The 67,181-nt window shown below is 50.7% G+C and overlaps 4 protein-coding genes across 5 annotated transcripts; 2 read left to right on the plus strand and 2 right to left on the minus strand.

The window, feature by feature from the left end:
* The first annotated feature begins 5,680 nt into the window (after positions 1-5,680).
* On the plus strand, positions 5,681-10,967 carry MGST3 (microsomal glutathione S-transferase 3). Of its 2 annotated transcripts, none has more exons than XM_015636640.2 (6): positions 5,681-5,758; positions 8,041-8,164; positions 9,012-9,085; positions 9,632-9,689; positions 10,387-10,459; positions 10,749-10,967. In XM_015636640.2, exons 2-6 carry the CDS (start codon positions 8,048-8,050, stop codon positions 10,868-10,870), a joined length of 444 nt encoding a protein of 147 aa, XP_015492126.1. In that variant the 5' UTR covers positions 5,681-5,758; positions 8,041-8,047; the 3' UTR covers positions 10,871-10,967. The 2 variants fall into 2 exon arrangements, with proteins under 2 accessions (XP_015492126.1, XP_015492127.1); XM_015636641.3 differs by having other exon boundaries at positions 5,706-5,758; positions 8,023-8,164.
* Positions 10,968-11,181: 214 nt separating this feature from the next.
* On the minus strand, positions 11,182-19,399 carry ALDH9A1 (aldehyde dehydrogenase 9 family member A1). The gene is made up of 11 exons (XM_015636637.2): positions 19,180-19,399; positions 18,311-18,456; positions 17,091-17,220; positions 16,667-16,801; positions 16,029-16,225; positions 15,108-15,248; positions 14,186-14,374; positions 13,217-13,304; positions 12,764-12,905; positions 12,156-12,268; positions 11,182-12,049 (listed from the first exon to the last, which is right to left on the minus strand). The coding sequence occupies exons 1-11, from the start codon at positions 19,367-19,369 to the stop codon at positions 11,955-11,957; spliced, it is 1,566 nt and encodes a 521-aa protein (XP_015492123.2). The 5' UTR covers positions 19,370-19,399; the 3' UTR covers positions 11,182-11,954.
* A 123-nt stretch (positions 19,400-19,522) lies between these two features.
* Positions 19,523-36,677, minus strand: TMCO1 (transmembrane and coiled-coil domains 1). Its single transcript, XM_015636639.3, has 7 exons — positions 36,539-36,677; positions 35,740-35,817; positions 32,652-32,711; positions 29,165-29,211; positions 28,494-28,561; positions 25,287-25,431; positions 19,523-19,854 (listed from the first exon to the last, which is right to left on the minus strand). Exons 1-7 carry the CDS (start codon positions 36,606-36,608, stop codon positions 19,756-19,758), a joined length of 567 nt encoding a protein of 188 aa, XP_015492125.1. The 5' UTR covers positions 36,609-36,677; the 3' UTR covers positions 19,523-19,755.
* A 5,127-nt stretch (positions 36,678-41,804) lies between these two features.
* UCK2 (uridine-cytidine kinase 2) lies at positions 41,805-60,661 on the plus strand. Its single transcript, XM_015636711.3, has 7 exons — positions 41,805-42,035; positions 51,633-51,792; positions 52,826-52,922; positions 53,707-53,849; positions 57,840-57,937; positions 59,768-59,816; positions 60,244-60,661. Exons 1-7 carry the CDS (start codon positions 41,937-41,939, stop codon positions 60,381-60,383), a joined length of 786 nt encoding a protein of 261 aa, XP_015492197.1. The 5' UTR covers positions 41,805-41,936; the 3' UTR covers positions 60,384-60,661.
* Positions 60,662-67,181: the final 6,520 nt, after the last annotated feature.

Here is a 67,181-nt window from a genome sequence, read left to right on the forward strand (position 1 = left end):
TACTGACTGACCCTCTGAAATTCACGTTGAACCACTTACAGCAGTAATGTGAATCTACTTTAAAATATCTAAACAAGGCACACTTGATCTCAGGATTTAAGTATTCTGGGCTTGTCATACACACTATCTTTTGTACTTTGTCTTTTTCATGGATGGAGGCATATTAAGGAAAAAAAACAAACAAACAAGAAAAACAATTCTGCAGCACAAAGCCTAAACACTGTCATTGCTGTGTCTTGGGCGGCAACAGATTAAGATCAAATAGGTGCAAGGGGCAGTACTCCCACTTGCCTGGCCCCTCCCTTCCAACCGAGGTCATTGCTTCTGTGCAATGATGACTACATCACTTACAGAAGCAGGTCCTGAATAGCCACACTTTTCAGCCTTGCAGTACAGGTAACAGAAACTAGATTATAAATTGTGGTGGTCCCAGAGCTGCTTCCTGAGCCATCCCTTTTGTGAAGGCAGCAGCTTTCATCAGAGGAGCAGGATGCATGGCTGCGACAGTCTTCCCCTCAGCCTTTGAGACACACACCCTTTGATTTCAAGAAAGTGAGATAAGGAAAGATCTTGTGAAATCACATGACTCCAGGAGCAGTTGCTTTAAAACCAAATGGACACGAGAGAATCAAAACAAATCCATGGCAGTTTACAATAGGTACCATCTTCTACGGTCTTGCAACTATAGTATTTATGCATTTTCAGCCATTTTCAAAAGACATTCAATGAATATGACATGCTAAAATAATTCCCTGCTCTTCCCTCAAGTAGAATCACCCCCTCCTTCTTGATAGGACAGGGTTCCTCTATTTTAATGAAGTCAATGTCCTGCAGAACTAAATCCCAGGAATACTTTGCAAAAATCAGCTGCAACAAGAGTATGGGAGTTTTAGAACAAGCAGGAACTCAGATCTTACAAGGGTTTTGAAGCCCAGATATGAGTGCAGTATTTTGTGTTACAACTTCTACTACAAAATAACAAATTATTTGAAATTTGGCATGTTAGAATACATTTTTTGTTTGTAGTTTTATCTGTAGTTGCCTAGACAATAACTCGAGCATCTACAAAAGACTGTTCTCTAAAACCATCTTGTGCTGGATCTCTCTTACAGCTATGGGAAGAAATAAATCTGGTCAATTTTCTGAGATTTTTGGTGACGTTTCACAAGAGGCATTACCAGGTGCATAACATTCAGAAATCTTGAGAAATGGTCATTGTGCACCATCAGGGGAGCACTAGGCAGCAGGGCAGCAATCCTGATATGATTCCCCAGTGTGCTGCACCCACAATGTGGCTGTGATGATTTGTGCTCTGCAAATCTCTGAAGAGGAGATGCGAGCAATTGACACATATGTGGCCAACCTAGTCTTGCCAATGCACTCAGCATGTGAGCCTGTCTTCCTATCACTCCATCAGCTACACGTGGGTGTAAAGTTAATATGAGCTCCCCAGACATACAAACCAGGCAGGATTAACCAACTTGGAGAGCACTGGTCTGTATTCAAGAGAGATGGACTTACTTCTAGAGGAAGACTCAGAGCAGGATCCTAGCTCTACGTTAAGGTGGCTGCTGAGAAGCTCATCTTTCTCCTTTATTTACTGAGGGTTTAGGGAGATGACCTTCACTAGGACAAATTCTTTCTCTATGAAAAGCATGAGCCTCAAACACAAACCTCTTGAGTCATGAAGGCAATAGGTGACAAACCTTCTGTTCCAAAGCGGTGTGTTCCATCTCACCACAATGTCACATAAGTGTTTCAATAAAGCATTTAATAGGGAAAAATTGAAATATATGTCAAAATAAACTGGCAAAGCCAATTTGCACTATCATAATCAGACTATCACAACTGTTGTCACCCACATCAAAGGCATTTAATCCAGGAAATCTACAACCTCGAGCATTTTGGTATCAATTTTAAGCTATATTGCAAGAGGGTGATATCAGGTTGCCTTGGAAAGGGGACTATGCTCTACAGAGTAAATGGACACCAAATTTTATGGGTTCCTGATAGATGACCTGAGGGAAATGGCTTCCTGCTCAGAGACCTGGCAATTAACTCTGCATGCATGAACAAAATACATGAGGTTTCTCAACATCACTAACAACACCCTGCCCAGTAGATCAAGTCCAAATCAGAACATCAAAGCCTCAGAGAAATAAATAAGCAAGCCATTGTATGCAGAGAGGCTGCAGGGAAAGGGAGAAATAAAAATTCCAGCTAGCTCCTGCAGGTGACCTGCCAAAGCCCTAAAACTCTTAACACAAGCACATTACAATGGAACACACTATTACTAGTGATTGCATCACTTTTCAGCTCTCTCCCTCTCCCTGTTTGGTGGAGGTCATCAAATTGAAACACGCAAAGTTTTACATCACGGTCTTTGTTTGGAAGTGTAACTCTTAGTGGTTGTAGGCTCCATCCCATCAACTCATCAAGATCCATCTTAAAACAATTTTATCGCATTGTCCTTGCTACATTTTTTTAAAGCCCTTCTAAAATATAATTTATTTTTCCTCTCCCCGGAATTTAATTTTTGAATAATTTTCCTTAAGAACTGTTTAAGTAGTATTATTATTTCTGGTAGCATGATCCTTTGGAGTAGGGATCACCTGTATCAGCCAAAGGGGCCAGCAGCAGAAAGTAGACATGCCAACAGCTGCTTAAGAAGCTGTTCTCTGCTGTGGGATAGAATGGAGACCCACACACCTGACCCATCAGTCGATCTGACAAACAGGCTATGACTGTCCCAGACTCTCCTAAAATGTACATGCATAAACTATGAGAGAGTACAAGATCCACCATGCATCCATGATACATCCATTTGCACATCAGACTTCTATATATTCCAAAAGGATCATGTTTCAGTACCCTCTCCTACCAGACAACTATAGAAAATAAAATCTTCCTGATGTTAGAAGCGATACAGACAGTACTTATCCAATGGATTTAAAACGGATGCTATTTAGATCACATACTATATGCTGTATGGTCAGAAATCATTACTTATTCTTTTAGAGGTTTAGCTGTGAGCTCCCCGTCCTACTGCCAGCCTCCTGACTAAAGCAGTACATCCCAACAAGAGCAGCACACTAATATGCCCAACACAAACCAGATGGAGTTAAGTCTGTTTAATTCTATCAGTAGAACACAGTTAGGAACAACAAATTGCTTTATTCTGATAAGAGTCTGAACTCTGCACATTACACCTAATCTATCATTCCCCTAGATACCAGTACTCTACTAGATTAAAAAATTAGAAGGTGGGAGAGATATGTGCGCAGGGAAAAAATATAATAAGTAGTCTTAGTATTTTGGGCTAGCACCACACTCAGTAGACATAGTACTGTGAAGCTTGTCAGGCTTCATTTAAAATACAGTAGCTGTGAATTTACATGACAAATCATATAAGGAAAAGAAATCTAAATGCACCAAGCATCACAGCTCTCTTGGAAGGATATCTTTTGACTCATAAGGAGAAAGGAAAGGTTCACATCCTTCCTTTCCTGCCCAGAGATATGCTCCACAGAGGCCTCTCATATCCTGCCCAGTTCCCCTGTCTGTCATGGAGCACAGCATCACATTTCTTGACTGGGAGGCAGTAGCACTAGCTCAGCCAGTGAAGGGGCTCTGGGAGCTGGAGCATGACTGGGGAGGAACACATATCCTGAGGGAAACCACAGCCATGATCCTGTTTAGGTGCACATCAAGCCACTCCAGAAGTGCCTGCAGATCAAGACTCCAATTGCTTCCCACAATATCAGGCACCATCTGGAGATTTTCCAGAAATTACTAAGACTCTTGTTCTTCGCGTTACTTTTGCTTTTTCCACCTAAACTCAGCATCCCCTCTTCTCTACCTGCACAGCAAAGCCAGTTTTAATGTCAACATTGAAATAGTCAGCATTCACCTTTTTCTTAGCTTTCTGCAGCACTTTTTTACAAAATGTTTTCTAAACCTTAGTTATTTTTTCAGAAAGGAGTTCAGCATTCTTTGAGATACCTAGAGGTAGACTCTGCACTGTCATTCACAGAAGGCTGCTCAACAGATTGAATTGTTTTCATAGGCTAGAAGGGATATATACAAATCCTTTTGTAAGAGACTTACAAAGGTCATAGAGATAGAAGTACTTAGCTCAGTGTCCTTTGGCTGATCTTCACCAAATAATTTTAGAACTGTGGAAATAAAAAAAAAAGCTAGCCTGAAAACTAGGAATAAAACTTCAGCCTGTCCTTTGATTCCTTTGTTGAAACTCTTAGTAAATTACTAATGAAAAGGAGCCTGATGATCTCATCCTAAAGCAGATCATTAAAGTGGCATAAGACACAACTCAGTAGTGTCTGGTAACTGTGTATTTCAGAGGTGCTCAGTGCTGATGTAAATATCGCTCCAAATTAGCTGTGGTAAGATGAGAAGAGCATCAACAGAGATGGTCAGTCTCACAGAGTGACACCTATATTACTACACTATATTACTTTGTGACTAGCACAAATTTTTAAGATAAAAATGTATGTACCTCAGACATGATGCTTATTGTATCTTCCCAGAAACAGCTCTCATTAGCTCTCTTCCCCTACTTTCCAAACAGCTGCCCTATCTTTCCTTTTAAATGCCTTCTGCCCATTCTCCAAAGTACCACATCTGACTAAAACATGGGTGTCCTCCCCATGTCAGAGCTGTGCCCTTGGCTGACCTGTGTGCCATGCAGCAAGCCCAGATATGTATATAAAGAGAGATTTTATGGAAAAACAAATGGCAGTTGACCAGCAAGCAGGAAAGCAGTTGTGTTGCAGTTTCTGTTGTAATGATTAGTGTTCAAAAGTCATGGATGTCAGGCACCTGAATATTACACTTGCATTTAAATATAGCGAAATTTTAAAAGTAGGACTTTTGGAGTGCTTCCGCTTCAATTGTCTAAGTCATTAGGGTGCACTTAGATCACATCTTCATCCTTTTATTGAAAAATAAAACCTGGAATTTACATTTCTGTTATTTAAAAAACAGCAACAAATTGAAACTTTCACATCACTGGCTGCAGGTGCTAGGATGTTAAATAAATCATCAAGCCAGTGATGAAATCTGGAGCATTCAAAAGACTCTGACAATGTAGTCAAGATGATAAGTATTCATTTCAGTTGTGGCTGTAAACACAGGCATGAGCTTGATTCACAGAGTCTGTGCTCCTCTAGAGAAGCCTTATTCTTCACTGCCCAGCAAGCTGTACCATCAATCACTCCGGACTCTCTCTCAAATCGGAGTTTCAAATTGCCATGGAAAAATATAATAAAACCTGCTTTGCACTCACTAACAAGAGTTATGAAAGAAGTGGAGAATCATATCCAATCTGTACATTTCACTTTTCCTATATTGTTAATGGCATATTTCACTTCATAAAACTTCACTAAATGCTAGAGAAAAAGAGAAAAACATCTCTGTACAAGCAGGCCCACACTGCACTTCAAGTCCATAAATTAATTGAAGGGGCACAAGACACTTATTACTTCTGCAACACAGAGAGGAGGGGGAGTAATTCCAAGGAGCAGCTGCTTCAAGTTAGGGTAGCTCGGCTGGAAAGGAGAGGTGCCTGTCAAAGTAATTAAAATGAGAAGAAGCCATCTATCTGAGACTCCAGCTTTTAAGCACTGGCCAACCCCCTCCCAAAATGTAATTTAANCGCCGCTGCCGCCCCCGGCTCCGTGCCCGTCCCCGGCTCCGGCTCCGTCCCGCAGCGCCTGGGCTGCTCCGCACCGCGGTGAGGGTGAGTGAGGGGACAGGGGGATGCTCCCAGGGCGTGGAAACTCAGGTGGTCCCGGTGGAAAATGCAGGAAGCTCCGTGGACATCTCCCAGCCGGGGGAGGCTCCGGGGGAAGGGGGTTGCGGGGCGAGTAGGGCAGAGCCCCGGCAGAGAACGGGGGCGCGGGGCCACAAAAGGCTCTGCTGGCTCTAAGGGCTGAGCTTACATCGGGTAATCCAGTCCGAATCCACGCGTGGGGCTGTTCGAGGAGCCTTTAATGCGCTTTGCTGACTCACAGCAGCTGCAGTGTGGTGGCAGAGTTGGGAAGGACCCTTTTTGTGCTGCCGCTTTGTGCCGCGTTATGCTCCAAAGTCTCGTGTCTGTGGCTCCAGCAGGCAACATCGCGGGGTAAAAGGTAGAAATTGAGTCCTGCCTGTCAGCAAAGCCCTTGCGGCTGCGGGCAAAGGGTGCAGAAACGCTCCGGGAAACGACCCTGGGACTCCTGGTGACTTCGGAGTGCTTTATATGCTCCAAATATTTGCTTTTATATGGCTCCAAATTACGAGAGCAAAGGCTTGAGGTACACTTTGATATCAGTAGTGTAAGAGTAGCAGTTTTATGACACACCCGGTTTAATGCTTTGCCATGCTCTTTGCTCCCAAGGTAAAGCCCCAGATTATAACTTAGTGCTGGAAGACAAAATGCCTGGTTATCCAACAACCTTGTAATTTGAAGGGGGAAATGTGACCACCAACCTGCTCTACATGTTCTATTTTCAGTGTGTCACCTGTCAGGTGCTAACCTCAATTACAGGTGCATGCAGCTGACTTTTCTTCATTACTTCAGGGTTTTAATATTCTTATTGATAATTGTTTACCGCACTTCCTGTGGACAAAGCCAGCTGTTGTCTTCACATTGCTCCATCGATGATAATCCTTTGCAAATGAGAAATAAAACCCTCTAGTCCCCAAAGATCCCTTGTGAGGGGTGCAGGGGGAAGACTTTGCAGCAGTTCCCTGAGGTGGCCTGGTTCTCACTGCACTGACAGATTGTGCTGGTGGGTCAGTACAGGAGACACCAAAACCTCACTGAATCGTGGAGACACCATCTGGAGACAGGCACCAACTGGGGTTTGATTGGGAGAATTATCTCGGTGCTGGAGGGAGATCTCTGCTGCCTTCTGCTGTGCTGTGTCGTGCAGCACCCTCCAGGGTCACCCAGACAGGCGTCTGAGGTCTGGGGTTGTGCAAGGTGGCTGTGGGGAAGCGCCCGTGTGCTCTCTGGCAGCCGGGAGGGAGCTGGAGCTCTCTGTGGGAGCAGGGCAGGTTTGTGGGGCTGGTGAGCAGGAAAGAATGAGAATGTGGAATATGGCATGACAAAGGCTGCAGGATGCACCTTCTGCCCCATGCTTTGGTCTCAGGCCTGCATGAGGGAGCACAGAACCATTAGACAAAAGCCACACAGGCCCTGGTGTCCCCTGGCCGCTGGTGCAGATGTTTGTAAATGCCAGTAGCTGCGTGTTGTTGGAGCTCTTCACCAGTTTGTGACGCTGAGAGGGTTCCTGGGAGCTGCAGAGCTGAGCATTGGTCATCTGGCCAGTGGCTCTTTACCCAAAAGTTCAATTATCATTGCCCTGGTGGTGGGTTTTATTAGTATTTTATATAAGGGTGACCTTAGCAGTACAAATTAATCATTGATTGAGCCCAGCTCCTTCCAGCTCAGGGGATTTCTGAGCCAGGTTCTTTTATAATTCCCAATTTACCTCTTAGTCCCAGAACTTTCCGAGTTTCCTGTTGAATTCCTGCATTCACAATGTCCCTTGGCAAGGAGTTCCACAGGTCTGGTTCCCAGTGCACGAAGAAACATCTCTCTTAGGGAACAGGCTGGAAATAAAGTGACTTCATTTGGTGGCCCCTAGCTCTGGGGCTGGAAAGGCCTATGAGTTTCTGCCCAGGCTGCACTAAGGTTCTCCAGACACCACTTCCCACCAGTGCTTAGGTGATTTGAAAGCTTGCTTGACAGGAACTATGCAGAGAACTCCTGGTTTGTGCAGGCTACAAAAGGTACAAATTCCTTCAGCCAGTCCCTGTGCTGGTAGCTCTTGGGGTTCAAGCTCAGCGATTCTTCCATGCACACAGATCATGTGTTGCCAATTCCCCAAAATATTCATGGGCTCCCTTTCTCTGGCAGCACCACCATGGCTGTTCTCTCTTCCCCAAAATATTCACAGGCTCCCTTTCTCTGGCAGCACCACCATGGCTGTTCTCTCTTCCCCAAAATATTCACAGGCTCCCTTTCTCTGGCAGCACCACCATGGCTGTTCTCTCCAAGGAATATGGCTATGTCATGCTGACTGGGGCTGCCAGCTTTGTCCTGGTCATGCACCTCGCCATAAACGTGAGCAAGGCCCGCAAGAAGTACCGTGTGGAGGTGAGTGCTCAGACTGAGGGGTGGCAAGGTTGGAGCCAGCCTGCTGACAAGCTAGGTGACACCTTGAGCAGTTTGGGGTGACTTGCTGACATTTCCTGCCCCACCACATAGATGTAGAAGGGATGGAGCTGCCATGGCTCTCCAGAAAGCGTAACAGAGCTTGGGATTTGGGACATCAGGTGCTTGGCACCAAGATGAAAGCATGTGGCTTTGAGCTTGGCAGCACAGATGGGCAAGAAACTGCTTGGCCCATTTTCCCAAATCAAATAAGATTTGATGCAGCACTGGGAAGAAAGGGGCCATAGTGGCACAAAAGTGACAGGAGGGTTTCTCAAACTCAAGGGGACAAGTCTTTCAAGTGACCTTCCCCCACTGGGGAGCCTTTAAGCTAGGCAGAGCTGTGGGCTGGGTGGGGACACCTGTGAGTCAGGGCCATGGCATGCAGTGGCTGCTGTGCCACTTGGCTTCAGCACAAGCCACTGTTCCTTCCCTCTTTCAGCGCTTCACTCACGGAACTGACAAACCGGGGTGGGCACGAGGACAGCTCCAGCTGCCTGCTGGGGTGATCCCATTCCTGCTGCATCAAGTCAGGATTGCAGCAAATGTACCCAGTGCGTGTGGTGCACAGAGGGCTGGATTTGAGGCCTGGGGAAGCCTCTGCATCCAGGCAGCAGCTCCAGGAAGGCAGTGACCTTGAACACAGCTTTTGTGCGCCCCAGGGCAGGCACAGGCTCTAACCTGCCACTGCAGATTGGTCTTGCCAGCACCCAGGCAGCCCTGGGCTCCTGGGGAGAGGAGCTGCAGGGCACATTTGCTGATGTTTTGCTGCTGGTTTATTTTTTGGCAGTACCCAGCCATGTACAGCACAGACCCTGAACACGGGCAGATATTCAACTGCATCCAGCGTGCGCACCAGAACACGTGAGTGACGCTTTTGAACGGAGGCCTTGGAACAAACAGGGCTGAGGAGCAGGGCCCACAGCCCCAGTGGTGCTGCTTTGACCCAGGCTCAGCCCTGCAGTGCTTAGCAGGAAGGCTATGCTGGCTCCTTCCATGGGTAGATCTTAAGACGTGAGGAATCTCATTTCCTGTAAATGCTGATCTGTTGTGCTGCCCAGGTCTCCCTGGGGAGTGGCCAAAGTCCACCCAGCTCCTGTGGACAGGTTGCAACAGCACATCAGAGGGGTGCTGGGAAGCACAACTCCTGGGGAATGTTTACAGTGGCTTAGGGAACAAAAAGGAAAGAGTGGGTGGATGTCCTGGGAGAGAGGCATGGGCTAGGAGGAAGCCCCTATAAAACCGTGTGTGCTCAGATCCCTTCTTTCCTCAGCCACAGCACTGAGCACAGAGACTCCTGATGAGCCCAAAATGCCCTTGGCAGGGGATGTCTGCAGTTTCTGCCCTTCCAGAGTTTCTTCTTTGTAAACAACCCGAGCACAAATGCAACCTCCTCACTTTTATTTTCAGATTGGAAGTCTACCCTGCCTTCCTGTTCTTTTTAGGCACTGGTGGACTCTACCACCCGGTAAGTGATGCAGAACTCTGCTCTGGCTCCCTGACCTGGGCAGGGTGGGGGGCAGGAGGCCAAGACAGCCCCTTCAGTAGCCACATCGCATTTAACAACAGTGCCCCTTCTTCAAATTTAGTTGTAGAAGGCTTTCTGCAGGAGATGCACCAGAAATAAACTCCTTACTGCTATAAGAGCCCTTTCCTTCCCCTAAAGGTGCTTAGTTAGACAAAGCAAAGCATTTGCAGCCTCCAGCCACTGAGTGGGAAGAATCCCCCCAGCCCAGTTTTTCCAAGCCCTGCCAAAGGAAGTCAATAGAAGCCTGGATTATTTTTAACTGAAAGATGCAGACAACTTGGGAGGAGGCAGGCACATGGGAGAGGCCAAATCCAGTAGCTCTGTCTTTGCCCTCAGAAGACAAAATAGATCTTTCCAGAAGACAGACTCCTTTTCCAATAGGGAAGGAAGCAGCATAGGCACATCTGGCAAATGGGAGCCACACTGGAGAGAGCTCTAAATTAAGAGTCAAGGTGGAAGTTTGGAACACCTGCTGGAGGCAGTGGAGCAGGGCTTGGAGCAGCAGCTGCCTCCACAGTCCTGGTCCTTGCTCTGGGCTGACTGGCCAGGGATGAAATGAGATTGAGCTCCTGCATTGGTTGCCTGCAGGACTTTAGTCAAGCCTCCAAAGCCTTTAACACTTCTCCTTTCTCTGCAGCGAGTTGCCACAGGGCTTGGCGTTGCCTGGATCGTTGGGAGACTCCTCTATGCCTACGGCTACTACACAGGAGGTAGGACAGTGCCTGCAGCACACACAGGGTGCCTGGAGACTCAGGTCTCCTGCAGTGCCCCAGGGCTCTGCTCCCAGCCAGGTGTGGAGGAAAGGGTGCAGGTCTACGGGCTGCCAAAGCTGCAGCACGCTCTTCCTCCGCATCCAGCAGGGATGCCTACCCTAAGAGGCCTGAGCTGGTGCCTGCTGTTTTGCCCTGGGGATTTCCCTTTAGTTCCTGCTCCTTCTTCCATCTCCAGGCTGGGCTGTTCTTTCAGTGAAGTGACAAATCCTGCTTTCTTTTTTTCCAGATCCCAAAAATCGAAGGAGAGGGGCCCTTGGCTCCGTGGCACTCCTTGGGCTGGTGGGCACAGGCATCTATTCAGCCTGCCAGCACCTGGGCTGGGTCTGCCAGCAGGGGTGCAGAAGATAAAGAGAGTTTTCTTCTGTTTTCTTTTAGAACACTTGGCTTCCTGTGTTTTTTCCCTTTTCTTACTCAATAAAAGGAAGTTGTCCATTCTCTATTTTCATTCTAAAGTTACAGAGGGTTTTCTTAAGAAGCTCTGCAGAATGCTGGAATTACTCTGGGTTTGCAGGACTACCGAAATCTGTCTGTCAGGCAGAGATGTTCCTTCCAGCTTTGATGATTTCAGTGATCAAAAAGCCACCTTGCAGCTCATTTAACCCATACAACAGCAGCCCCATTTCTGGACCCCTCACAATTCATGTCACTCTGACAAGATGTTCCAGAGTAAGTATTTATTTGATTGCTAAAAAATAGATGTAGGCAAACAACTGAAAGTGTTGCTTCATCATGTGTATAAAGAACAGTAAGTTTACAGGAAGGAAGTGAGATAGCTTTCATTATTCTGTGCTGGAGCTCCCCACCACTCTTGTGTGGAGGTAATTCAGGGCCATGCCTGGCTCAGGCAGCATCAGCCAACCCTCACAATGTTTTGTCCCACTTGTAAGTAAGGTACAGATAGAAAAAAAAACAAACCAAAACTCGAGGTTACCAAGGGCTTAGAGGGAATAAACAATGCTACACTTAAGGCTTTTATGTGGTCACAGAATAGACAGGGTCAGGATAGTTACAGGATATGACGGTGTCAAGAGCTTATACGTGCACTGAGTAGGGTCCTACCTGTTAGGAAGCCTGAAGTGAAATTGATGGAGGGTGGAAGGCAATGGGAATCAAGGCACACAGCCTGGGAAGCCTGGGCCTGGCCTTGGCCACTGACAAAGCTCTGGTAACACCTCTGTGGCTGCAGGAGCTGCTGCCAAAAGCCAGACTGGTGCCTCCTGCCCTGAGCTTCCCATTGTCCACCAGCCAGGCCAGAGCTGAGCCCTGTGTGTACAACCCTCCTTGCAGGAACAGGGTGGCTAAATGCTGCTCCAGCTCTGCTTCCCCCTGGGCACTGACAACTGTAGGATACTTTATTGCTGTGTACATGATCCACATCTCTGGCTGGCAGGGAAGAGCTGCCTGATGCTCCCCTGAGCAGGCCCCAGAGCCACTAAAACACAGACTCCACATCACCCATCTCCACGCAGACAGTCTTCAGCTGTGAGTAGTACTCGATGGCTGCCCGGCCGTTCTCCCTGCCAAATCCTGCAGGGAAGAGCTGCAGTGAGGACACAGCTCCAGGCAGTGCCAGGGGCCACTCACAGCCCCCCCTGGAGCTGGCAGGTACCAGGGGAGGTCACACAGAGCTCACCTGAGGACTTGTATCCTCCAAAAGGCAGCTCCACAGGGCTGACGTTGTAGTTGTTGATGAAGCACATCCCAGCCTTGAGAGCAGCCACTACCCTGTGAGCCTTCTGGATATCCCTGCAGGAAAAGAGCAATTCAGCTGAATCCCCTCCTTCCCTGCCAGGCAAACATCCACTGGAGAAAGGCCAGCAGGCCACACTGCTTTTTGGAGTCCAACCTGCCCTACTCTGTCTCTGCCTGCTTGAAGGAGGCAGCTCCAATTCCCAAGGACACTCCAAGTGCATTCAAGAGGGCAGGACAAGGACACCAGCAATACAGAGTGGGGCAAGTAGCCAAGAGCAGCACAGCAGGCTCCTGATGCATTCTGGAGGTGCAGGAATGCAGGCAGCAGGCCAAGCCAAGCTGGGAGGAACCCAAGGGACAGCTGGGCCCACCCAACACTTCAGGAAAAACTGGGATATGTGCAGTCATTTACAAATTTCCCTTTTGGCAATCCCTTGCTTCAGCTCTTCTGGAAGAGGATACCCATGGCCCAGGCACTGCAAGAGGAGCAGCAAATCACTGCAGTATTTCCCCTCCCCAGAATGATTCCACAACACTGCCCAGTCCTACCTGGTGAAGACACCACCTGCCAGGCCAAATTTGGTGGCGTTGGCTCTCTCCACAACTTCCTCCTCTGTGTCAAAGGGCAGGATGGCCATGACAGGCCCAAAGATCTCTTCCTTCACACAAGTCATGTCATCCTTGCAGTTGCCTGGAAGCGTGGCAGAGCACAAGTGCTTCAGGAGGAAGAGCAGCAGCACAGCCTGTGCATTCAGCAACCCACACAGCCTTGGGGACAGCATGGCAGAGCAGCCAGGCACACCCTGCATCTCAAAAGCACCAACAGCACCATTCCCATCAGGCCCTCCAACAGCACAGATTTCCCTGGATGCACTTCTTGGAAGCCTCAGCTCCAAGAACACACATTCAAGTGCCAGTCCAGGCTGGGGACATCACAGAGCCAGGTTACAAAGCTGAACTCAGCTTTCTCAGGAGAAATCCCATGACTGAGATGGATCCTACCTAACACACAGGGGCGCATGTAGTAGCCATTCTTCAGCTTCGGGTCATCTGGCACATACAGGTCCCCACCACACAGCACCTCTGCCCCCTGGAAAAGAGCCAAGAGAGGAAGGGATGCAGGCACATCCAGGAGCATCCTGCCCAGCTCTGGCTGGCCCTTGGCTTAACCCAGCAGGCTCTGCTAAAAAGTTTGTCCCCATCTTTTTTATAAGCCACATTATGCACTGAAATCCTGCAATCAGGGCCTTCTCCTCTCCAGGCTAAACCACCCCAACTCTCAGCCTTTCCTCACGTGTTTTTCCTGCGCTGAGAAGTGGGGTCTCATCAGAGCAGGTCAGAGGGGCAGAACTTCCCCTCACCTGCTGCCCAGGCTGTTTTGGATGCAGCCCAGGACACAGGGGGTTTCTGGGTGCCAGCACACATGGCTGGGGCTTGTCCAGCCTCTCCTCCAGCAGCACTCCCAAGTCCTTCCTCGCAGGGCTGCTCCATCTGCTCATCCCCCAGCATGGATTGATACCAGAGCTCGCTCTGATCCAGGTGCAGCACCTTGTGCTTGGCTCAAATCACCTCCCTGTCCCCCACGTGCCTTAACAAAACTTCTAGGAGGATCTGTTCCATGATCTTTCCACAGTCACAGCAGTGAGGCTGATGGGTCTGTAATTCCCAGGTTCCTCCTGCCCACCCTTTTTGAAAAAGGATGTTTTTCCTTTTCCAGTCACTTGGGACTTCACCTGACTGCCATGACTTTTCAAATATCATGGAGAATGGCTCAGCAATTCCATCAGCCAATTCTCTGAGAACCCACAGACTTCTGTATCTAGTGGTCCAACACACCCACTGAGTAAACCAAAAACAACCAAAAAAACCCAGCTTAACTGGGGAGGCACAGGGCAGGAGAGCAGCTGGCAGTGTGTTTGCCTAACAGGAGAGACATTTCTGGGCAGTCACAAAGCAGCATCACAATCTCACCTGCTCCTTCGCCTGCTTGATAAAGCCCTGCACACGATTCAGGTGGGGCCGGTTGATGAGGGCTCCCATCCGTGTGTCTTCCAGAAGAGGGTCCCCAATTTTGATTTTCTGGGTGCGTTTCACCACCTCCTTTGTGAAGGTATCCAGGATCTTTCTCTCCACAAACACCCGGGTGCCGTTGCAGCACACCTGGGACACAGGAAAGGCAGCTCAGAAGAGGAAACACAGCAATCCAAATTCCTTCCCTGCTTGGGTCCTGCTCCAGAGGCTCTTGGAAAAACTCCTCCATAGCTGCTACAACAGCTAACTTGTCCCTGGGGACCGGGAACACAAGATTACCCTGGGGCTGTGACTGCACTGAACAGCCCTTGCTGGACACAATGGTTCTGATGCCACCAGGTGGCAAAAAAGGATCAGGTCATGAGCAGCAGAGACCTTGAGCCGACTGCTGAGTTCCCAGAAATGATCCCACTGAGTTTGCCAACAGGATTACACAAAGCCTGCAGCACAGGTGGATATCCCGAATTTGGGAAGGACAGAACCCTGTCCTCAGGCTCAGCACACCAGGCTGGGACCTGCTGCCTCTCCAAGGGACACCAGCACAGCTTCTCCTGACCTATGAGTGCCAGACTGGTGCCCAGGGCACAGAAGCAGCTGTGCTGAGCTGGGTGCTTGGTGCCAGGGAGGCTCCATGGCTGGGAAGGACAGGCCACTGGCTAAGTGTGTCCTGTAGCTAAGGCACACTCTGCTGGGACAGCCCCAGCAAGGGCATCCCTTCTGACACTGCACAGGGAAAGGTGTGGCAAGATGGGAGCTTCAGGGCATCCCTCACTCACAGGAGATCACAGGCTGGCCCCACTGCCCAGCCCTGACCCCACAGTGCCTCCCTGGGAAGGAGCACTCCTGCCCCACAGACACACACCTCGCCCTGAGTAAGGAAGTTGGCCATGAGGGCTCCCTTCACAGCATTCTCCAGATCAGCGTCTGAGAAGATGATAAGGGGGGATTTGCCCCCCAGCTCCAGGGTGACTGGCTTTATCCCTTTAGCTGCCATCTCCATGATCTGAGGAGAACAAGAACACAAGAGGTAAGTGACCCACTGGCCAACAAGAGTCACCCCACAGGGTGGCAAGAGAGACCCAAAGGGAGAGCTCCTGCAGGACCATTCACCAACAAGAGAGAAGCAGCACAGAGGGCAAGCTGGGTTTCCTAGATGTGGTTAGCTCGTTCTGAGGACAGTCTCAGAGGGTTTGGGGGTTGTTTTTTTTACAGGTAAAACCGACAAAACCTGGAAAAGCATTTGCAGGAAGTCTTGTGCTCAGTGTAAGCTGCAGGCAGCTGTAGCTGTCATCTGTCACTGCAACCCACAGGTACACACACGTATGGAGCGTTACGGGACAACATTTCCCCTCCTTCGACTCAGAATTTATTTCCAAAAGTCTTTCTTTAATTTTAGAATTATAAATGGAGAGTGAGAAACTCACAGAAACTATCCCCTTGCTTAAAAACAGTAGGTTGCATGCAGCTTTAGTGCTTTATAGCAGCCAGGAACACATTCTTCTAGTGCTGCTGTTTCATGTACTCTCCTCCTGACATCAACACCCACCTGAGCAGCTCAGAAGACTTCACTGCAACCAGGGGCTAAGCAAGTGAAGCTGACCAAGGGGTTTCTCTCCCAAGGCTGTGCCCAGCAGGGTAACTGGACCCCAGCATGACCCTGCACATGCTGAAAGCTCCTCTCTCAGCCTCAAAAACGCTAACCCACACCCCACTTCTACAGGCTCCATGCAGAAAAGCTCAGGGAGGTGTTAGCTACAGACCCCCTGTCTCAAGGTGCCTTTACCTTCATGCCAGTTGGCACACTGCCAGTGAAAGAGATTTTGGCCACATCTGGGTGCTGGCAGAGGAACTGGCCCGTGGCAGCCCCACCCTGCACCACGTTGAAGAGCCCCTTGGGCACTCCAGCCTCTGTGAAGATCTCTGCCAACCTCACCACAGAAATGGGGGTGAAAGGTGAAGGCTTGAAGACCATCGCATTGCCTAAGGGAACCCAGACACAGGCAAGGTGGGGTTAACACCCAAACTGCTTCAGGGAAGAAACAAAAACAATCCCCACCCCACACTGTGAGTTTGTCTCACCAGAACCCTTAAGTTTCCCCCAAGGGAAGAGGAAACACTTTCAGCTGATCACTGCAACTAAGGGTGAATCACTGCTGGGGGAGATGGGACTGCTGGTCTTGCCCTGCAAACATTTCCAGAGACCTTCCCCATCTGGTACAAAGCTATCAGTGTTTATCTGGATGAACTCCTAACCTCTGACATGTTCCTCCTTCCATTTCCCTTTCCTTTCTGCCAGAGTAACAGCCTGGACATTCTGCTAATCCTTCAAGGTAATTGTAGACTTCATCCCAGAAATCACTCTCCCCCACAGAATCAGTTGGCTTTGAAGAGACGCTTGTGTGGGCAGGAAGGCTCCATTACCGCAAGCCAAGGCTGGGCCAGACTTCCAGCAGGCAATCTGGAAAGGATAATTCCAGGCTCCAATCCCAACACACACCCCAAGTGGCTCTCTCCGAGTGTACCCAAAGGATCCCCCGGGAAGCTGGATGTGTTCACCTGCAAAGAAACAGCCAGAAGGTAGAAAAGAGCAAAGTTCTTTCTTGTCTGGTCAGAGCTGCCTTTGCCTGGGAGCAGAGACACTTTTACCCCAGCAGGCTCACAGAAGATGTGTGAGTGCCCACAGAGCATGGCAGCATTGGGCAGAGACCTGAATCCTTCTAAGTTCTTCAGGAAAAGGAATGGCCCATCTCTCAGAGAAATCAGCATCAGAGATGGCTTTGTGCCATTGGAGTTAGCAGGGAAGGTGGGACAGAGAGCAAAGAGCAAACTCCAGTAACGCCCTCACCCGCCAGAGATCCTGCCAGCCCTGCGTAATACTCCAGGCACTGCCACGATATGTCGATGTCCACTCTGGCTTCAAAGATGGATTTCCCATTGTTGATGGTCTCCATGGTGGCAATTTCCTCTCTCTGCTCCTGTGAGAGGCACAGGACAGAGACAACACGTTAGAGAAGCCTGGAGCAGAACTCCACAAGGAGACAGCTGCTTCCCAAGCACACAAGTCCCAAACAAGATCCTGCCATGAGAAATGGTCATCTCCAAAAGGGACATTCCCAACTGCTGTTTGTCAGTTTCCCCAGGGTGAATGAGTGCAGGGCAGTGTCAAAGGGAAAGCTGCTGGGGTTCACTGCTGGTCCAGTCTTGTTTAACATCCCTGTTTATCTAAAAGATGAGCAAACATGAACTTAGAAGCTGGCTGGCAAACAATGATCAGAATTCGCAGAACTAAACTGGGAAGAGCAAACAGCAAGATCAGGATGGAACCAGAGGCCAGGGAAGAGGGACAAAGCAATGCAGCTGGGAAGCATCCTTTAACAGTCCATCTCCCAGGCAGAAATAACCCTGCTCTGAAAGTCTGGCAAAAGTGTGGCATAAAGAAAAGTTTTCTCATGACTTGTACATGCTGAGGAAAGAAAGTCTGGATTCTTACAGATCTGTGCCTTGATGGAAATTAACTCTGATGCCCAAGAACCTGTTATCTCAGAAAGGCATCTGTGCTAAACCTCACTTATGTGCATCCTCCCCCAAGTGTATTATCTGACAGATAAAAACCAGTACTCCTACTTTCTCTTATTGCCAGGACACATTCCTGTCATGTAACAACAGTCTCCGACAAGCCAAAAGTTCAGCAACGCCAGTTATGCAATTTCAGCTTTGAAACTGTGTACAGTGAAATTTAATCTCTGGTGCTGTTAGAAGAACCACAAACGCTGCAAGATGCCAAATGGCTGGCTTCAGTTTTACGTCTTCTAACAGAATTAAGCTGAGAAAGCACACACTGGCCTTGAATCCAGAGATAAGACCAAAGCTACACTCACGGATGCTGACTCCAGTGATAACAGCAAAGCCCTGCCTAAGGCAGCCTCCTGTCTCTTCTGGCCAAAGGTGGGTTTTAACTCCTGAGCAACTCCTGGAGCTCTGCAAGTTCTGCTGAAGCCCCCAAGAGCCACAATAACCCACAAGGAAGCTCAGAAACAGAACCACCCCTCTCCCCCACCAACATACCCGAATAATTCTGGCAGCCTCCAGCATCACCCGGCATCGCTCCATGCCGGACATCTGACTCCATATTTTAAAGGCAGATTTTGCGCTCTGCACAGCCAGATCAACTTCCTTCTCCCCAGAGCAGGGCAGCTTGCACAGCACACGACCTGGGCACGTTTTAAACAGGCAATAAATGAGATGGAAATCTCAGAAAAGGGGTGCAGGACATGGTTTATCTTGCACCAAACCCCACATACTTCAGTCAACTCATCTATACCAGGCACAGAATTTCCCACTGAAACTCATTGATTTGTAATCAGCCATAGAAGAGGCGCTGCAATTCAGCTGGTCTGTGCTGAAAGGGCTGACATTCTCCACAATCGTGTTGTGGTTACTAATTAGCTCCAGTTGCTACAAAATTCCTGGGTTTCCCAGTTGAGTTTGTTACACTTCTACCACCCTCTTCAGGACTCTGGTTACACATTCCTCAGAACAGTTAAACACTTGGGAGCTACTCTGCTGAACGCTACATACCAACAACTACAATTACACAATTATAGAGATATTCAAATCGTGGGGTTTCGCCAAAATCTGCCCGACAGAGCTGAGAGCTGATTTCTGCATAAAGAATGACCATGGCCAAACGCTGTCGGCAGAACACATCCACTACAGCAGGGGAGCCTGAGGGGCTGCAGGGGGGTGGCCTGAGGGGCAGCAGGGAAGCCCCGGGAGCTGCAGGGGAGCCTGAGGGGCTGCTGGGGTGGCCTGAGGGGCTGCAGGGCGTGCAGGATACCCGCACAGGCAGCACCCAGGAGAGCTGAGGGACAGCCGAGGACACCGGGCCCTGCAGGCACAGAGGCTCTCCCCGCCCCTGGAGGTTCCCCCGGTACCTGTGGCCGGCTCGAACACCTCCTCCAGCTGCCCGCCGTCGGCGGGGTGGACGCGGGCGCCCGCGCGGTAGTTGAGGGGCTGCTGCACGGTGACGGTGCCGGTGGCGGAGCTCATGGCCAGGCCGGGAGCGAGTGAGCGCAGCCGGGGGAGGAAGAGGAGGAGGCTCGGCAGCCGGGATTGTGCCAACATCGGCGGGATCCCGTCAGGCGCCGCGGCCCAGAGGCGCCGCCTCAGCCGCAGACGCCTTTTCACCGTCAGGGCCCGCCCCGCCCGGGGCGTGCCAGCGGCCAGGCAGCCGGGCCCGCTCCCGATCGCCCAATTAAGAGACATTGTTAACATAAATTAACATGCCCATGCCGTTTATTACTCAGAAACAAAGGTCGTGTTATCTTCCGAGAGAAGTTTCTTGGTTGGGTGAACGAACAACTGCTGGTGGAATACTCCGAATGGATGATGAATTCAATACTGCATAGCCTGGTTTTGGACAGGTGGTGATGCTCGGTACAGAATCCCGGTTTGTTACATTCCCAAGGCAGTCTTGTTGCACTGGCCAGGCTTCCCGTGAGGGCTGTGCTTCAGGAGAACTTCCCTGCCTGAGGCGGGGGACCAAGGAAACCTCCTGCCTGCTTGGTGGCAGCCCGGGAAGGAGCAAGGCCCAGCATCTTCTGGATGTTCTGCAAGAACAAAGAGCAGGGTAGGTCAGACCATGGTGAGGGAAATGAAGAGGAAGAAATCCTGATTCTGCTCACAGAATAGCTGGGGTTGGAAGGAACCTCTGGAGATCATCCAGTCCAATCCCACCAGCCAAGGCAGGGTCACCTGGAGCAGGTGACAGGAACAAGTCTGGGTGGGTTTGGAACATCTCCAGAGAGGGAGACTCTACACCTTCCCTGGGCAGCTGTTCCAGTGCTCTGCCACCCTCATTGTAAAGAATTTCTTCCTCACATTAAGGTGGAACTTCTTGCTGTTTAATTCATGGCCACTGCTCCTCATCCTGTTGCTGGGCACCACTAAGGAGTTTGACCCCAATCCTCTTGAAATCCACCTTTAGGACATTCATATGATGAGATTCCCTCTCAGTCTTCTCTTTGGACTAAACAGGCCCAGCTCCTGTAGTCTCATTAGAGATGTTCCAGACCCCAAATCATCTTTGTAGCCTCTGAAGGACTCTCTCCAGTAGCACAAGTAAAACTTCCCACTTGTTTCAGCAGATTCAGATTCTCACCCACATAGTCTTAATCCATCTGGCTACTGTATATCGAACCTCTTTCCCTAAATGTTCAAAACAGCTCAGCATGGAGCCAGACAAGAATAGCTGGGCCGTTCTTCCCCACCCCAACAAAAGCCTCTGAACACCAAATCCACATTTTGGATGAGGATTCTTTCCCATTTTCAGCTGTGCACCCCACAGTCAGCTGTCTTTACACACACTATTTTTACATAAAACACCATTGCAGTTTAACTGCAGTGCAGGTTCCCAGTGCCTGCCCATGGGCAGACTCCTGCAGCCCTGGGTTTTCCCAAATTCCAGAAAGCACTGCTGGTGGTGGCCATGGGAGCTGGAGTCTCCTAATGCAGCTGGAATTTGGGACAGCAGCATGGCAACCAGAGCGTGTGCCAAGTGCAAGTCAGGAGCTTAGTCCCAGAATTAACACGAATGCCAGTGCTGCACACAGAACAATGGGGTGCTGGAGACATGCAGGATAACAGGACATATGGAGCAAACCCCAAAACCTGACTATTGAGATGACCTCATCTGCATCAGAGCAGGGTGTTTCAGTGGAAAACAACAAACAGGGGAAGAATTAATTAGCAGAGCCAGGCATAAGCCAAAACATCATGGGAAAATATTTAAATTTGAATGTTTTTCTTGATTTTTGTGAAATTTCTTTTAAATTTCACAACAGTGCAACTACAAAGAGCCAGGAGTTTCATTCTTCACTGTAAGGAACTCCAGCTCAAGATGCTGCTCCTGCAGTGCTGGCAAAACAGGGACATCTGAGATGAAGGGGAAAGAAGAAAGCAACTGTGTCTTCCTCGTGTCACCACCTGAGTGCTGGCTATCGAGACAACAAAGGGAGGAAGGATTCTCTTCAAACCTGAGCGTCCTCTCCAAAATAACTGTAAGGATAGGTCAGAGAGCAAGGTCATACAACTCTTGAATTTTTTTATCATGGAAGGAGAATAAACTAAAAAAAAAAAAGAAAAAAATAAAAAAGAGAAAAGAAAAAAAAGAAAAAAGAAAAAAGAAAAAAGGCAGATAGTTTTGCAATTCCACTGTAGCTAAAATAAAATGAAATCAGGATTTATTCCAGCTGGAGATTATGAAAAGGAAGGTTTCAGCCCACACACAAGGAACACATGAAGAGGAATTACATCAGGTTTAGTCCATGGCACACATAAACCAGCCACTGGTTGATGTTCAGCAACTGAGTATGTTTTAAGAGCATTAACTCCTTGCTGTGGTTCCTCTCAGAGTTTCTTCGATGGAGGCAGGGCCAGAAAGGAGGAAAGGAGCAGTCAAGGGACAGCCCAAGCACACCAGAGGGTGCTGCAGAGCCAGCAGCCCGCAGGACCCGTGTCCTGTCAGCTTCCCAGCAGCTCACCCGCGGAGCTGAGATCCTAGCAGGGATCCATGGAACCAAGGAAGCCTGCACTGCCTCCTCCTCGCTCCTTTTAGCAGGGAGAGAGAGGAGAACTCTGGTGCTAAACTTTATTCCAACTGCTTGAAGAAGGAGGGAGATGACTGTCTGTTGGAATTCCAGACTAGACACTCCTGCATTATCCTTCCACACAGTCCCTCCTGCTCTGGAAGGAGGCAGAAAGCATCACACACTAGCTCCAAAGCATGTTTTGCTGGACAGCAATCCTGAAATCTACACCTGGGAGCACCAAAGATGGGGCAAGGCCCAGCAGAAACCTTGTCCCATCTGCCGTGGGCCACGTTGGACAAGGAAATCTGCAGATTCCAACACAAGCACAACCATCACTGTCAGGACAGGGAGGGAAGATTTAGGGATCCAAATCACTCATCTGAGCTCTTTTGATGTTTTCTCAAATGACTGCAGGAAGCACAGGAGCTGCTCCTGCTTTGGTCTTCAAATCCAGAAGGGAGCTCAGACAAGGCAGCAAGTGGCTCCCTGCCCTAAGACCAGGCTCTGTGGGAAAGTACAGTCCTGGCAGTAGGTATAATTGCTGGCTCCCCTTCCCACTGGGAATACATTTCGGTGAGAAGCAGCCTAATCTACAGTTCAGATGCATGTGAAAAGGAAGTGAAGAGCAGCAAACACCCCAGGAACAGCAGCCTATCCCTCTTCCCAAACAGCACAGGTGAAGGCTGGGAGCTCAGAACCAGGAGCAGCCACAGAGGATGTAACCCTGACACTGCACCTCCCACCCAGCCCAGCAGCAGACTTTCCCAGCTGAAAACCCAACAGCTCAAGGACCCTTGGAAGGCCTCTCCCAGCAACCCTCCTCTCTCCAAACAGGAAGGCAGGAGGAACTAGGGGACAGGATTTACGTGCCAGGGAGAGCTGGGAACAGTGCAAAGGAAGTTACTCACTGTGAGGTGACTATTTTGGGAGATGCTGGCCAGGTCACAGGCAGCAAAGCTTCCCAGTCAGTGTTTGAAGAGTTTATCACCCCCACATGAAGAGAGTCCCTGATGCTGCTCCTGCCTGTCCCACTAATGTCACTTCAATCACCACCCAGGCACTCTCCCACCCCCACAGACTCCCCTGCTGTTTTTTCACACACACCTCAATTCCTGCTCTACCTCTGAGCTCCACAGGAGTATCTCTCTTCTCTCCCTTTGATGGTTTCACAGGCACCTCCAGGATTTAAGGAAAGACTGAGGGACTGTGGTCTACTTGGTTTGTTCACAACCTTTTCCCTTATTTTTGGTACATCCTCTTGTGTCAGCAGCATCAAGCCAGACACCAACTCCCACACCACTTGTCCTCCCCTGGGCCAGCACCTGTTTTGACACCAGCCTGGCTCGATTTCCCCTTTTGCACACAGTGAAATACAAAGGATCACAAAACCTTCACCTCCAAGGTCACAGAAAGCACAAAATGCAAGCCTTTGGCTCCATTTTAAGCCCTTAATTACTTTCTCGCTCTCTCCCCCGGCCTGTCACAGCTCTGAAGTCCTCTCCCCAATGCTGTCATCACCTAGCTTCTTTCAGATAGCAATAAAGCAAAGAGCAGGATGCCAGCAACAATCACAGCTTCAGTTCTGACCTCTTGTGCAAGCTAAGGTGTCCCTGCCCTTCCCTCGAGTAGCAAGGAGGAAGAAGCTGAGCTGCCTGACAGCTGGAGAAGGGCAGGAATTGTTAACCACGATCACGTAGATAAGGCAGCACTGCTTACACACAGAAGAATTGAACACATGAAGATTGAAGTCTCACACCCTTCTGCAAAGAAATAAACTCACTCTCCTCCTCCACAGGGACATCAGCAGGAACTCTCAAGCACAAGGACAATTTTTTCCCAGAAGTCGTATGGAAAGCTCAACCCACTGCATTAGAATTAACCATAGGAATTGTATTTTTGGACAAAAAAAAATGAGGGATTTTTCAGCAAGAGAGTTCCCCAACCAACCCAAAGGGTGCAGAAAAATCTTGCTGGTGGTGCTATTTAATTTCCTATCATAATGTGCAACACTGAAAAGAAAGAACTTTCCATGTAACAGGTAACACAGAGCAGCACCAGCCACGATTGCGTGAAGGAACAGCATCAGACCACAGCATCCCAGGAATTCTGGAAGGTGATCCTAAGAGCTCAGTGTCTCAGTGCTTTCAAAGCAGCAAACCCTGCTCTACTCACAGGGAAGTGAAAGTTTGTCTTGCAGCAAAGAGAGTGAGGAATCCCCTGCCTGGCCTTAGGTGAAGCTGGGCCTGCCTGGAGTGAGGGGTGCCCAGATGAACCCTCAGGTGATCCTTTCAGCATAAATGATTCTACAACTCATTATCTGCTTTTGCACAGGACCAGACTGGGATCCATTTCAGCACAAGCACCCTGTACAAAGGGCTATGGGGAATTCCATCCACCAGCATGCACTCTGTGACTAAAGGAACTTTGTGTCATGGAGCTGCTCCAATCAAGCTCACCCCAACTCCTGGCATTACACATCACTTCCCTTTGCTGATCTGCTTTAAGTCTAAGTCCCTCAGTCTAAGTTTGGCACACCCAAGGAAAAGCAATAAATGGGTCAAGAAGGAAAGCAGTGAGAATTCAGGAAGTGAATCAAAGAAAAGGGAAATATAAATAAAGAAGAGAAAGTAATTTGCAGCTAGTTTCACCAGCATTCATCCAGAGTGTATTAACTTATCCCCAGCACCCTGTGGCAAAAGTGGAAAACAAAACAGACTTCTTGTTGTACTGAGAAGGCCCTCTTGTCCTCACCAGCCATTCTGACACTTGAGCTGCCAGTGAAGCTTCCTGAACGGGTCCCTCACTGATATCCTCATCCTCTTCCAAAAGATGGGACTATGGAGCTTTGCTGGAGAGGTCTGTGGAGCCTACTCTTGGCTTAGCATACCAGACCCCCCTCTCTGTGTCCCTAATGCTGGGAGAGACTTGACACCAAAGGTACAGTTCTTAAGACTCTGAAAAAAATCAGGCAGACAGCAAAAACAGGAAGGACAAACCCAAAAGAGGAGCTTTAACTGTTGCCTCACTTTTCTAGCAACTTTATGGACTGATAAAACTTTTATAGAGCTGCAAGGCACCTAGGAAGTTCCCCCTAAAGATGCTGCTGTTTGTAAAGATGCACATATCGCTGTAGAAGTCATAATTACTAAGGAGTAGGATTTAGCTTCTGATGGAGACAATCTCTTGGTATGGCAATCAAAAGTTATCACACAAGTCAGGAATCCATTTCTGCCAACTCTCTCCCAGAGCCCTGATGCAAGTCTCCAGCCAAATCTTCCAGGCCCATCCAGGACAGCGACTGTTTTAATGATCCCAACCTAAAATTGCTTTGAATACGAGGCACAGGAATGAAGACAAACACAGAAACCACAAACAGATCCAAGATTATACATGCAACACTCCTCTTCCTGGATGGGGATACGCTTTCCCTGCTCCAGGGAAAGTGTACTCACCTGTCTGATTGACATGGTGCAGAGAATGTAGAGGAAGATGAAGGAGCAGTCAGTGTAATCCTCACCCAGGAGGTTGCGGTGGGAGAGACCTTGGATGTAGGAGAGGGGGATAAACGGAAGCTTTGCCACCACTCGGCCGTCAAATCTGGAAAAGAGAGCACTGGATCACCACTGGAGACAGCAGTGAGAGCTTCTGGATATAGAAAGAACGAGTGAGCATCTTCAACAGGCCACCACAGCAGGGAAGACCACATGGAAGGCTAAAAGGCCTTGCTGTGTTCTCCAGCCCCTCTCCATATGCTATACCGAGGAGGATAAAGACATCTCCCATAATCAAAGTGTTTCCTAGTGATTTAAGTGATCAGTTGGACAAGCTGCTGGTTCATGAAATCTTGGTGTTTTGCAGTTTTCTGGTGCATTTTATTTCTAAGTCAGATTTAGCAGATCAGTTCCCAGAACACAGTCAGCATTTCAATAAGAGATGAATGTCAGAATAGCTGCAGTTACTGCAACAAGACAGACCCTTTGCTTCAAGCAAAACAGCATTTTTTAAACCAGAGCATAAATCAAAGACACCTTTTCTTTCCCTGGAGCAGCTGTGCTCCTCAGGATGCCCAGGAGACCCATCAACAGAACACTTCATGCCCCCAGTTTCTCTGCATTAGCTGTGGAGATGAAGGCAGAGCAGAGGCAGGATGATACGGCATATTCCGAGCGGCATGTCCTGCTCCTGGAATCCCTCCAGGCCCACATTCCAGGGCATCAGCCAGAGTGTGAATTTTGGCCAGTTTGCAAAGATTTCTCCCAAGCCAGACAGTCAACCCAATCTTTTGATGTGGATGTGTATGATGCCTCATCAGCATGTGCATATTTGGATGTTATTTTCTCAGCATGTGCTGATTTTCGAACAGGTGTTTCTTGTTTCAAGAGATCCTAAATGAGCCCTCTTTCCTGTGGAGATGCATTCACACAGCCACGGCTCAAACACACGCCAACTTTGTTTACATCTCACAGGCAGTTTGGCAAAAGAGCTCAGAACGGATGTTTATCTCCCTGAAACATCCCCCAGTGGCTTAAAATTCTGCGTTATTCCTGCTGTGAGAATGACAAGTACTTCAGCAGTAGCACCCTGAGGTACCTGCTTTTAATTCCAGCAGGTTTTCACAATTACCAAGAGGTACCAGAATGCATGACTCTTAGAGTAAGGCAGGGAACTGATTGCATGAAAAAGTTCCTGGCAAGAGAAAATTGAGACACACAGAAGGTAATTTCTGCCCCAGGTGAAAACCCTGGTGGCTTGGAGGCCACTGCTGCTGCAGATCTCACTGCCATAATGAACCTTTTAAGCCACAACAGCCCCTCAGCTGTTTGTCTTGGGCACAGCATTCTGCTCTTTGGGGTAAAACCAACCTTGCTGACACTTCCACATTCTTCCAGCACGGTCCAACCTGCTGCCCCAGGACTGCTGACACTCCAGGAGTGACAGCAGGAAATCATCCCAGTGATTTCCAGTTTGGCTAAGGTGGCATTTGGCAATGAGGTGCACAGAGAGAGTAGCAGCATCTGCAGAGTACCTGTCCAAAGGCTGCTGTCTCCACACAATTCCTGCTCCTTTTTTCCCAGCAGCCATGAACTCATTCAAGAACAGGAAAAGCAGCAAACGTGGCCACAGCCATTGCAGGTGTCAGCCACCCTTTTCCTCCTTTTCCTACCACACCCACGGTGCCTCCATGGATACTCCTGCTGCTCAAGATTCCCTCTAAATAAAGAGGCAGTTAAATAAAAGTCATGCCCAAAGGCTGACATCAATTCTCTGCTCAGTAGCATGGTCTCTGTGGGCAGGAATCCTCAAAGGGAACAAGACAAGTAAACCTGGAAGAAGTTTATTGGTTTTTTCTCCTTTTTTTTCCTTTTTAAGTTAATATCTATGGAAGGAGGAGCCATATAGAATTTAACCCAAATCAACCCCTTCCTACATACAGTTCTGTAATACTTTTTAGTCATAAATATTCAGAGCAACTGCTTTTTCTCCCTCTAGGAAAGTGGGTACAGTGGGGTAAAGCATTTTTAGCTTGTTTTTTTAGTTTGCTTTAGGGGCAAGTGCTGGTTTTTGTATTGTACCCAAAGAGCAAGGCAAGCACTTGGAGTGCAACCCTACAAACATCCACTCAGACCCCTCATTGCTCACAATGCACCTCCAGCCCTGCTCAAGGCTGCAGTGAAATGAGACATCACTGACTCAGGACTGTACCCAAATTTCAAAATCCTCCAGTGCTGGGTTGCTTTGCTCTGCTCAGAACGCTCAGTGCTGAAGTCTGACTAAGCTGCATAAATAAAGGATCCACACAGTGGCACTTCTGTTATTATGTTACCCCATGTTTGCAATTTATCCACCCACAGATCTCCAGTAAAATAACAATTGACTGTATCCTGGGGACTGCCAGCACAGAATCCAAAGGCTTTGGTGCCCAAGAATGTAAATTCCTGTTTGCAGGGCAAGGATATTGCCCAGATATCAAGCAGCCTCCTAAAGGTTATCCTAACAACATTCCTGTCATCTTCAGATTTAACAGCCAACAGTTCATGTTTTGAGTGAATCAAGTTCTAAAAGCCAAGCACAGCCTTTCAGATTTGCATATCTGAAACAAAGCTGTCTATAACCATGCAAACCAGTTTGGGGTTTCTTGTCTGTTTGTGTTTTTAAACTACACCTATCCCAGATCACTTTTAAAACAAATGAAGCTTGGAGCCCATGCCTGGACCTGTTTATATCTGATCACCTCAAGTAGGGCAACAACAAACTCTGCAATTACAGCTCATTCCTAAGGGCAAGGGAGCTGACCCAGTTTGTTTGCAAGAGCATTCTGTGGTCACACCATTACAGCAAAACTAAAGCAGCTGAAGACTGAAGAAGTTTGCCTGACATCCACCAAACTTGCCTTAACCAGGATGTTCCCATACAGAAAAGATATTAAAGCTGTGTCTAGCTGAATTTGCTCAGTTTGGTTGTGTTCAGTATTCAATGCTCCCTCTTGAGCAGAACATGCATGTGATGACCAAACCACCACATCTTCATATGAAATATGGATTCATTTATTTATTTATGGCTCTTGGCTGGACAATGTCACTCTAAACACCTCAAGTGATGAAGTGGAAAATATGTTCACCACAAAAATTTCAGAAAGAAATCCAGAAGTTGATACTTACATGGAGTTGAACATTCCCATCAAGGCAGTGAAGCAGAAGCCAATGGCAAACATGGATTTCATCCGAACCTGCAAGCAGAAAGGTCAGAGATATTTCAAACAACAGGCCCACACTGAGGTACTATGAGCCTTAAAAACAGGCTTTGTACAGATCACTGAAATCAACAGGGAAAAAGGATGACCCATGAGACAGAGGTGTTGTAAAAGTGACTGGAGAAGTCCAAAGGAGACTGGGTACAAAGGCAGCCACAGCGTGGGCCACTGATGGGAAGTTCTGCTTCAGAGAGACAAAACCAAAAAGTGCTCAAGAATTGTCCTGTCAGCTTGCACAGGCTGGCTTTATTTTTTCCTTAAACCTAAAAAACCCACCAGGGGGATTCCCAGAAGACTCCCAGTAGGGGATCATTACAATGATCAAAGTTATAGGAAGCCACAAAAATTAATTCTGCTTTGCAAAACAACATGGAGACTTACAAAGATGAAAATAGCTAAGGCTTGGCATGAGATGAGGCAGTAACTCTGTGGCTCATACTAAAATTGTAGTTATTAGAGAAAATCCAGAAGGACCTTTTCAAAGGAAAAGCAGCTTTGTCTGCCAATTGAACAAAGTCTTTCTGCTGGAAAACTGACTGAAATCTTCTGCAGTTGGGAACTGGCTTTAAATTTTCATACCATTGACAAGTCTCTGTTGTTATTCTTCAGTTTCTCCTCTTGTCTCTCTGGAAAGACAAAAACAACAGTTATAATCAGTTATGTCAACCTAGAAACCAGAGTGTTTTCATTTCCAGGAAAACTTAACCTCTTTGGCTCTCCAAACAAATAACACTTCCAAAATCAACTCCAGCTCTCTTTGCCAGACAGTAGAAAGTGAAAAACTGTACACAGCCAACTGCTTCTCCACCACAGCAACATGCAGCAAGTCAGGCACAAAGAGAGGAGGCGGCTGGAATCACACATTCAGCATTTTTGAAAGAAATGCACCCAATGTCAGATTTGCTAACTCAACCAACTCACACAGGAGCATGAGCACTGCTGCCAGGAAACAAAAACTACCCCTCTGCCACAGTCCCCAAAGGGAGCAGTGATCAATTTGCTGCACACTATCATAAATACATTGAATAAATAAGGGTTTCCTTTTGGAGGTCTCAAAAGGAAAAACCATGCACAGAGCTGGGATCTGCACCTCAGCAATGTCAAAATCCTGCTGGTCTTGGTAATGAATTTTGTCCCCTTCTCACACCTAGGAGATTCTCCAAAGAGGAAAGACTTCCTACATGAAATTGGGTAATGAGTGTATTACTGTGCTTTGCAGGAAATACTCTGGAAATTTAGTGTATCCTTAAATCACCACAGACTTCAAAGATACTCAGATTTTTGAGAGGGTATTTTCCATGTCCCTCACTGGACATCTGCTCTGGCCTTCAGCATTATCCACTGTCTGTCACCTTTCCTGTCCCAACCTCCCTGTCATGCCTTGTGCTCCTCTCAGACCAAGGATCCAGAGGGGCAGCCAGGGCTGGGAAGCAACAGCCAGCTGAAATAAGGATGTGGATAATGAAAGAATATCCAAAGAACAGCATGAGAGAAAAGGGGAGGATGCAGAATGACTGCCAAGGGCTATCCAGCATGGGAATTTAGAGGGATCCCCACTGAAGTTTCAGTACCTGAGGCCCACAGCTCAGAAACTCCACAATTCTCTCCCAAGCCCCTACTAAACACAGGGACTCAGTGTTATGAAAAGCAACAGCAACACTCCTACCCAATTCCTTAGAAACCTCTCTGCTATTTCCACTTGCTCCTAACTACAAACCATCCCCTCTGGCAGGAACCTTTCAGACACCTGTTTCCTGAGCCAGGTGGGAAGCTGTGTCCTGGGACATATCAGCAACCACAGGCCAGCTCTTCAGGAATCACATTTGGCACAAATACTTGTTTTTTCCCCTCTGCTGCATAACTAACCATCTATTTAGGTGGGCTAAAGGTTACACAGAGGAAAGAACACAGCTCTGATTTCCCAGTATACCTGACCTGTCTCTCACCTATTTCTAAGATTCAAAATGAATATGTTCTGGGTGGTCTACCAACTTATATAAATGGTGTATTCCTGCCCAAAGCACACATAAACAGCCTGTTAAGCACTTTGCTGGGTAGTTTACACATGGGTAAAGGCACAGAGAAAGAGGACTGGGTTAACAAGCAGCTCCCTGGAGTCCAAACTCATCTTACTCTGCTCATTGGAACATGAACCATGAGGATACAGGGATAGAGATTTGCCAGGACTGGGGGTTTTTATTTTGGTTTAGTTTTGCTGTGCACCCAGCACTCATGTGGACTCCTGGGAATGTCATTGTCTTTTCTTCCAGAAGCACATGGAGACAGAAAGCAGTAGCAAGGTTTAAGCTAACAAATCATCTCTTTAAATTGAAATGACAGAAGGCTACACCAATGCTAAAGGTGTCCTGTTCCAGCAGTGCCCAAGGTGATTTAGACACAATGTGACAAACAGTTCATTCTACAGTTAAAAATAAAGTTTTTAAAGTAGGAAACACCAAATTAAGCCTTCCCAAGCAACTTTCCCCCAACCTCCTTGTGCACATGCATGATTCATCCCTTATGAAACCAAGCAATATCATCCACACACCTCCTGTCTTATTCTGTGCACGAACAGATGGCAACTGAGGCAGGTCTGTACCACAGCTGTTACTTATCCATAAAGCCTCAGCTCAATATTTACTTTTTGTTAACTAAAATGGCAGAACTTGGAAGAACTCCAGCACAAGTAGATTTGCTGTGACAACAATGCCCCATCTTGCAGAATGATTTGACATCCAGTAAGTTACTGAGATCAGAGATTTCAAAACTATTTAACAGCTGTGAGTCATTTTCTGGAAGTCCAGTGTGACATTTAGGATCTGATTTTTCAGAAACATCAAGAATTCATCTTTGCATGAACACAAATGAAATACTGAAGTTATGCAGCACTTGCAAAAGAAAAACAAAAAACCCAAAAAAATCAGTGTCAGAATCTTAGGCTTGGCCAGCAAGCATCACAGCAAACAAAATCAGTGGTCGTTTCCTAAGTTCTGATCTTTGTCCCTTTGTGCTTTGTTTTTCATCTGCAAAACAAGATTATTTCAGTGTATAAAAACTGGTGGAGCATCTGAAGTCCTCAGATTCTACTGTTTATTGGTTTAGTCCAAGCACAAGTAAAATATTGTCTGCTAGGAACATAGCCTGGATGGTGCCTTGCAAAAAAAGTCATTGTCACACTTTTTTTATTGAATGTTATCTGCAGTTGTTACATATGGTCACTTTCAAAGTTACCTTATCCACCAGTGTTCATCCCATGCAGGGATTAGTCAAGATTAAGAAATTAAAAATGCACAAGAGGAAATATTTTGGCTCCTGTCCCTTCAGGAATCTAAGGACAACAGGTTTTCTACCTAGGAAGAACTGTTTGAAGATGTGTTTATAATTCCCAAGCTTTGTACAGATCAAATGACTAATCCAGCTACCTGGTGTTACAGAGGAATGAGGAAACCAACTCCCAGGAGCTCTCAGAAGTGTTCCTGCCACAATCTCTGTAATAACTTAACTGAGCTTTGCTGCACGTTGTGAGTCCTGCAGATAGCAGATACTCCTAAAACCTTTGAACATCTCTTTACCCTGTTCTTGCTTAGTTCAGTACTTAAAGAGTTACCCTAACCCAGAAAGAGTTCAGCTTACTGACAATGAAAAAGAATGGAAAAATAAATCACTGCCTAAAATTGAGCAAAACTGATTTATCGAAATTGAAATGAATCTAGGCATGGTTACAGTTAACATGAACATCTTCAGCTCTGAAGTGTTCAAATGAAGGGGAAAAGGAAAACAAAAAAAGACCCCAAATCACAATTAATAGCTCCAGCAAGCTGCCATGCACTGCACTGAAGTTATTAACAGCCATGGATGTCAAGGCAAAAATGGGAGAAAGTCAGGGAGCTCAGCAAGAGGTGCTGCTCCTCAGTGATCCACCCATTTGAACAAAACCATCAGGAGGCTGGGTATCTCCTGCCTTGGAAGAGTAAGGCAGATGAATAAGCAGCCTTGAAAGGAAGGAAAGGATAATTACTTCCACCAGTGTCTCAACTTTCCACCATTCTTGAGGCAGCAATCTTACCTATCTTCTTTTTCTGCTGTCGGCCTGCTGATTCAGTTATTGTTTCTTTCTTCTTTTCCACTGCAAAATGAAAAGACACTCCATCATTTCTGCACTGGTGGTGATATCACCACTCCTTTTCTACACACCAAACAAAACATTTTGTCCCTCTGCAGAACAGGGGCACAAAAAGCAACTAAGTAGGACTAAGAACATGTCCAGAACCAATAAATTATCAACTACCAAGGCTGGTTACACCAATCACTTAAAAACTGTAACAAAAAAATTTCAAAACCCAGGATAAGATACAAACATATTTAAAGGGTTAATTGTGAACTCTGTCAAGAGCCCATAACACAGTGGATGGAGCAGCCTGGGGACAATTTTGGCTCAAGTGACCCTTGCTGATTTGTCATTAATATCAGACAGTACTTTTGATTCAGCAAGTGGAATGAAAAGAGCTTTGTGGCAAGCTCTGCTCCCGGTTATCTGCAGTGGGAAGCAAAATACAGCAAAGTCTGTGTTCTCCTACATCCCTTCTTCACAGGCAGGCATTCTCAGGGGAAATGCTGTCCAAGCAGGCAGCCACAGCCTCTCCATTCTTCAGCTCATTAGTACTGAAGTATTTCCAATATTTTAAAGCAGAAGCCTAAGGTCAAAGGTACTAAAATCCCAAATGAGATGCACCGAGCACCAACCACCACTGCAGCACAGCAGAGCCAGCACAGGGAAATGGGGATTACACAGTAAATGTGCTGCAAAGGAGGTTCTGGGACAACAAAAAGGGCTTTTCCAGGAAGCAAGAGACATTTTCATTCAAGACCTATAACAAGAGAAGCAAAGATGATGGAGCATGACCATGGTCTAACAAAAGAGAGCAGCCCTTTTTTACTGTATTTCTACAAACTGCATGTAGCATATCCACTCTACCAACAAAGAGCCTTTCTAGCTCACATTTACCTGGGGCTCCCCTCTCTCCTGAAGTACCAGCTCAGCACAGACCTCCCAGCCCTGATTTCAAAGCCCAGATGAAATGAAGACAGCCAGACTTCCAAGCCACACCAGGATTTGTAGAGCTGCCTTACGAAATGCCTGTGAGTCAGTCCCAACTGCTCCAAAATCACATCAGCCCAAAGAAGTCACCTCATACATCATCCCTCCGCGGCAATGGAGTGAGACACAACTGCTTTTCCCAATGAACTAGAGGATCTCTGGTGGGCAGGGAGGAAAACAGGGAGGGAATTCTCCTAGGGAATACTGGAGAGAGGTGTCAGATGACATAATGCACCCAGGGCTCGCAGAACACTGTCTCCATAACCCTCCTTATGCCAGATCCAGCTGGAGAAACACCCTCAGTCCATCCCTGCCCTGATCCACACAACCCCATTGCCCCAGCTCTAAACTCTAGACAGTGCTGTTAAGACTTATGCCAAGCCCGAAGAACTCTCAGCCCCAATTCCCTCAGGACAGTCCATGGGAACATCCACGTCAACACATCAGAAATTGCAGGGACAGCCTTCAGCCTTGTAAATTTACCCCTACATTCACCCAGAACAATCCCTGCAGCAGCCTCAGCCAACGCTGAGCCTCTCCCTAGGAAGAAGAGGACAGGAAGAGATGAAATTAAGGAGTAACAATGTCTGCTCAAGCACACTACCCAGCCCCTTTGTTTTCTGCAAATCCTAAGGATCCCTAGGACTCTCACGGGAGAGCTTAAAGGTCTCAAATGTGTTTTTTCCTGTTTCAGATGTGTTAGATAACGGCTGAAAGGTGTGGCTTAAGTGGTCCACTTGGCAAGTTGTAAGCACTCAGGTCAGCCAGCTGTCCTCAGCACAAGAGGGAAAGGGAAAAAAAGCAAAGCTGAATTTTTACTGACTCTTTATTCAGCTTTACCCTTTCTGGTTTTTTTTTTTCATTTTTTTTGTTGGGGGTGGGGAATCAAACGAGGAGATCAGAAACTAATTGAAATGCATAAACCTCACATCACTCCCTTCACAGATGAGAGCCTAGATACCAGGAGAGCTATAAAAGCAAACAGCATTAAACTCTTACAGCAATCATTAAACCCTAGAGATTAAGCCCCGCTAACTGCTTTTGGAATTGAACAGCACAAACACAGAGAGGACACTAAGTTTCAACTGGGTTTCAACTCCTTCTCTGACTTGCTCTTCTGGGGCTAATTCCACCCCACACAGGGACTGAAGTGAGGCAGGCAGAGATGCAATCCCCATCTGCTCCTGCTGTGGTGACAAAAGCCCTTAATGTCAGAGCTGTGCACAAACATGACTATACTTCATCTCCTCAGTTTAAATTTCCCAGGGGAAGGCTGGAATAAACTGGGCTGGTAAGAGCAATATGTGATAATATTGTTCTCTCATGCATTAAAGAGTGCTGTAGCCATAATGAGATATTTGTAAGGTAAAACCAGCTCTATTTTGGCCCCAGCTGTCGTGTGCTGTCTCTCACTGCTGTAATTTGGGTAGGGTGTACACAGTTGAGGTTGAAAGGTCAGAATTTCTCCTCTGCAACTTGACTTCTGGTACAGACAGACCCATTTAAACACTCCATGCTCCCTCCTGTTTACCATTTCTCTTAATATTTGATGCAGATCTTCTGACTGCTCAACCTCAGCTCCCTTTTCCCTTACTCTCTGTTCACCCCCCCCCAAAACCTCCTCTCTATGGAATGAACATGGGACTTATTTCCTAAGCTATTTGCTTCCAGTTTACATTAGGATAATTTGGTTTTACATCAGCTGTTTGTTCAGACTTTTCTGTGAGTCTTCACTCATCCCCCACCATCAATCACCACTTCTAATCTTTATATAAAATGCTTTTTTATCGTGGTATTCATTATTCAACCCTAGTTCTTACTTTCTACAGACCTCAAATTCTTCTCTTCACCCCTGACAGGCAGAAATTGCATCCTGGAACATATTTCAGACATTTATTTTAGACAATGGCTGCTCATGTGCAGAAAAAAAAAGATGCCAGTACCAATCTCTTACTCCCTACTGTCCTCCACTGACAGGAGGGGCAAAAGGTCTTTGGCTGAGCTTCCTCCAGCAAAAGACCAGAATAAAGGACATAAATAAGCCCTGAGTACTCACATTTTTTGCTCTGCTTTTCCACTTCAGCCTTTAATCTCTTGTATTTGTCTGTCCGATAGACCAGCACCCAAGTTATACCTGAAACAAACACTCAGCCAGTAATGAGGGAAGTAAAAATCTCCTGCAATAGTGCTGCTATGAGGGAGCAAATCCACGTGCAGAAATTAAAATTTATGTCTACAAAACCCCGTTATGACACAGCCAAAAGAGCACCAGCAAACTGCACCATCCCTTTCCTTCAAATCCTTCCATTCCAAGTCTCATGCAAAGTGGAACTGTAAAATAAACCATTAAATGAGCTACAGGTGTAAAGCTGGAACAAGTCTTTAGTTTTTACTTTTATTGATAAACCTGTTTTGCAAGTGTGGGATGAAGACTTGGGGACAGGAGGGATAAAGGGGATTTAGGGACACAGCACTCCAGAAACCAGACCTCTGACTTGAAACTACCCCGAAAAACACTTCATTAAAAAGCTGCCTCTATTCCAACCACTGAAATATAATTTTCAAGCAGCTTAAACTACTGTCACTGCAAGGTCAGGCGATTTCTTCACACCCTGCCTAAACAGCTATGGGGGAAAAATCACTACGTCCTTTTCTATCCTCCCTCCCGGAGGGAATAACCCCAATTCCCAGCGCTTTGCAGCACAGCTCAGCGCTGTTCGGAGGGGGAAGGATTCACCGCTGTCCTCCCCGTCAGGAGCTTCAGGTGACCCCGAGGGCCGCCAGTGCCGCCCCTTCCCCGGCTCCCGGGAGCTGCCGGCCGCCCCCCGCACACAGCCGCGCCCTGCCCGGCTCACCCTCGGCCAGCAGCGCGGTGCAGACGGAGATGAAGACGATGAGGAGGGTGTCGGCGAACATGGTGCTCATGATGCCGCCGCCGCCCCCCACCCGGCAACGCCGCCGCGCACCCGGAAGTGCAGCCGCCACCCGGAAGCTGCCGGCCCCGTTACCTAGCAACGTCCGGAAGCGACCACCTGCACTTCCGGCTGGCGCCGCCGGCTGCGCGAAGAGGCGCGGGAAGGACGAGGGGCGGGGAAGGCTGGGCGGACGCTGCTCTGATTGGGCGAGATCCCTGTCAATCTGTCAATCATCTGTGCGCGCGCTGCGCTGATTGGACGATGCGGCTGTCAATCGTAGCGGTGGGCCCCGCCCCTCGGGGGGCTGAGAGAGGGTCGTTGTCATGGCGGGGTCTGCACCCGGCTCTTGCTGCAGCCCACCCGAGTCCCGCACACCGGGCCGTGGCTCAGGGCTCGCGGAGGAGTTCACAGAATCCATTATTGTGGAAAAGACCTCCGCGATCATCCCGAGTCCAGCCTGTGACCCAGCAGTACCGTGGCATTGCCATACCGGGTCATTCCTTAAACAGCTGCAGGGACGCTGACACCATCATCTCCTTGGGCAGCCCGTTCCAATGTCTAATCACCCTTTCTGTGAAGAAATTAATCCTTATGTCAGACCTAAAACCTCCAGAATTTGACACTGGGTGGGTGTCTGCCCTCCCTACACCTTGCCGGGATGTGGAGCCTGAAGCCGCTTGCTGGGGAAGATGGCACAAAGCAAAAAGGTTGGCTTGGAGACGGCTTCCTGGTTTCTACAACTCTGCCCGGGGTTAATTTGCCTCGTGATGTGAATGGAAGTGTTTTAAGACGGACTTGGACAGGTTTTGGAGCAACTGGTCTAGTGGAAGGTGTCCCCATCCATGACAGGGGTGGAATGAGATGATCTTTAATGTTCCTTTCAGCCCAAACCACTCTAGGATTCTGTGGTTCTGTGAATACCCTGTTAGTGCATCTCACCAGGAGGCACTTTCTGGGATCAGATATTTAGGAATATTGCTGCCTGCCCTTTCCCAGGCTGTCCCACATGCTCCTGGTACAGCCAGCAGCAGAGTACAGCATTCTGTGGTTCACAGGGAATTAAATCTCCCATTGCTCATGTGTGTGTAAAATATTCATGGATGGGATGGGACTCTGAAGTGCGTTAATGAGGACAGCGCAATAATGGCAAAGGATTTGTCACACAAATTGACTTTTATTGAGGCTCCAGCGATTACACCTGGAGCAGCAGAACTAGACCAAATCCGCGGGTTGTAATGGGGTGAGGAGACCTAGAAAGCAGAAATACAGAAAAGGAAACAGGGCAGGCAGGGAAGGGCAGGTTTGTTCCTTACGTAACAGAGGAGTTTGCTGTCGGTGACAGCGGTGCACTGTGGGATTACACAGGCAGAGCTGAGTGAAAAACAGGGAAAGGAAAAATCCGACCGCCCTTAGATTAAACACTCCACTCAGTAAGAGGGTGAGGAACTGCAGCTCGGAGAAGACAACGCAAGCAGCGAGTGAGGGTGTGAGGTCAGACAGCAAACAACCTCTCCAAGCCTGGGGACAGGCACATGAGGAAACCAGAGAGCCACGTGTGTGCAGGTGGCTGAGTCAGATGTCACTGAGAGGTGCAGCTACACACCACAGGAAAAGTCCCAGCACCGTGTCCTGCGACTTGGGGGCAGAACTGAGAACTGGATGGCAGCAAAATGGGACTCAGAGCCATCAGGGAGACAGGGATGAAACTGGGGGTGGGTATTTGAGTTTGGGGTGAGCAGCAGGAAGATGTTGACAGCTGGTGATGTGGCAGGACTTGTGATTTATAGGAAAAAATCTTCCCTGTGAGGGTGGGGAGGCCCTAGCACAGGGTGCCCAGAGAAGTTGTGGCTGCCCCATCCCTGGAAGTGTTCAGAGCCAGGTTGGACAGGGCTTGGAGCAACCTGGGATAGTGGAAGGTGTCCCTGCCCATGGCAGTGGGCTTGAAGCAAGATGATCTTTAAGGTTCCTTCCAACCCAGTGCATTCTGTGATTCTATATTATTTTGTGCCACCTCATGCAGTTCCCTGTGCTGTATACCATCCTCACCCTCTCTCCCTCTCTTTAGAGCTCCCTGACTTTCCTGGCTGTGAGATGTATCAGCACCTATCAAAGCAGTATTTTGAAATAGTTCCTCTTATGCTGCTGTGGGAAATTATTCACATGGTATCACTTATTGATACTGAATGGGGTTTTTTTGGCAGATGCAGGCCAGGAGGAGATGGTGAGTGACATGAACCTCTTTCCTCTGCAGTGTCCATGCTTTGAACTGAAGGATTAGAGGTGACAACAGGCTCTTTGTAATTTCATCCTGTCACTTTGAATCACACCGGGACCCTTATCAGCAGATCCTTTTTTCAGACAACACACGGCATATTACCCTCAATGGCATTTCCTTTTCAAAACAGCATTCTGTGCTTTGATCAATGTGTAAAGGACAGATGAGAGTTGGGTGCAGTCTGATTTGATCTACCAGCCTGGGATATGAGAAAAAGGAAGGCATTTGCATAATACATCGCTCTGGTTACACGAGTCAGGGGCTGGTGTGGTCTACAAACATTCTAGATACAGAAGTGGTAATATTTATGAGGGCAAACCTTGAAACCAGATTAGAGAGACACATAATCCCGGTAGGTTTCATATACTGAAGTCTCCAAATTTAAACTGAACAAAAGGTTCAGTTCTTTGCACAGTCTGTTAGTGACCAGCAGCCACAAAAAGGGTGTGTAAAATTCTCAGTTCTGAGGAAAGGTGCCATCTGAAACTAACTGGGACTTGGATTTGGTTCACTTCTAGTTCACAGCCCTGGCCTGGATTTGAAAGAGCCATTAACCTGGCCTTTGCAAGCTCTCCCTGTGTTCTGTATAAATAAGCCTTGGATATCCTTAGCTCAAACCCCTCCAGGGCCCATCAAGAGGCATTTACTTCTCCTTCCCCCTGCAGTGTGTCAGCTCCTGCCACGTGTCCAGCAATAAGGGGACCTGGAGGTGAAATGCCGTGATGGGCATCCTACAGAGAAGCTCAAGATGGGCAGCACAGCCTGAAACAGGTGCAGCACAGCAGAGGGTTTGGGCTGTCCCCAGGCAGGGCAGGCAGGAGGAAAACCCAAATCCTGGAGTTCTCACTGTCCTGAGGGGGTTTTGCCACCCAGATACAGCTGTGTCTTCGTTGGAATAAGAAAGAAGAGCTGTGAATAGCTCCTGGGTCCCAGTGGGGTGTGCAGGAGCTGTGCCCATGGTCAGCACTTGGAAACAGGCACGGGGCCATGGGAATCCACGGGAATTCATCCCTGCAGGAAGTTCTCATCCATATATAGCACTTCCTTCCCTGGCAGCGGCTGCATGCGGTGCCATTCTCCCATGGCACTGCTGGAGAGGAACTGGGAGCAGTGGGCAGAGGGGTCAGGGCTTCCCAGGAGATCCTCTCTCACATCCTGTGTGATGAGGGCTGGGACACGGGACCTTTCTAGCAAACATCTTCACACCTGTTTTGCTGTGTTGGAGTAGGAAGTTAAAAACCTAAGTGAGTGTTCTGATCCTCTCTGAACAGGGCTGGGAGGAACCTTGGAGCATTGCTTGGGCTGGCTCCTGCCCCAAAACAGGATCAGTACTATTGAAAACTTTCCATAAAAAGCATGTTTACTGTTTTTTTAAATTTTTTTTAAAAGCCTCAGACTTAAAAGAGTAGAGTCCTCACTCTCCTTAAACAACCTTTTTTAGGATTTGACCGTTTTTAACCCTAGAAAATGTCCCTGAATTGTTCTTGTTACAGTGTTGAGCTGGCAATAATTTGTTTTAATCCCTACTGGTAAAAAAAAATGTATTCCCTTTCTGTTTATGGCAGTCTTTTATGTATTTGGAAATGGTTATTGTGTCCCCACAGCCCTGCAGAGACTTTCCCCAGGCTAAACACAGATAGGTCCTGCAGTCCTGCAAATCCTGGAACAGCCTGGACTGTTCCCAAGTCCCCACTGGAATCTCTCCCCCAGGCCTCACCTTTCTCAAAACACAATACCTGTGGATTTTTATATGCCCCAATGGGATGTTTGCCTGTTTCACAGCGGCATCACCAATTGACTCTTTGATCCACTCTACACCAGATCTTTATCTGTAGAAGGCCTGGCTAGCCAGCAGGCTCCTATCTCGAATTGCCACGGATCATTATCACATTTGTCTGCATGGACTTGCACCCTACATATTGCCAATCCTTTTTCCATTTTGTTGAGGTCATTCTGACTTTGAATCCTGGCCTCCAGAGTGCTCACGGCTCTTCCCAGACAGGTCCCACTTGCCAAAGACATAAGCATAATTTTTATTCCTGGATTTGGGTCGTTAATAATAATTTATGAGTGCTTGCAGGACCAGGGCTCAGGTGGGATGGGAGAATCACAGAGTCATTAGGTTTGGGAAAGACCTCCAAGATCACCAAGTCCAACCACTGACCCAGCACTGTGCACCATGAAGCAAGTGTCCCCAAGTGCCACATCTGCATGGTTTTGGAACATTTCCCGGAATGGTGATTCCACCATTTCTCTGGGTAGTCTGGTCCAATGCCTGACCACCCTTCGGGTGAAGAAATTTTTCCCAATATCCAATCTACCCACCCACACCTTGGATAAGTTGAGGGTATTTCCTGTTGTCCTATCTCTTGTTACATGGGGGAACAGGCTGACCCTCACCTGGACACGATCTCCTTCTGGGTGTAGAATAATAAAGCTCCCCCTGAGCCTCCTTTTCTCCAGGCTGAGCCTCCCCAGCCTCTCCAGACCCTTTCCCAGCTCCGCTGCCCTTCTCTGGACACGCTCCAGGCCCTCAATGCCTTTTCTTGTCGTGAGGTGCCCCAAACCGAATGCACTTTTCAAGGTGTGGCCTCACCAATGCCCAGCACACAGGGACGATCGCTGCCCTGGTCCTGATGGCCACACTATTGCTGATCCAATCCAGGATGCCCTTGGCCTTCTTGGCCAGCGTGGGAGACAAATAATGGATGTTCTGCCGGGGGCCAGCGTGGCGCGGTCCCGGCGATGTCTGGGGTTTAGCGGAGCGGCCAGAGAGGGGAAGGGAGCGGAGCGGGAGCAGCGCGGGGCCGGCGCGGCCGCAGCGCCTTTGTCCGCGGGCGGGCGGGCGGGCGGGAGGGCGGCGGCGCGGTGCGGGCCCATGTGGCCGCAGTGCCGCCCGCCGGCGGGCTGGGCCGGAGCATGTGCAGCTGCGGCAGCACCTGGCAAGGAGCCGCAGCGCCGGGGATGTGAACCAGGCGGGGAGGAAGGCCCTTGACTCATCAGATAAATCCAGCCCCGCACGGCGAGCGAAGGCGGAGGAGGCGCGGCGGCGAGCCGGGGAGGATGGCGGGGGACAGCGAGCAGCGGCTGGAGGAGCAGGGGCAGCCCAGCGGCGGGGAGCCCTTCCTCATCGGGGTCAGCGGCGGCACGGCCAGCGGCAAGGTGCGGGGGTCGGTCGGCGGGGGAGCTGTGAGGGGCGGCCGCCCCAGGCCGGGCGCGGTGGCCACATGGCAGCGCGGCGGGTCCGAGCGGCCGCCCCGCCACGTGCGCGGCTCCGCGGCCGGGCCGCGGGCTCGGGGCGGGCGCTGGGGATGCGGCCGGGGCCGGGCTCGCTGCTTGCCCGGGGAAGGATGAGCCGGCGGAGGGAGCGCGGCCGCCGAGGCCTCTGCTCGGGCGGCGGATGGAATCCCGCGGACACGTGGAGGGGGGTGCGGGGTGGGATTTACTCGCTCCTTTTCTCCGGCCGGGACCTTGTGTCCCTCTGTGTCCGCGGGGAGAGGGGTCCAGCCGCGGGCAGAGCTGGGGGCTCCGCGGAGTAAGGGTGGCCCCAGCTCGGCCGGGGTAGAGGCGGCATCTCCCCTCCGGAATCTTTCCTGTGGCTGCGGTCAGCGCTTCCCCCGTCCCCCTTCACCTGCACCGAGCGCAGGCATTGCCCGCCCTGAAAAGCACCTCGATTATTAAAGAAAAATGCGATTTTTCTTTAATTTCCCCCCCGCCCCCAGTGGTGTGGGTCGTTCATGGGGGGTGCCCTTCTCTGCCCAACTTTAGGGTAGCAGGAGCGGGAATTCTGCGGCAAATGCTGACTCACAGCGGCAGAACGACCTCCTGGCTGCTGTGCCGGGAGGGGCTGGCCCTTGGCAGGGGGAGCGGAGCGGGGCGAGGGCTGCGGGGACGGGGCAGCCGCCCGCCGGGGCAATGCGGGTGTTCCCGGCAGGCTGCTACACCCAAAACTGCAGCACGGCACGGCAGCCTCACGGCTTTTCGGCGTTTTATTTCCCTTGTTTCATACAATGTGTCCGTCTGAATTTGTTTAACCTCGCCAGGTCACTTTCTTTCTTCGTAGGAAGAGAAGATTGCTTCTTTTTTTCCGCCTTATTTAAGGGCAGTAAAAGCAGCTCCGCAGCTCACCAGCGCTGCTGTGCAGGGCAGCGCATTCTGCCTGTATTTTGGAATGGATGAATAGATTTGGAAGTAGCTATACCTGTGAAATATTTCTTGCTGAGGAAACTGAATGTGGGCTGGCACAGGAGGAGGATGAGCCTTAAATCTCCGGGCTGATCCGTATTTGGAGGGGGATCCCTCCTTCTCTTGAAGGTATAACCCAACTGCTGTACCTCAGCCCAGTGTTTTAAGCATGTGTCTCTGAGTAACCTATTGATTCTTGGGCCGATATTGCTGCTGCAAGGGGGAAAAATCCAGCTGTAACAGGGGAGGGATGGCGAGAGAGGATGCAATCTCCTCCGGTGGGAACCAAAGCTGGATTGTTCTTGCAGTACAGCTCCTGGTGACTCAAACACGCTGGGTTTGTCTGTTCTCTGATGCGTGGGTCTGCCTCTCTGTAGTTGTCCCAATAACATCGTGTCTGGCACTGCTGAACTGTTATGTCTCTGAACACTGTGTCTCAGGCCCACAAGGTAAAAGCAGTGATTACAGTACAATGCACCACAGTGGTGCTCAACTTCAAAGTGAAAATGCTCAGGAGCAGCAGGCTGCCTTAGGAAAAAAATAGGGAAATGGTCCTTTCTAGTAAGGGAGATGTACTAACTGGCTTTTCCTGTCTCTCAGCTTTGATTTCCCCTGCTCCAGTGACTGCTGAACTCCTCAGTGCAGTGTTGCCCGTTGAAGGGAATCCAGCAGATCACTACAAAATTGGTGGGAAAAGGCTGCAAGAAATATGCTGGCAAAAAACCCCAAGCAACAGGAAAAAAAAAAGGACCTGGGACTTGTGCCCACAGCCCCTCAGGTTCACATTTGGTGCAGCTGCAAGGCAGGGATGTGGAGGGCTGTTCCTCACCTGTGTCCCTGACTGGTGGCAGTGCTGGGTGCCGCAGCACTCTGCGGTGGGGCTGATGTGGGTTTGCTTAGCTCAGGGCTTGCCTGCAGCCAAAATCCAGCCCAGGGGCTACAGGGCTTGATGTGCTGGCTCTGGGTGAAAAGTGAGTGCTAGTAGGAAAGTGAAGCACGCACCTTTCCCACTGGGAAAGCGACAAATCCATCCGACTTGCCTTGACACCAACTGGGGGTTGTTGTCACAACACACCCCTTTGGCAGCACACCAGCCCAAAGATAACACAGGGAATTTTGCCTTCCAAGGCCCCCTGCAGCTCCTCCCACTGCTGCTTTTGGGTCTGACCTGGGGATAATAGGGCCTATAATAGGCTCTGCAGTCCCCTCCATCCCTCTTGGTGTACCAGCAGGGTCAGGCTGTGGAAGGATGGGATTGTGTTTTGTAGCTTGCCACGACTTGTGTGACTTTGTGGTGTGGTGCCCTGGGGAAGCTGGTGTTGGAAGCTGCCGGCCTTCCCAAAGAGCTGGGGATTGTTTGGCTGGTGTGCCTTAAATCCGTGAGAACTCAAGTTCAAAGGCTGAGTGCTCTTCCCTAGTGAGCAAAAGAGGCTTGAGCAACTCTGGCCACTCAAATAGGGGTAGAACCCTGAGTGCTTTCCTGGTTTTTGGCTTTGGAAAGAAAGCTGGACTGTGTTGGAAGCAAAACTGGAGAGCCGTGGAGGTCCTGGGCAGTCTGGGATGCTGCAGCCTCTGTGAGGGCAGTGCAAGCTGCACAGTGGCTGTTTTGAGTCAACTCAGCTGGGACAGGCTCTTCACAAAAAAAGAGCTGTCCCCTGAAATCCAAGCACTGTGCAGTCTGGACAAAGCATGCTGTGGTTTCATGGGGTGGAGATGACTTGGCATTAAGACCCCCATCCTGTGTCAAACCTGAAGAGGCCTCATTCCCTCAGAGCGATTCCCAAGGCTGGCTGTTGCATTTTCTCTGTGTTCTGCTAGAGTTCTCATTTCCCTCTTACACCCATGAACTTTGTGCTAACAGCTTCTTCCCTTGCTCTCCTGCAAGAGATTCCCGAGTACCACGGACTCTGCAGCGTACAAGGCAGGCAGCCAGGCTGCGGGCTGGAGGAAAGTTCAGCAAACTGACTGCTGAGATGAGCTGGGAACTGTTGGGATACCTCCTTAAGCTCTTTCTGTGTCCTCACTTCAGCTGAGCTGCTGGGACCATGCATCTCTGCAGCATCTGGTGCTGGGGTGGGGAGAGCTCTTTGAGCTCAGGCTGGAGGATTAATTGTCCGCATGTGAAGTGAGGTGCTGATTGCTGCCTGCCTTCCAACAGGAGCCTGTAAGAAAAGACAGATTTGTGAAGAGCTTTGCTTTGCTTGGCTGCTCATCGCTCAAATTATAGTGAGGGCTGAGCATGGGTGCCACTGCAGCCCTGTAGTTACATCATTTGGGTCTTGAGTTAGCACATCAAGTTCCCAATGTCTGTTTGAACATGCAGCCTCAGAGTTTCCAGCCTGCAGAGCACCAAGATTGCAGCCTGTGTTCAGCCAGGTGTGCTCTTCACTTACTCCACCAGCACTTGGAACACTGGGAAGGCTGGCTGAGGCTGGAAGAATGAGCCAGCCAGGAGGCTGGAATTGCCCAGCCAGGGTGGGACAGCCGGTGTTGGCCTCCAGGGATGGAGCGGTCCGAGCTGCATGAGGCAGTTCCATCTCTGCATGGAACCTCTTTTGTGACACAGCTCAGCCCTCTGAGGTCCCCCACGGCAGCCTGGGGGTCACTGCCACAGTGTCACCACCTGGATGGCTGGCAGAGAAGCCCAGGGGAGATCCAGGAATGACTCCCCCATGGGGAGAGGGGGGACTAACAGGAATTGCAGCAGCCCTGTGCCGGTTCAGCACCATTTCCTGGTGACGTTCGTTTGTGGCTGGCAGGAGCCCTGCATCACAAGGTCTGACTAGTTAAACACTGGTGTCAACGTGTGCTAGAGACTCATCAAACTTTCTAGTAGAACGTTGTTCTGTGCCAGCCCTGATCAGACTGATCCACAGGACGTTTTGATGGGTCAGCCCTTTCCTGTTACTGATGGAATATGTGCTCATTATGGAGCCTGCTTACCACAGTCCCATGGGCTCAGCCAGCTCTGGGCTATGGAGTTTGCAGCAGGGGCTGGAGAAAAATATCCTGTGCCTAAAACCAGAGGATTGGGAGGGATTGTGTTAGAGGGTTTGTTTTCCTCCCTGCGTGTAATCTGTGTTTAGAGCCTCTGTGTGTGCCTGTTTATGCTCCAGCTGGGGATTGCTGATCACATGCACGGTGTCCCAGGGCGAGTGAATAGAAACCTGGCTATCCCACTCCTGCTCTGGTTGGCCTGTGGCTCACAAAGGGAAAGGCAGGATGGTGAACCTGCCTGGGAATGCTCTGGGTGGAGGCCCAGGCTTTTGGTTCAAGAATAGTAAGTTTCCAGTCCTAGTGCTGCCACATGTATGTGCTCCCATTAGGACTGGAAAGGATGGTGTGGGTCATGAACTGGCTGTCTGCAGTCACAGGCATTTGATAGATGCTCTGTGACCCTTCCCAATTTGCTGTCTGTTCTGTGTGTCATCCCAGTCCAAGCACTTCCTGCTACCTTTTAATTACCGCAGGAAGTGGTAATTACCTTCAGGAAGAGACCAACATCTGTAGCTCGTGTGCTGCTGGAGATAAGAGCAGCATGCTAGAGAAGACAGCAGAGAAATTAAACAAATAATTACAGTGGTTCCTTACGTTTCATCTGAGGGAAAATCCTGTCAGAGCACAAAACTGGAGGCTGTTTCACCCACAAAGGTGTGATGAGGACACCCCAGCCAGGCTGCTGCAGATGCAGAGCCATCTCTAGCTCCTGCCAAGCCAGCTCACAGTCAGATCCTCCAGGAAGGGCGTTATGGCAGTGGTGTCCCTGGAGATAACCTCTGGGCTCCTCTCTCTGCCTGGTGGGATGTGACTGCTGCAGGCTGCCCTTGCTCCTGCTCGTGCTGTGGGCCAAGGGCATTGCTCTCTTGGGGAGGACTGTCCTCGTGAGCAGCAGCTTGGCTCACGGTGAGCAGCCTGCGGTGTGGCAGGAGGTCGTGCCTCTCTTTCCACGCTTTTGGCACAACCCTTTTCCCCCTCCTGAGGGATCTGGCAGATTTATCACTTGATCTGGCTAAGCCCCTTTTGCTAGCTGTCTCATCTAGAGTCCCTGGGAATATGGGAGATCCTCCCTGTGGCTGGAGTGGGAACTTGAACATCCCTCTGCAGTGGCGGGTTCCCTGGGGATGGACAGACTGCTGTCTGCATGTGGGTTTAGTATATCCACCTGCACAAGGCTTAGGAGCTCCTGCTAGCCCAGGACAGATCTTGCCTTCCTGGGGCTGGAGGCATCAGCTGTGTCCTTCTCCACTTCTAACCCTGCCCTCACCACTTCTGGTGGTGGTTCCTGGTGGGTGACTCTGGCACTGTCCATCAGTTTTCTCCTTAATACTTATTGGAAGCCGTAATTCACTGATCAGAGCTACCCAAGAGGGATTGTGGGATAATCTGCATAATAATGTCAGGGAATTAGTCAGCTCCTGAAGAATATCTGAGCAGCTGGCTATAGGCCACAAGTGAAAGTGAATTAAATATGTAATTAATATATTCCAAATAAATGTCGGGGTAGGCCTCCAAACACCTGTCTGTTGAGTTTCTTCCCCTGTGTGCCACCTCTCTCCTTTTGGGAAAATATGTTGGATTTCTTCCCCAGTTTCCCTCTGCATCTTCCCAGCAGAATAAAGCTGTACTTCTTCCTTGAACACTGGCTGTTTGTGTGCTTGGCTCAGGGGAGGAGTCCTGCAAGGGGAGCTGCAGCTGCTTCTGCTCAGGAAGAACCTCTTGGAGCTCTCACTCTCGTGGTGCTGTGCTGATACCTTCCCTTCCAGGAGCTGTGAGGTGTGGGTTGGTTTGCAGAGCTTTCCCAGGAGAGCACAAAGCCTGGGGGAGTGCAGCTCTGGGGGTTTGCTCCAACCTGGAGCCGAGTTGCCCTTGCTGTGGTGTGTGGGGAGTTGTGACCGATGGCAGGAGCCAGGGTCCCTCCCTGCCCACGGGCTTGGAAAGTCCTGCTTCAGTTCCATGTGGCTGCCATGGGAAAGGTCTGCTTGGCAACCACGGGGGCTCAGAGCCTGCTGGGTCCTGGCTATATTTAGTTTTAACCAAGTTCTGGAGGAGGGGAAGGCTTTTTCTTGAGAAGGCATCCTGTTGCTGGGAGTTTGCTGCGGCTGAATCACCGGCAGCGTTCGCTTTGGCAAGGTGTGCATGGATGAGGTGGATATGGAGAAGGGGATGAGCAGGGACAAGGAGCTCTGGCATAGCTCTCATGTTCCTGAAGCAGATGAGTTGTGTCATGTAAGGCATAGCTAGTGATGGGCCTCAAACCCTCCAGCTTGTGTGCTGGGATCACATCACCTTTCTCAAGTCGTCCTCTGCACTCCTGGGCTTCTTGGAGAAGATGCAATTGTTTCTTCCCTGGGAGAAACAGTTTGGAATTGGCAAAAGAAGGACTCTTGAGCCCAGGCTGTCCCTTCAAGTAGGTGCTAAGTGCATGTTGTCAGCATGTGTCCCCTGCACCCACACTGGTGCACACTGGCACAGTACTTTGGAGTTTGTGCTCTGTTCTTGCCCTTACTGGGCGTCTGTGGGTCACCTCAAAACCTGGCTCTGCTGATTTCCAGTTATTGATGGATCTTTTCACAGTCACACGTGTATGCTGTGCTGCTTTGGGGGAAAAGGGTTTAAGCAGGGAATATGTCATTTATTTGTGGGGATGCTTCCTGAGGCTGGGAGTTTCTGTTCCCATTGTGTGGGGGAGTTTCCAAGCTCTGTGGTTTTGGTTTTTCTTCCTCCTTAACAGTGAGTGTTTATCAACCGAGGGGAAAAGCTACATGTCCAGCTGTAGGAGTTCAGATTAGCATCAGGGACTGCCCTTCATGAGACATTGCTATTCCTGTCACAAATGATAGCAACAAAAGGAAAAACCTCCTCTTGAGCCTTGCTGAGGTTCCCTACTGAGGAAAGCTGAACACAGCCCTGGGATGGACTAAGGCCAGCTGACCATGCCCTGTCCCCATGTCCTGCTGCACTTAATGCAGGTGGAATATGTGAGCAGTGCCTGCCCCACACCTGCAGGACCGAGGTGACAAGTGTGCCTCTCCCCACAGCCAGGAGGTGACATCCCTGCTCACCCAGGGAGTATGGTATGCTGAAACCCAGCTCGGACCTGGGAGCAGGATGTCCTTGTGGTTGTCTTTCTCCACCACTTCTGCCAGCTCTCCAGAGCCCACCAGGGAAAGGGGAAGGGTCCACAGTGTCTGCCAGGCTGCTTTTTTCCAAGAGGCACCATTCACCCCTGATGCCCTGGATGGCAAATGCAGCTGGATTACAATCTGTTCCTCGTCTGGAAACCTGGAGGGAGGACGTGTTCCTGTCTCCAGCTGCTTTGGGATATTTTCTCCTTGGCCTTTTCTCTCTATCAGGTGTCTCAGATTGTGAGGTGTGGAGCTAGAGGGTGATTTTCAGAGCTGGTGGAAATTCTTCTTCTCCACCTTCCAGAATCCATAGAAGAAAGATTAGTGTGCAGAAGGAAGACTGGCACCATTTGTCTGATGCTCTCAAATGATTTTTATTGCCAATACACATTCTGAAGTCCATGGGGAGAGAGTGAATGCAAATCCATGTGTTGCTTTCACTGGTGCAAAGGAAAAGAGTCCTGCTCCCTCCCTTGTGCTGGCAAAAGCAGTTTCTGGTGCAGATCCACATGGAACTTGTGGGTCTGAGGATCTGTCTGGGTGGCTGTGCTGAAAGGAGGTTTATTCCTAGTGGTAAAGGGCCTGGGAAGTTTGGTGTTCTTGACAGCTGTAGTCAAGGCTGAGCCCTGCTGTGCTGTGTCCTGTCACTGCACAGGCAAGCAGTGATGTCTGGGGGAGGAAAAGTGGAAGAGAGGCACTGAGCACACCCCAGTTTTGCAAATGGGATACAGCTGGATAAGCAGTAGGGCTGAGGCAGGCCAGAGAAGGATTTGGGGAGTGGGAAAACAGAGGAGAGAGAGCTCTGGCTTTGTGTGTGTGTGTGTAAGGGCAAATGACTGGCATGGACTTGCAGGGCTTTGTTCTGGGTGGGAGCAGCTTGCTGCAGGGCAGGGCTGCCACCGTGGTTTGGGAAACATTACCTGCCTGCTGGGAGAGGCAGAAGGAGAAGGTGGGATGCTCAGGAGACTCTATCCCTGACCCAAAACCCAAACTGGTGCCCAGGGCCGCCCTGACTGCTGTGGCTCAGCTGGAGCCGGTTCTCTCCGCAGCAGAGCTGTGTGTGAGCCTGTCCAGCCAGGCTGGGGATGACTCACAGCCCAGTCAGATGGTCACATCCAAGTCAGGTCAGCCTGGCCTGGAGGGAAGAGATGGTCTCTGGGGATGGGAATGCTGTCAAATCTTCCAGCTTCTCAGGCAAACAACCTTGCCCTCTGCCTGCCGGGGTGACCTCCTCTGCCAGGCACGCGTTCCCCTCCCTGTTCCCTCTCACCAGTGCTTTCTTCAGCTCTGCAGCTGGAGGTTGCCAGCCAGGTATGGAGCAGATGGTTGAGCCATCTGAGAGGTGGGAGCATGGAAAGAGCCACTGGCAGGCTGGGGTAGGCAGGTTGGGGCAAGCACACTGCTCTTTGCAAGGCACCGGGCTCAGCAGAGCACTGGTGCTGACCGGGGCCGGGAGCAGCTCGGCTGGGCACCCACAGCCAGTGTGATTCCCTGGAGTGGGAGCAGCTCCCTTTGGCACCAGGAGCAGCTGCTGTGCCCCAGGCAGTGGTTGCCATGGGGCAGGAGCAGAGCCCTCCCCAGCCAGCCTGGCCTTGGCTCTCCCTGGCTGGGGCAGCGCTGGCTGCCAGGCACTGGTGCAGTCACCAGCGGAGCATTGCACCAAGGACTCCCATGACTAAGGAGAAGGGACTGCAGCAGGTTTTGGGATTTGTCCCCAGAGCTGTGCCTGGGGTTGTGTCACGATGGTGGCCGTGCAGCCGGTGCCAGCCCAGCCGGTGCCAGCCGCCCTCTCCCGGCCTGCTCCGTGTGGAGTGCGAGGTGCCCGCTCCCCGTGCCAGCAGCCACGTGGCTCCTCAGCCTCTGACTCCACAGTGCCCTGAGCCTCCTGTGCCAGCAGGCACCAGGATGTGCTGCCTCCTCCCAGCCCTGGCAGCTGGGGCAGAGATCCCTAATAAAGTCCCACGGGTTCTCTTCCTCACGTCTTCCCATCCTGGGCTTTGTTTGCTCTCTCCCTCTGAGGACTCTCTGGTGCTCTGGTGGGGTTTCTGGGCTGGAGCAGAGCTGGGGGAGACAAGACTGCTTTCTCAGGGAGGAGGCTCAGCCCCAGTGCCCCACGGGGAGCTGCCTGGCAGGCTGGAGTGCTTGGGGCCCCTGGGCATGTGGCTGAACCCAGGCAGACTGTTTTTCTGCTGCCACTTGTGCCCAGAATAGGAACTGTGGGCAGGCTATAGGGGCGGAGGAGAGGGTGGCAGGCAGCAAACTTGATGCTGCTGTCACACTGAAGAGTACCATGGTGATGCCTCTGGAGCACTTTTCCCTCAGTGGCTGTGGCAAAACCACAGACTCCTGGCTGGAGGTGCAGCAAGCAGGCAGGGATGTTACTTGGGGACGTCGTCCCTGTGCAGCTTAGCTTGCTGCTGATGTTCTTCCTTTGCTATTCCTTCCCCAGTCATCAGTGTGCTCCAAGATCGTCCAGCTGCTGGGCCAGAACGAGGTGGACTATCGCCAGAAGCAGGTGGTGATCGTGAGCCAAGACAGCTTCTACCGAGTCCTCACCTCGGAGCAGAAATCCAAAGCACTCAAAGGCCAGTTCAATTTTGACCACCCAGGTGAATGCAGAACAGCACTGGGGCTCTGCCATGCACTGTGGGGAGAGGGCTGGAGTGGCACCCCCAGCTACAGCAGCAAAGAGCCTGCATGGACACTGGGGTTCTGAATCCTCACTGGACAGGAGTGGGTGGCTTAGTGGAGTTCTTGTGGAGCTGGGTGCATCGCTGGCAGGGCGGCTGGGACCACCTGGGTGTTGTCTCCCTCATCCCTCTTGGGAAAGAAATGGGGTGGAGTGTTTGGGATGACAAAGAGCAGGTTATAAACCCTCAAACTCTTTAAGACCCTTCTCTTCCTGCAAAGACATCCTCCAGTTTGAGCAAGGTTTTCATAGAATTGCAGAATCATCAAATAGTTTAAAAGGGACCTTAAAGGTTGTCTTGTTCCAATGCCCTTCACCTAGAGCAGGCTGCAAAGGAACAGATTGGTTTTTGGTGCAGCTGAGTCAGGCCCAGAGAGATCTGGCCTGGCAGAGTCCCTGGAGCCAGCAGCTCCATGTCCCTGCTCCAAGAAGGGAACCAGCTGTGCAGCTGCTCTGCAAACCCTTCCACTGAGGAGCCCTGCCCTGTTACTACAACAGGGGCTCTTTGAACCATCTCCCAGCTCAGTGGGGAAATTCCAGAGCTGCTGTCCCCTCGTCCCCACGAGGACAATGGGCAGAGGCAGTGAGCACTGAGCAAACAGAGCGCTGTCTGTCTGGCAGCTCAGTGCTGGAACACTGCTCCAGTCTCTCTCCCAGGGCTGGAGCCCTGGAGGAGATGCCTTCCTGCGCCTGGGCTGTCAGCACTGCTGGACAAGGACTGTATTGATCTCTGCAGGCACTTCCCAGGCTGGTGCAGAGCCACAGAGCCCCGTGGCTCTGGCAGAGCTGGGCCTTGCCTCATCCCTGGGGAGGTGCAGGGCTTTCCTCCCGAGCCTGTGTGTCTGTCTGTCCCCAGCTCGAGGTGCCAAGGACTGTGCCTTGGGCAAAGCTCAGCATCTGGTGGGTGGGAGAGGTTGCAAGGCTGCCTCGGGTAACGTTTCCTCTCTCCTCAGATGCCTTTGACAACGAGCTGATCGTGAAAACACTCAAAGAGATCACGGAAGGGAAGACGGTCCAGATTCCTGTCTATGACTTTGTCTCCCACTCCAGGTCTAACAGCCGCTCCCGCCTCGCCGTGCCTCCGCTAACGTCCTGCCCTCCCCAAACTCCTGCCCTCTGCTCCTCGGGTGCCTAACCTGCCAGCACAAAGCTTCCATCCTAACTCCTCCAGCCCCTGGTTTTCAGCATCCCAGGCACATACAGGCACGGGCTGAGGGTCTGGAAAGCTGCGTAGCCATCCAGCAGCACCCAGGCATCGGTGCTGGGGGATTGTGACCTCCCTTCTCTCCCCATGAACTCAGTGTTTGCAGCTTTAACAAGTACTCCAGCCTCAAACACCCTGGCAGTGCCAGGAAAGGAGGAGGACAACAGTTCTTGCTCCTGTAACTCTCCCCTTGCACGTGTTCAGCTTGTTTTTGCATGCCTGTGTTGGTCGTGGATGGTGTGGCTCTGCTCCGTCTCCCACAGAAGCACTGGGGAAGTGCTGCCTGCTTCCCAGGGAAGCAGAGCTGGCCGTGCAGGTTCCCGTGCTGAGGCTTTCCTGGGCTTTCTGGCTTAGCACATAACCCTTGTGAGCAGCAGCTGGCCAAGACAGGGAGAGAGGGGCTAGTGTGCTTCCCGCTTTGCTGTTTATCCTTCCAGGAAGCGTACGTATGCCTTGGATTCCCTCCACGGCGGTGGGGTAGGTCTGCCCTCTCCTCAGTCGCCCCCCTGGTGCAGCAGTGGTGTCCCAGGGTTGGAGCAGTGCTTAGGAGCACCGCTGCTTTCCCCCCCACACCTCTCTTTTTGTTCCCCACCCTCCCCCAGCAGGCTTTGACTGTGCTTCCCCTGGCAGGAAAGAGGAGACGGTGACCGTGTACCCTGCTGATGTGGTGCTCTTCGAAGGCATTCTGGCCTTCTACAGCCAGGAGGTGCGGGACCTCTTCCGCATGAAGCTCTTCGTGGACACGGATGCGGACACCCGGCTGTCCCGCAGAGGTGAGGCAGGGACAGAAATCCCCCTGAACTGACCCGGGCAGCTGGTCACAGAGGCAGGTGACAGTCACCAGAGCAGAACTGGAGCTGGCACGAAGCTGCAGAGAGCTGGGGAGCTTTTCCTCCGCAGTGCAGAGTGTCACTAGGGCAGCTTGTGGCAGCGGGAGAGCGTCTCTCGGGATTCAGTGGGATTTTTGCTGCCTTGGCTGGGATTCCGCCTTTGATGACTGCTGAGCGTGCCGTGTCCTCGCATGGCCCCGTGGCACCAGCCCAGTGCCAGCAGCTGAGCAGCAGCTGCTGCCAGTCAGCAGATGCCAGCAGGGAAGGGTGCAGTGGGAAGGGAGAGCATCTGGACAGCTCAGACAGGAGGCAGTGCCCGATGGACCCACTCAGGACCTGGGCCGTGGGTGTGCTCCATGTGTGGGCCAAGGTGTCCACTGTGGGTTCTACATTTGTGGAGCCTTTGTGTGGTACCTGGCATTGGGGTGATGGTTTTGGGAGCCCTAGGAACCAGAGTGTCCCTCTCTAGGACTCCCCATGTCCTGCTGGCTTGGCTGTGGGAGGGGCACCCATGCTGCAGGGCCTGCATGACTTGAGATGCCCTTCATTTCTAAGCAGCCTTGAGGTCACTGATGCAGCATCTCTCCTGGGTGATAAAAACCATTTAGGGACTCTTGGGGCAGAATTCACTTCTATCTGAACTATTCCTACCCCTGCCTGGTTCTGACAGGCTGCACAGGGTGCCTGGGGATGCAGAAGATGACTTAGAGGAGCAGTCCCTTCCAGAGCTCTGTGCTGTGACAAGGGGAGCGTGTCTCAGTGCGTCAGTCTGGGACTGTTGTGTGCATGGGACTGTTCCACTCTGCAGTGGAGCTGGTCTTGCCTGCCCTCCTGCTGTCAGACACATACAGAGCCTCCTCAGCTGCTGGGATGTCATCAGCACCGATTAACATCTCCTTTTTTACAAATCCCTCTTGACCCTGCCCACTGCTCTTGCATGACTCATCCAGGGAGGTGACAGCACAGTTCTTTTTTGCAGGGAGATGTATTAGCAGGTCACAGATATGTACTTGCAGCATCCCAAAATGTGAGCCCTAATCCCTTCAACTGTGCTGTGCTGGACCTCAGGGCCACACCCAGCCATGGGGTAGGACTTTGTCATGGTGTGACCTCAGCCCCACACAGCTCCCTGCTCAACCTCCCCTGGTGGGAGAGAATCAGAAGGGTAAGAGTGAGAAAACTTGTGGGCTGAGACAAAGAGACTTTAATAAGTAAAGCAAAAGCCACAAGGCAAGTAAAGTGAGGAATTTGTCACCACGTCCAGTGGGCAGGCAGGTGTTCAGCCATCCCCAGGAAAGCAGGATTCTATCGTGATGTGGGAAGACAAACACCATCACTTTGAATGTCTCGCCTTACTCCTTCTTCCCCCAGCTTTATATCATCATGTATATGGTGTGGAACATCCTTTGGGTCAGTCAGGGTCAGCTGTCCCAGCTGTGTCCCCTCCCACCCCGTGGGGTGGGGTGAGGAGCAGCAAAGGCCTTGGATCTGTGTAAGCACTGCTCAGCAATAACAAAAACATCCCTGTGTTATCTACGCTGTTTTCAACACAAATCCAAAACACAGCCCCACACCAGCCACTGTGAAGGAAGTTAACTCCATCCCAACCAAAACCACCACATTCTCCACCCCTTATTCCAAACCACTTAAATCATGCTCAGGTCCCACACTCTCCAGTCCTTTCTGATTCCCCACCTTTGGTGTAACACACATTTATCCATCCCCTATTTTATGGACCACCCCTGTAAGAGATCTTAGTGTCCACTGAGTTAATTTAGTTCCTGCCTTTGGGCTCCATCTGTCCCAGTGGTCATTCAGGATAGGAAAAGGTGGTGTACAGAGTGATTGGGTCACTACTGTACTCAGTGTTTCTTGTAAAGTTTGTACTTCTCCCACCCACCATCAATCACTTGCAAAAGGGAGCTTTGCTGATGGAGGTGCTGCTGTCTCCTAGTTACTGCAGCTCATTGTTCTCCTGGTAGGAATCTGGCCATTTCCCTGCCATCAGCAGTGGATAAGGACCACTGCAGCATCAGATCTGTTTATTGTATGTCTGCCTGTCATTTCTGGGTAAGGAGAGCCTGTGTGAGAGGTGCCAAAGGGATAATCACGTCCCTGGAACGTAGCTGGAGGCAACTCACAGCGAAAGTTGGGATCTTGTGTTGTGATGTGGCCCTGAGTCATCTTTCTGTCCCAGAAGTCCTAAAGGGTTGCAGGAATTGGGTTCTCAGCTGGGCAGCAGCAGGAGAAGGGGTTCCTGGAAGTGCAGCTGACAGCTCAGTTAATCAGTAGTGCTGGGGTTCAGTATGTGTCACTCACGCTGTCCCCATCTCAGCACCTCTCCCCAGAAATTCTGCTAGCAGAGTGCAAGGGGCAAGGTCTGCCAGGTACCTCAAACAGGGATCCATGGGGATCAGGGACCTAATTCTGGTTAAGGTCTCTCACTGCCCTGTCCTTGGCTAGTTTCCCTAGAAAAAGAGACCAGGTCCAGTGTCACATGCATGCTTTGGGTCCAGTTTGAGTTTGGACCTGCTGGCTTCAAAGGGTGCCGATCTGTCCTTGGGATATTTGCCTGCCCTGCCAGCAATCCCTCTGGTCAGGCTGTTTGGTCTTAGCCTGGGCTGCTGGGGTCTGCTGCTTTGGGGCCAGGTACAACACAGCAGGTGTTTGACTTGTGTTTGTGTGGGGGGCGATTGTCCTGCTGTGGTGTGTCCTGGGAAGAGGCAGCAGAGCTTTTCCCTGTCAGGACCAGCCCTTGCACAGCTCACAGGCCTCCTGCACCCCAACAAATAAGCTGTGGGACCTGGGAAACCAAAGTGTTCTATTTCCCCTGCCTCTTTTTCTGTACTGCTCAAGCTGGAGCTCACTCCTGCTCTCTGGAGAAGCTGGCTAGAGCAGCATGGTTCCTGGAGCAGGCAGGGAGCTGGCACCCATCCTGCTGCCAGCCCTTTTCCCCCGTGCTGGGCTGTGAAAGGCCACTCTGTGAAGCTGCTGGCCATGGGGACAGTGCCAGAGCAGCAGTGTCCTGGCCCTGAGAGCACGCAGGCAGTGGCTGCCGAGCAGGTCACGCAGGCTGGCAGGGCAGTGCTGTGCCTTGGCTGCGCCTGGGACACGAGAGAAGGCTCATTCCAAACCCAGTGCCAGGCACTCACATGCTGGGGAAAAGCCAGCAGCCCCCTGGTGACAGCCAAGAGCCGTCTGCTCGGCCACAGGGCTGCTTTGGCTCTTCCCTGCAGGTTGAATTCCTGCTGAGCTGGGGCACTTGTCCATGCTGAAGTGGCTTCAGACTGGGGATGGCACTAGCCCAAACAGCTCATGCAAACAGGGTGAAAGGCCTGAGTGGCTGGACAAGCAGAAGGCCAGTTTGCTCTCCTGCCTTCTGAGCTGACCTGCCCCAAGCACCCCCTCTGGTTCTAGGGACACTGCAAGGAGCCTGGCAGAGCTGTGCAGGTGGGGGACTTTTACTCTCCTCACCTCTGCAGATCTGAGTTAAGCTGTACTTTAATGTGTGTGTGCAGCTGAACCCCACTATCTTCTATTCTTTGGGCACCTCTGCACTGGGATAACTGAGAGAATGATGCCCACTCAGGCAGGACAGAGTGACAGGAGGGAGGCAAAGCCTGAGGCTGGGAGCACTCGGGACTGGGCTGGCACTGGTTACAGCTGGAATGTGCATGCAGAGCTGAGAAGGGCAGGAGGCCAAGAAAAGCCCTTGGTCAGGTCAGCCAGCCCTTGGCTCCCAGGAGAACTTGGAAGCAGGTTAAAAGCATGGAGCTGGGCTGGGATGTGCTCAGACACATGGACAGCAGCTTCCAGGAGGAGATCTCAGGCAAAATACCCGTGTGGCTGGCCAAAGGCTGTACTTACTGAAGGGAAAGGGGGTGGAGAGGTTTGTGCCTTAGCTCCTGACTGTGCCTTGCACCTTCCCCTCAGTGCTACGAGACATCAGTGAGCGAGGCAGGGACCTGGAGCAGATCCTATCTCAGTACATCACCTTCGTCAAGCCTGCCTTCGAGGAGTTCTGCTTGCCGGTGAGTCAGGGGAGTGACACCCACATGAAACAGGAGCTCAGATCAGCCTCCTGTGCCTTGCTCCCCCCTCTGCAGGCTCTGGCCAAGGAGGGGGTGCCAGTGCTGGCCAGGGCAGGGTGTGATGGGGACTGTTTATACAGCCACTGCCTTCCTGGTGAGATCACCCTTCCCTTTGGGAAGGCTGCATGGCCAGAGGAATCTCTCCCTGTGCAAGGGCTGACAAACCACTGGGCAGCTCAGCCTGGGAGGGAAGATCCTGGGCTGTATTTAGCTGGGGAATGGGAGGTCACTGCCCCCAGGCAGCGTTTGCTGCGTCTGCCTCCTCTTTTGGGCTGTCCTTTCCACCCTGCAGTGCTGCTGGCTTTGTGCTTGGGAGAGCAGGGAAGCTTCTTCCTTCTCTCTGTGCAATGGGATGTGGCCTTGCAGGTTGCATTTCCTGGCTGGTGAGTAGCCAGGGGTGACAAGGCCTGCCTGGAGAAAGGAAGCTCCTCTGGGAGCTGATGACAGAGGCAAGGCTCCCTGGCAGACAGGGGCTGTGTGGGGGAATTTACTGCAGTCCTGCAGACTTGCATGGAAATAGCATCTTTGCAGGATCAGCCGTTGTACACCTTTCCTGGCTCTCATGGAGAGGAACCTGTGCCTTGGTTCTTGAGGCTTTTCAAGCAGATGTGGTAGTTACATGAGGATTTTTAAATTTTTTTTTTTGAGACAGCAGAGTCCTGAAGCCTCTGAACTGCTGGCCAGCACCACAGGCAGGAATCAAACTGTGCTTCCCACCTTAAGAGCATCCCTATGTCTGTCTGTCTGGTCAGCTCAGCCTTAAGAGGGACTGATTCTGTGCTACAAGATCTTTTTTGGCTCTTGCACAGCTCCCTAATTTCAGTCTCACTCAGCTATGGCTCTGGGAACCAGTTCTAAAGCCCAGAAGGGCTTTTCCCCAAGAGGCAGGTCTGACTTGCAAGGCTCCTCTCCTTGCAAGTCCCCAGGAAGATAAATCCACAGTTTTTTAAAGCAGCAGGTGTTGCATCAGGCTCTTCTGATGAAGAGTCTGTAGGAGAATGAAGCATGAAACAAGGGCACAAAACTGCCTTGTTTCTATCCACAGCTTTGCAGTGGTCTGCTCCCACTTCCAGCCTGGTGTTGGCTCAACTGCAGAGCAACTGCAGGCTCAGCACCCACTGTTGCTGTTATTTGACTCCTAAAGCAGCTCTGGGCCAAGTGGTCCAGTGCTGAAACAGTCCAGCCTGTCCTGGTGATTTTTGATATGTCTGGAAGCACTTGGAGGTGTCAGGTGACACCCATCACCCCAGCTGGCTTGCTGGGGCTTGGCTGTCAGCTGTAAAACTGACACAGACAGGGAGGAAACTGAGACTGGCACCTGCAGGTGAAACTGCTGTCCTGAATCACACCTTCTTTGCCAGCCATGGGGTGGAGAATTCTCCCCCTTTCGCAGGCAGATCTCTGGGCTGTGCCCAGGCACGCCAGCTCGTGCTCTTGGAGCAAGTGTGGAGTGGATTCAGGGAGAACGATGTTCCCAAGAGCATCAGCTGCTGGAGTCGTGTGATTATGAGGCTCCTTAATTGCAGGTTTTGTTTAGGGTGCTTCTTACTGGCTTCTGTATGAGCTCATGAAAATGGAGACAGGGCACAAAGCGTGGCCCTTGAAATGCAGAGCAGAACACAAATAAGAGCATCCAAAATGTGTTATCAGCAGTGACATACCTCCCAGTGGGGCTGGGCTGGGCAAGGAGCTGCCCCAGGGAGCAAGGACGATGCCTCAGCCCAGGATCTCTCCACTTTCCCTGTAACACAGTGCTCTCTCTCCTCCCAGACCAAGAAATACGCTGACGTGATCATTCCCAGAGGAGCAGATAATGAAGGTAAGCTCCCAGACGCTGCTGTTCTGCCCTGGCAGCCAGCTTTGGCCTGTTGCTGTTGCAGTGGAGTTAGGCTGGAGCTAGCAGGACCTGACACAGAGGGGACTTAGGCCACTGCCACCCGAGACAGTGCTGCTGCCACAGGTGTGCCAGGATGAGCCTGTTCCCTTTGTTCCTTCTTGGAGCATTAGTGACTGGGGGTCTGAGTTCCTCTGATGTCCACAGGCCAGCTCTTGGTTCATCCCACACAAAAGGCAACGTGCAGCTGGGTCAGCCAGCTCTCCACCTGGCTGGAATCAGCCTGGCTTGAGGGATCAGGCCCCAGGGCAGGGATAACAGAGGGAGGGACAGCAGGGCCACAGCCCTGCCTGGGCTCTGCTTGATCTGCAGCCATCCTAACGCCGTCTCTCCCCCTTTTTTTCGCTCGCAGTGGCCATAAACCTGATAGTGCAGCACATCCAGGACATTCTTAACGGAGGACTCAGCAAACGCCAGAGCAACGGGTACCTGAATGGCTACACTCCCCCGCGCCAGAGGCAGCCCTCAGAGTCCAGCAGCCGGCCCCACTGACCCGGGCAGAGGCACGAGGCCACGGCCCCTCTGTACATACTGTCCACTCGTTCCCCCCTTATCTATTTAAGAAACCAGACGGAGACGAATGCCTTTAATTTTGTATGTTCGAATTGCCGAATGAGAAGCAGCCGGTTGGCTCGGGAGCACCGGACCACCCTCAGCTCCCGGCCTCGCTCCATAACTCCTCCAGCACGGAACCGGCTATAAACCTCTATAAATATAGAATTGCTCTATTTTTGTGTAAATGCAGAATAACGTAAAATTACTTGCCGTAAGGTATTTGCCAGGCTCGGTGTTGCTGGGAGGGACTGGGAAAGGGGGTCCTGGGAGGTGTTGGTGTCAGGATCTTCACCTCAAAGGCGGTAAGGAAGGAAAAACTGTGGTTCCCCATCCTGGGGAAGGGCGGTGGCAGCTTGAGTGTGGCCTGAGTGTTACACCTGGGCTGGGTTTGTCTCTTCCTACCATTGCTGTTCAGGTCCAAGTAGCCTGGTTTTGGCTGGCAGGTGCTGCACAATGCCTCTGGCAGCTGGGAGAATGATGTGGAGTATCTCCCCCTGACTCTCTGCAGCTCCAACAGCTCTCAGCCTTTCAACAGCATCTCGCTCTGTGCCTGACACCCCTTCCCACCACAGCTGTGGGGGTATGTGGCCATATAAACCTGGCCTTTTTAGCAGTCTCAGTGCCTGGCTTGTGTGGGGGCAGCACGTGGATACCTTCAGCCCCTCTGGAGCTTGGCTGTGTCTGGTGGCAGAGCTGACCCTGGGCTGACCTGCCTGGAGGTTGGCTTGAAGGTCAGAGGTGTGTCTCATTCCTTACTTGGATGGGTTTTGCTCTTGTATGGGGGATTTTGAGGTTTATGAGGTATGGTTAAAGGACAACCAGCCTCTTCTAGAAGAAAGGGGCAATGGCTGATAAAAGGCAGCTGCTGAGCTGCCTTTCTGAAGGGCTCAGCAGTCTGGTGGTCCCTGGGCTGCCTTGCATCCCCGTGTGGGACATCCACAGGTCCCATCTGGGTAGTGTGAAACTGGGTACCCAGTGGTCCTCTGCTCCTGTTTTCAGAGCATGCTCTTGCCTGTCCTGTGTCACTGTCCCTGCAGTCTTTGTCCCAAGGCAGTGCCCTCCCTTGCCCAGGGTGAGGGTTAGTCTCCCCTAACCTGGTGGTGCTACAACAGCCATGGCCAGAGGGGCCTGGTGGGCTTGTACTGCAGATTTAGGGATGCCTGGAGAGCCCCCTGCAAGGTGGGGCAGGTTTGGCTGGGGCAGGGGCTTGGGGGGAGCCAGTGGAGGGGGTTTGGTGGGATGGTAGCCAGCAAAGATCCTTTGGCCAGTGCTGCTAAGACTCACTTCCCCTACCAAACCCAAAATTTCACAGGCATCCCACAAAGCTTGGAGCAGAGACCCTTAGCCTTGCTCCCTTGTGGTTTTTACATTTTTCTTTTTCATTTCATTTTTTTCTTTCCAGAGCATTGCTTTTGCTCTGTGGTAAAGAGTTTAATGGATCATGTTCCATTGCCTGATGTGAGCTGGGACAAGCTTTGGTCTTGGGAGAAAACAAGAAAGGAAACACCTCCCCCCAGTGACTGCTGCTGGGGCAGACTCATTCCTTCTTGCTCTGTGCTGAGGCAGCCTTTTATCCCTCTCCCTGTCTCCCAACACTCCTCCAGACCACGCCAGCTTTGCCACGAGCAAGGGCTGGCACTGCCTGATTCTGTGTAGGTAAGAGGGACCAAAACCCTGCAGAACTGGTGAGGCTTCTCAGGGCTCATGGAGAAGACAAGATAAAACACTGGCCTCCTCTCCCCAGTGAATAAAGACAGAATAAATGGATGCTGGTGTTGTCTCCTGTTTGGTGCTGCATGGTGCTGGCTGCAGTCCCTGGATAAAAGCAGACTTGGCCTACCTAGTCTTAGTTCTGCAAGTTTAAGCCAGACCTGGAGCAAAGCTGCTGGCACAGATCAGTCCTTTGGTGAAGAAGGAGACAGCAGCTCTGGCTTTTGGCTGGTCCCCCCTCAGTGTAAGATAAAAAAAACTCACTGTGAGGCCCAAAAAACTCACCTGACAAGGCTTTTAAAAGGGCTTATGGTTCTTGATGTGCTCTGCATTTGATGCACAGGAGAAACACTGACAAGATACTCCTGACAGGTCAAAACAACCAAAAAGACCTTACTGGCAAATTTAGAAAATCAAAGAACTTTGGGAAAAGGTTTAGAGCAGCACATACTCAACGTAAAACACCTCAGAGCATTAAATTGGCCTATTCAACTCTAAACCCATTCAATTTAAAATTATTCATTAATTCTAAGAAGAGGGAATTGGAGGAGGACGAAAGCAAGAAAAAGTAGAGAAAAGGACACATCTCTAGGACACCTCTCCTAGATTCCAGACATGTTTAATTTGATAAAACTCCAAGAGGAATGCTGTGCTTACCTCGAGTTCAGCTTTAGCTATTCCTTAGCCTTCCTGAGCCCTTGCCCAGATGGGTTTTCCAGTCATTTGGCCACTCAGGAGCTTGGTTAGGGCTCTGGGGCAGGTGTGGAGCATTGCCTGTGGTGTGGCTGGGATACAGACTCTAGGCTGGGGGATAGGCAGAGCAGGGCATTACCTCACCAGGGCAAGGCTGTCCTGCCCCTTCCCTCACACACATGCACCCCAAAATGTCTCAAGACATCAAGCTGTCACACTCACACAGCAAGTCCTGGTTCACCTGGGGCTTGGGGTGCTGTTGGGAGACCTCTCTGCTCTCAGAACAGCAGAGGTGGACAAGCTCAGCCCTTCCCAGTATGTATCTTCAATTAATAAATTAATGACAGTCATCAAAAGACCTCACAGGCCAAGTGGCATTAGCACCAGCAGGGTGCCAGGCTAAGGGGGACTGCTTTTAGCAAAGGGATAAATCAGTTTGTGGCAAAACACTTGATGTCAGCATGGATGCAAGAAGGGGAAGTCAGGCTTAAATAACCTGATAACCCTCTGAAGAAATGACTGGCTTGGTGGGTGAGGGAAGAGCAGGGCATGTTGTCTGCTTGGCTTGAGTCAGGATTTTGATAGGATCTCCTGTAATGTCCTTGCACTGTCGATGTATGGGCTGGATAAACCCAGAGGTGGAAAACTGGAAATTTGGCTGAAAGACTGGTCCCAGACTGTGGTGATCAGTGGTATGAGGTCTGGTGGAAGGTGTGACTAGGTCCAGCCCATCTGACATCTTCACTGAAGATCTGCATGATGGAGAAATGGGCTGATAGAAACATCTTGATGTTCAGCAAAGGGAATTACAAAGTCCTGCACTTGGGGAAGAATGATCCCGCTTGCCAGTACATGCTGGGACATTTGGAATGCACAGAGAAGGCTGTGAGGGTCCTGCTTGTCCAGGAGCCAGACAGCAGAGGGCTAATGGTATCCTGGGCTGCTTTAGGGGAAGTGTTGGGTTAGGGTGATCCTTCCCCTCTGCTCAGCTGTGTCCAGTTCTGGGCTTTCCAGTACAGGAGCTACTGGTGAGAGTCCATTGAAGGGTCATGAAGATGAAGGGATTGGAAGATCTCTCCTGTGGGGAGAGATGGAGAAATGTGGGATTGTTTGGACTGGAGGAGGCTGAGGGGAATCCTCTTAATGAATATAATGAGTATATGAATAGCAGGAGGGAGGGTGAAAAGACAGCCAGTGGTTGGACATGGACACAACCTGAAAAAGAAGGGGTTCCCTCTGAACATCAGGAAACATCTGCTGGGAGAGTAAGGGAGCACTGGCACAGCTTGTTCAGGGGGGTTGTGGAGTCTCTTGGAGCTATCAAAACTGCAGAAGTTCATGGGCAGCTGGTTTGAGACACCTGAGCATGGGCTTGAACAAACTGAGCTGCCAGGAGCCTTCCCACCTCAGCCAGTCTGAATTTGAAACATTTCTCAGCTGGGAGAGGAGCTGGTGCTTTATCCCTTCTGTGTTTGGCTCCCTTGTCCCTCCTCAGGGGAACTTCCAAACTTCTGCTGCTGCTTTCCTCTGGCAGTGCTGGAGCTCTTGCAGGTAAAGGTTCAAAAGCCTGGTGGCCCCAAGCATCGGCATGGTTTTGGTCCTGAGCATCACCACGGTTTTGGCTCTCATCTTGTACAGCTGGGAACATGGGAAGGTGCACTTTGCCTGGCAGTCTGTCCTCGTGGAACCTGAAGCTGGCTGTTCCCATCCCTGGAAATGACAGCACCCCACAATCCCATCCCTTCCTGTGTGACTGGTTTAGATTGCTCGCCCATCTCTGGTTTTTCTGCACATTTCTCCAGATGTTGAGGGCAGTATGAGCCAGGCCCAGCATGCCCACAGCTTTCCAGGCCTTGCAGAGCAGCCAGAACGTGTCCACCTGGGCAAGCTACTTCCAAAACTGGCCCAGTCAGTAGGGCAGGTCACAGGCCACGCTCTCCATGACAAGGTGTGGGCATTTTTGTGCCCCAGCAACGATGGCCTCCTCCTGGAATGTGGCACCTGTGGGGTGCCTGCTCTCTCTCACCCCAATTCTCCCATGTGTCCCAGAGCACACACACATTCTGGAAGCTCACAAACAGCTGACACCCCTGCCCTGGATGCCCTTTGTACCACAAGGACACGTGCCACAGGAACAGTAAAACCCTTGATACGAGCCTTGCAAGAAGGTTCTGAAAGTTGGCTGCTCCTAGCAGGAATTTTGCTGTTTCACAGATATGTCTGATGTACCACATGCTCTGACTGTCATATTTAGGGAGACAGATTTTGGGGTGCCTGTGGGCCCTGGGAACACCTTTGGGAAGGTGGCAAAGGGGACAGGCAAGAGGAAGAGGGCATAGGAAGTGGAGAAGCCCCTACCACAAGAACCTTTGGTGGGCTGAGGCACCTTGTGACTGGTTGTCATCCTGGAGGGAATCCACTGCTGTCTGGATGAAAACACTCCAGCTGGCATGGTTATCCAGCCACTCCCAAACATCTGCTCTTCCTCCAGGTGTGATCCCACCAGCCTTGGAGGTTCTAAGGACTAAGGAACCCAGTGGGCCATGGGCAGGCACTGGGCACTGTCACCTTACAGGGACACAAGGGCAAAATGGTCACCCATGTTAAGAGAAAAGCCAGAAGTTCACAGAATTACAGACTATCCTGAGTTTGAATAGATCCACAAGGATCATCCAAATCCAACTCCTGGCCCTGCACAGAGTCACAGAATGGGTTGAAAGGGAGCACAGAGGGTCATCAGGTCCCACCTCCCTGCTCAAGCAGGGCCATTTCAGAACAAGGCATTGGTTTGTATCCAGGTGGGTCTGGGATATCTGCCCAAGGACACTCCATAACCTCTCTGGGCAATCTGTTCCAGTGCTTGATCACTGCACAGCAAGGAAGTTCTTCCTTCTAACTAGGTGGAACCTTCTGTGTATCTTATCCGAGTGGCTGGCTCCATCATCTTATCTTTAGATATTTATACATGTTAATGATGTCTCCTCATGCACAGGGCAGCCCCAAAATCACACCATGTGTCAAGTTCAGGCACAGTGAGAAGTGCATTACCCATTGAGAATGAGAAGCGGCATTAATCTGGAATTATGGAAGGATAAGGGGACTGGCAAAGTGATCGTCCCTTTGTACTCAGCATTGCTGAGGCTGCACTTCGAGTGCTGCATTCAGTTCTGGGCCCTTCACTTTAAAAAGGACATTGAGTGTGTCCAGCGAGGGGCAACAAGACATGTGAAGGATCTAGAAAACACACAAGGAGTGGCTGTGGGAGCTGGGGGTGTTGAGGCTGGAGAAGAGGAGGCTCAGGGAGCTCATGGCTATCTGCAAACACCTGACAGGAGGCTGCAGCCAGCTGGGCTCGGTCTCTTCTGCTGAGAGGACAAGAGGAAACGGCCCAGCTGAGACAGGGGAGATGCACATATTAGGGAAAAATAAATCAATTCACTGTCAGGGTGGTCAGACATTGGGACAGGCTGCCCAGGGAGGTGTTGGAGTCACCATCCCCAGCAGTGTTGGGTGATGCGGTTTAGCGGATCCAGTGGCACTGCTGGCTGCGTGATCGGACTCCTCGGTATCGTCTTTAAACCTTCCAACCTTGAGGATTCTGAGCCTGTGACAGGATCCAACAGGGCCCTGTGCATGTGGTGGCTCTGTCCACTCGCTGCCACACAGGTTCCAGGTCACAGCCACACCACCAGGACTCGGTACCACACGGGTTCCAGCTCAGGGCCACATCACTGGGATTTGGTACCACACGGGTTCCAGGTCACAGCCACACTGCCGGGACTTGGTACCACATGGGTTCAGCTCAGGGCCACATCACTGGGATTTGGTACCACACAGCTTCCAGGTCACAGTCACACTGCCAGGACTCGGTACCACACGGGTTCCAGCTCAATTCCACACCGGCGGGACTCGGTACCACACGGGTTCCAGGTCACAGCCACACCGCCGGGACTCGGTACCACACGGGTTCAGCTCAGGGCCACATCACTGGGACTCGGTACCACACGGGTTCCAGCTCAGTTCCACACCACCGGGACTCGGTACCACACAGATTCCAGGTCACAGCCACACCGGCGGGACTCGGTACCACACGGGTTCCGCTCAGGGCCACACTGGTGGGACTCGGTACCACACGGGTTCCAGCTCAGTTCCACACCGGCAGGACTCGGTAGCACACAGATTCAGTTTAGGTCCACACCGGCAGGACTCGGTACCACACGGGTTCCAGGTCACAGCCACACCGCCGGGACTCGGTAGCACACGGGTTCCAGCTCGGTTCCACACCACCGGGACTCGGTACCACACAGATTCAGTTCAGGTCCACACCGCCGG

The sequence above is a fragment of the Parus major genome, chromosome 8, assembly GCF_001522545.3.
Source record: "Parus major isolate Abel chromosome 8, Parus_major1.1, whole genome shotgun sequence".
Lineage (NCBI taxonomy): Eukaryota > Metazoa > Chordata > Aves > Passeriformes > Paridae > Parus > Parus major.

Bases quoted from the DNA above. Each gene is read 5' to 3' on its own strand.
- MGST3 (XM_015636640.2), top strand. From the start codon at position 8,048: ATGGCTGTTCTCTCCAAGGAATATGGCTATGTCATGCTGACTGGGGCT. The intron at 8,165-9,011 runs GTGAGTGCTCAG...ATTTTTTGGCAG, and splicing joins GCAAGAAGTACCGTGTGGAG to TACCCAGCCATGTACAGCAC. The intron at 9,690-10,386 runs GTAAGTGATGCA...CTTTCTCTGCAG, and splicing joins CTGGTGGACTCTACCACCCG to CGAGTTGCCACAGGGCTTGG.
- ALDH9A1 (XM_015636637.2), bottom strand. From the start codon at position 19,369: ATGTTGGCACAATCCCGGCTGCCGAGCCTCCTCCTCTTCCTCCCCCGG. The intron at 12,906-13,216 runs GTAGGATCCATC...CCACGCTTCCAG, and splicing joins CATGCGCCCCTGTGTGTTAG to GCAACTGCAAGGATGACATG. The intron at 12,269-12,763 runs GTAGGACTGGGC...CTTTTCCTGCAG, and splicing joins GCAGGTGGTGTCTTCACCAG to GGATATCCAGAAGGCTCACA.
- TMCO1 (XM_015636639.3), bottom strand. From the start codon at position 36,608: ATGAGCACCATGTTCGCCGACACCCTCCTCATCGTCTTCATCTCCGTC. The intron at 29,212-32,651 runs GTAAGATTGCTG...TTGTCTTTCCAG, and splicing joins ACAGCAGAAAAAGAAGATAG to AGAGACAAGAGGAGAAACTG. The intron at 25,432-28,493 runs GTAAGTATCAAC...TCTCTTTTCCAG, and splicing joins ATGGGAATGTTCAACTCCAT to ATTTGACGGCCGAGTGGTGG.
- UCK2 (XM_015636711.3), top strand. From the start codon at position 41,937: ATGGCGGGGGACAGCGAGCAGCGGCTGGAGGAGCAGGGGCAGCCCAGC. The intron at 42,036-51,632 runs GTGCGGGGGTCG...TTCCTTCCCCAG, and splicing joins GCGGCACGGCCAGCGGCAAG to TCATCAGTGTGCTCCAAGAT. The intron at 57,938-59,767 runs GTGAGTCAGGGG...CTCTCCTCCCAG, and splicing joins TCGAGGAGTTCTGCTTGCCG to ACCAAGAAATACGCTGACGT.